The sequence below is a fragment of the Tenrec ecaudatus genome, chromosome 4 (genome assembly GCF_050624435.1).
Source record: "Tenrec ecaudatus isolate mTenEca1 chromosome 4, mTenEca1.hap1, whole genome shotgun sequence".
In the NCBI taxonomy this organism is placed as follows: Eukaryota; Metazoa; Chordata; class Mammalia; order Afrosoricida; family Tenrecidae; genus Tenrec; species Tenrec ecaudatus.
The window spans coordinates 6064913-6121625 of record NC_134533.1 but is presented as its reverse complement, the minus strand read 5'-3'; the positions used below and the strand labels follow the sequence as shown (position 1 = coordinate 6121625).

Below are 56713 nucleotides of genomic sequence, written 5' to 3'. Positions count from 1 at the left end.
GGATGACCGTGGGCACAGGCAAAGGGGTGGAAGGGCAGTCAGACTCCTGCTTTGGGTTGGGGAGGGCCACACAGTTTCCATCTTCCAACAATCAGAAGTGCTGCCCCGGGTTGCCCAGGCTCTGAGAGGCCACGTCAGACCCCCTGCAGTGTCCCTGCCTGGAAAAAGTCCTCCCCAATCCAAAACTTCCTTCTCCTCCCAGCCCCAAGAGTGCTCTAGCTGTCTTGTGTCCATTCAAGCTCCCAAGGTTCCTCTGTGCCTTCCCCTCCCTGGCTAGCTCAGCCTTGGTGACCCTCAGGCTGTGGGGACAGTGACAGGAGTACCCCTCCCTAAGTCCCTGAACTGAAGCTGGCTAGTCCAGAAGGCAACACTAACCTGGCCGAAGGGAGACTGCAGCACTAACGCTCAGTAGTCGTGTGACCTTGGTAAGTCTCCCTGGTGGCATAGCGGTTACTCACTGGGCTGCTAACAGCAAGGTCGGCAGTTCGAAACCACCAGCTGCTTCACAGGAGACAGGCAAGGTTTTCCACTCTTGTAAAGAGTTGTCTCGGGACCTCGCGGGGTCTGTTCTGCCTTGTCCTGCAGGGTTGCTGGGAGCAGGCATGGACTTGATGGTAGGGAGTGTGTTTGTGTGTGAAACAGAAATTGGCTGCTGCTGCAGGGTCCCCGTGAGCTGACTTGGTGGCAGTAGGTTTGAGTTGGGCAAGGGGCCAAAGGCCAGGACCCTAGGACAAGCCCCAGAATGAGCTACTGTGACTCCTACTGGTCATTCATCTTCTGCAGCCGCCCCCTCCGCCCCCGCTGCACTGTAATGCCCATTTTGTGGATGAAGACTGACCTCCCGGAGCTTGTTGATGTCCAGCCTATGGCTCTGTGGATGACATCAGGTGCCACCCTGCCCCTTCCCCCATGGGATCCACTAGCACCCAGGTCACCCAGGCAGCAGGCTAGGGATCTGGAAGAGAGGGATCAGCTGCCGAGCAGAGCAGGCAGTATAGGAACTCGGCTGGGAGAGACCCCCCCCTGAAAACTCTGAGGGGCAGGTCCCTTGGGCTGGGGACCCTGGATAAGTCCCTTCTCCCGAGGAAGCCTCCAGTAGTGGTCTCAATCCACTGCCAACTTGGTGACCCTATAGGACAGAGTACAACTGTCCCGTCCTCCCCGAGTTTCTGGGACCATAACTGTTTATGAGAGTAGGAAGCCCAGTCTTTCACCCAAGAAGCAGGCTGCTGGTTTGGATCATAGCCGAATGCGTAACCAGGAGGAGGCTGCTCCCAGGCTCTAGCTCAGTGATGGGAGGGGTCCTCGCCACGGCTATAGAAAGCACCTAAAGCTGCCCCCTCTCCCTACTCCCCACTCCCCAGCTGGAGTGTCACAGGTACCTGGGGGGCATCCTGGGGTGCTTGGGGGGGGGGAGAGCTGGGACTGCGCCAGGTCTGTTGGGTGGGTGTCTGTTACTTTGGGTGGTATGCTAAGGCAAGTGTTAAGTCTTGGGGAGACGATGCCTGTGAGCCCTGTGGGCCAGGCCACCAGCCCTCTCCTGGCTCCCTGCAGGTCATAGGGTGGCCTTGGGGCTGCTCTCTGGTGGGGTGAGGTGGGGTTGGATGAGGTGCCTCCACTCTGGTGGCAGAGCCCCACAGAAAGTAGGGAACCAGAGAGGAGGGCACGTCCCCGAGGGTCTGCAGTGGGAACGGCATGGACGGAGTACAGGACACCTGCCACTTGGTCAAGGGCAACTCAACTGTGTGCCCTGGGGCCACCCCACACTGGTCTTAGTACCAGTCTCTGCCCGTTCCAGCCTGGCCTCCCTGCCCCCTCCCTGGCTCGCTGCGCCGCGCTCCGTGCCTCTCTGGCACGAACGCTCGGTCCTTGGCACTGCCCCAGCCTTTCCTAACAGACCTTCCATCTCACTGCACCTGGCTCTGGGTCCTCACTCGGAGTCTCTGCTCGCCCCCGGGGCCCCCACTCCCGCACCCCGCCAGAGTCGCTCTGTTGCTCCTGGTCGGCCCGCCCCGCCCTGTCCAGGGCTCCCAGTGGCCGGTGTTTGGGGACCGACTGGGAACAGTTTGGCGGGAAGGAGTCAGACTGATCCCGGACGCTGGCCCGGGGCTGAAATTGACCCGGCTAGCCACACCGCCCGCGCCGCGCCCGCATAGGGCGTGCCCAGGGGCGGCCATAAAAGGCGGCGCCGCCCCAGGCCGGCACTGCTCCACCACTGCCGCCACTGCCGCCCGCTACCTGCAGCCTGCCCGCCGAGCCTCTGCGCCCGCAGGTACCCCGGCTCCGGCGCCCCACCCGGGCCAGCCAGGGAGGGGGGCTGCCGGGGCAGGGGCTGCGGGGGTGGGGACCCTTAGCACCCGCCCCCCCTCCACCCCAGCATGGTCCCAGCCCCGCCTCCGACCCAGGGGGCCAGGCGCTGCACTGTGCTTCTGGGACTGAGCCCCTGCCTGCCTGTTGCAGCCCAAGAGCTCAGGGGTGTGGGACTGCTGGGGGTCCTAGTGTGCAACCCCTCGCCTCCTTGGGGTGGGGAGAGGGCAGCCTTGAACCCCTCCTGGCTGGGACAGGACAGAGGCACGGTGACAGAGGCCCCTACCCACCTCCAGAGTCTTCAGGGCTGGGCGGTGGGGTAAGGACCCAGGAAGCCTGACCCCCTCTTTTGTCTCTCTGTCCCTCTGTCTCTGCCATCAGTCTCTCAGTCCCTCCATCTGCGACATGGTGAGTCTCCTCTGGCCCACACCCCAGCCCCACCACCATGGACTGAAAGAGAGCTAAGAGGGCAGCAGCAATTCACACCCAGAGCCTAGACCTGGGGCTGCCCCAAGGCAGACCTGGGGCTGCCCCAAGGCAGACAACACAGCTCCTGGCCAGCTCACGCCCCCTTTAACCCCCCCAACCAGCTCCCTAACATCCAGTGTGGCACCCTGAGCTTCTCCCAGTAGCCCGGGGTGGTGGGAGTGGGGAGCAGGGTACCTTTAGGCCCTACCTGCCTTGGTTCATCCAGCATTGGGCCCTGAGCATCTCTGATGCCCCCAGCAGCAGTCTGGGTTTGGGGACACAGGCAGGAGCCTGCATTGTAAGTACGACGAAGACTTGAAGGTGGACCCTGACAAGCTGGGGTTCCAGCTCCAGCCCGAGGCCCAGACTCCTGTCCCCCTGACATAGCACACTGCCCCCAACAACCTCCGGGATTTTGGTCCAAGCTGTTAAGGTACTCTGGACTGGGTCAGGCAGGTGCCAGGTACCTGGGAACCCCAGAGAGGCCTTGCAGTGTACCCAGGCAGGCAACGTGCCCAGCTGCCAGGTCTCCCATACCAGGCCCAGGGACAGCAAAGAATAAGTGTCCCACTGGTGTGTCCCACAGGAGCTCCAAGCAGCCTGTGTGGGCTTCAGCCAGGGGATGAGCCATCCCCATGGAGAGACGGGCGAAGGAGATACGATTTCACGAACAGGGAGCATTTCTTTCACTTGTACCTTTGGCCTGCCGAGGGCCCACTGCTGTCCTGCCAGCCCTGCTCAGGGAGAGCGGAGTAGGGTGCTCTGCAGGACTTCCAGGAGTCCACCATGATTGGTGGGCCCGAGGCCCAGGGAGCAATGAGCAGCCCAGGGTCTCCAAGTGGCGCAGGTGCCTCTAGTCTGCCCTCAACAAACATTTCTGCAACAGCTCCTGGATGCCAGGCACAGTTTGAGACGCTGGGGCTGTACCAAGTAAAAGCAACACTCCCTGCCCACCCCAACCCCCAGCACCGCCCAGTGGAGCAGGCAAAGGCGGAGCTTGAGTGGGAGGAGGGACCCAGTGGTTTGCAGGCTGCCCTCACCTGACCCTGGCCCTTCACCTAACTGTTGACAAAGCACGCGGACACGCATGACCCTGTGACAAGCCTCCACCCACAACCTACTCTAGCCTCTCAGTGCCTTGGACAGGAACTGTGCCCACCATCACTCCAGTTGAGGGGGTTGGGTGGGGGTTGGATCTGGGCTTCTGAGTGACTTGATGGGCCCCCTTTTCAGGCCACCCCAGACCCACCCCTTCCCGTCTCAGCTCTCCCTAGATCTGCTGTGTACCAAGCAGGACAGGCCCCTGGACTCCAAGGACCTGGAGGAAGAGGAGGGTCCTTGGGGAGGAAGCTCGGCTCTTCCGCCCTCAGATGGCCTCCCCGGCCCCTGGTGCCAGCACGTTGGCCTGGACTGCAAGGGCACGTCCGAGGGGGCCGAGGCCCAGGCCTGGACGGCTTACTACTACAATCTGCTGCAAAGTTGCCTGCAGCAAGCTGGCCTCCCCAAGACCCAGGACCGCAGCCAGGTGCCCAGGACAGGTGCCTGCAGGCTCCCGGGAGGGCGACGTCCCAGGAGGGAGGGAGGTACTCACAGGCCAACTTGCTTCCCATTCCAGGGGGCCCTCTCCCCCCACTTTTGATCTATCTGGGACCAGGGAAAGCAAGGCCAGTCACCCCGGGCAGGCTGGCAAGCCATGTTTCCAAGGACATCTAGCACCAATAAAAGCAGAGCTTGAGGTCCCCCGCCCACCCCAGATGAGCCAGCCCTGGGCTTTGCAAGCGGGTTCCCCGGTGGGGAAGCTTCTAGAGAAGGGTCTTGGGATCGGCTGTAGAGGCATCTGAGGAATTTGGACAGCCCCCCACCCCCCAAGACTTATATCCTGCTTGCTCTAGCAGGGGGCCACAAAAGTGTAATTGGACAGAGGGGACACTGGTGGAAGACATGAGAATCTCAGTGGGGTCTCGTTGTACAGACTGGGAAACTGGGGCCCCACGAGGGACAGTTGCTCCTTCAAGGTCACATAGAAAGTCAAAGAGCCAGCCCAGGCTAAGACTCAGGTCTCCCGTGCCCTCCAGCCCAACTGCGGAGAGAAGGGAGCCAGGTTTCCAAGTGGGGAGGGCAGGGGCTCCCCATGCCCTGGCAGTGTTTCTCAGACCCCATGGGAATGTCACCTGACCCCAGGAAGGACCAGAGTGAGGACAGCGGGTGTGAGGGACAGGGTGGACAGACGAGCCCCTGGTGAACTGGTGGCCCTGTTGTCTTCTCCCAAGGCTGCCCTGGGGCAGAAGTCACCCTGTGCATTCTGGGGTCCCCCAGTACCTTCCTGTCTGTGCTGCTGGAGGGAGGGGTCCAGAGCCCCGGTAAGTGTGTGCCCGAGTTCTCCCACCGCTTCATCCACAAAGGGCAGCGCTGCCCAAAATACTCGCTGCCCCTGGCAATGGCCTACATTCCAGTGGACAGCTGCCCCGCCCTGGGTGGGGCTGGGTTCTGAGAACTGCTCCCTGAGACACACACTCCTTTGCGGCCGGGTTGAGAATGGAGGGCCCGATGTATGGGGGTCTCCTGGCCAGCCGCCTGCCTCCCTCTGCCCACAGGAAATATGCTCCTATGCTTGTCCCCTGCTTGGCTGACGAAGGTGCCAGCCCCTGGGCAATCTGGCGAGGCGGCTCTGCTGGTCTCCAAGGCTGTGAGCTTCCATCCGGGAGGTCTGACGTTCCTGGAGGAATTTGTACCCCTGCGCCAGGCCACCTACTTCCTGGCAGGCCTTGGGCCAGGGCCTGGCTGGGGTCGTGAGGCGGCGGAATTGGCCCGAGACCTTTCCTGCTCCACAGGCGCTTCTGCAGAGCTGGCTCGGCTGCTGGAGGACCGGCTGCTGGCCAGGACCTTGCTGGCCAGACAGGCGGGTGTAGCTGTGCCAGCTACCCTGGCCTTCACCTACAAGCCACTGGGACTGCTGCAGGGTGGGGAGGGCAGCCCTGGACTCAGGCTGGTGGAGTTAAGTGGCAAAGAGGGCCAGGAGGCCCTGGTGAAGGAGGAAGTGGGGGCGTTTTTGCACTCGGAGGCTCTGGGGGACGCCCTGCAGGTAACAAGTCCCTGCCAGTTTTGAGGTCTGGTCAGATGTCCAGAGAATGAGCCCTCCCCAAACCCCTGCCCCCGGGATGGTGCCCAAGTCCTGCTGAGAAGGTGGTCCCATCTTGCTAGGGCAATCCCTGCCTCAGTTTACCCCCGGCCACTGGGGTATGAGCAGGGAACCCTGGGACAGAGCAGTTAAAGCACTGGGCTTTAACCTCCAGGGTTGGCAGTTTGAGTCTACCAGAGACTGCCAGTTCCCTGACACTTTATAGCCTTGGGAAGCCCATGGACCAGTTATGCTCTGTCCTTTGGGTTGCTTCGTGTCAGCATCCAGCAGAGTGTGGGTGGACTGTGAGGCTCTCCCTTCCCCCTGCACTGCAAGCCCCAGGGTGGTGGCCAGGAGACCCCTCTGCCTTCTCGCTGTAGGTGGCTGTGAAGGTCAATGGCTGGCGTTGGCGAGGGCGGCAGGCCTGGTGTCTGCACCCAAGGTCAGAACTGGACGCCATCGTGGACTCAGTACTGGCCTTGCTGGAGAAACTGGAGGAAGAGGAGAGCGTCCTAGTAGAGGCTGTGTGCCCACCTGCCAGGCTGCCCAGCCCAGGTGAGGGCTTCCAGGGCTAGCCATGGAGAAGGCTGGTCCCGCCGGGTGCACTGGGCAGGGCTCAAACCTCTCATCTCCCTGCAGACAGCCCCCTGGCTGGCCCTGAGCTGGCTGTTCGCATCTGTGCCGTGGTATGCTGCACACAGGGGGACAGGCCACTGCTGAGCAAGGTGAGGGAGGCTCGGCCCACTACCTTCCAGTCCACCCAATTCCTGAAAGGGAGGACATCTTGGGGACTCCTGGAACCCACACTTTCTCTTTCTCCTCCAATCTTGCTGCCCTGGAGTCCTGAGGTCTCAGAGCCGGGAGCTCCAGGAAGGTTTGGGGCCCTCCAACTTTGCAGCAAGCAGGGGGAGGTTTCTCGCTGTCCTGAAGGTGGCCCCGGGAGCCACAAGCAGAAAGGCTAGAGCTGGGGCTCTCTCTTCCAGAGAGCTGCCGTGGAAGTCTGGGTTGCTTCCTGGAGGAGTCTGGGGGGGGGCACAGATGGGAATACTTCCTACACCCTAAGTTCCATTGGGCACCGGGCTTTGGGAGTGCCTGGCGAGGGCTCTAGTCTTGGTCTTGGCGCTAGGGAAAGTGAGTCGGGGAGCCGTCGTGGGCTAGAGCCCTGAACCCGTGCCCTGCCCAGGTGGTGTGCGCCGTGGGCCGTGGCGATCGGCCGCTGCGGCACCACAACTCCCTGCCACGGACGCTGGAGGTGGCGCTGGCCCAGTGCGGCCTGGGCGAGCCTGCACAGGTGGAGGCCCTGCGGCAGCGCATCAAGGTGGCAGCTGAGAAGGCGCTGGCCGCAGTGCTGGGTCTGGAGGCCGGCCTTAGCGCCCAGCAGCGCGGGGGGCGCCGGGTCCGCACCGACGTGCTGGGTGAGTGGGGGCCGGGCCAGCCTGGGGTGGGGGGACAGGGATGAGCCGGCGTGGCCGCGTAGAGTCTGAGCCGGGTCCTCCCCACCCCGACCACGCCAGGCGTGGACTTCGTGCTGACGGCGGCCGGCCACGCGCTCACCCCGGTGGCCCTGGAGCTGAACTGCGGCCTGTGCCTGGAGGCCTGCGGCGCCCTCGAGGGGCTCTGGGCCGCGCCCCGTCTGGGGCCGGCGGCCGAGGCGGCGGCGGCGGCGCCGCTGGTGGAGACGATGCTCCGGCGCTCGGCGCGCTGCCTCATGGAAGGCAAGCAGCTGCTGCTGGTCGGCGCGGGCGGCGTCAGCAAGAAGTTCGTCTGGGACGCCGCGCGCGACTACGGGCTCAAGGTGGGCGGGGCCTGTCGGGAGGCGGGGCCTGTCCGGGAGGCGGGGCCGGCGCGGGGAAAGTTCTGCGAAGCGAAGCCCCCCCTCCTCCCAGGCTTTGCTGGGAGCCGGCTCAGTGGCCCTGCAGGGGCTCGGGAACTTAACCCGCCCGGATTCCGCAGCTAAAATGGAAATCCGCCCCTGCCAGATGCGGGAAGCATCCTCAGTGGAGAAGACGGGCTGGGGACGCGGTGACAGGCCGAGCGTTAGCTCCAGGGGTGGGGCCTGGAATGCCATCAGGAGGTTGAATTGCTTAGGCTTGGCACCCAGGCACCCCCCCACTCCCAACCAGTAGGGCCGTGTTGGGGAGCAGCTACAGCGCCTGGTTCATTTCATCCGCAGTGGCCTCACTCTGCCGAACCTGTAGACACGCAGGTGGGACGGGACATTCATGGCCCCATTGTACAGATGGGAAAACTGAGACCCAGGTTTTAGCCTTTCCTCTGCTGGCTCTTATCTCCTACAGTGGTGGCCTCCTCAGCCCCCTCCCTCCCACCAGCTCATCCCGTGTCTCCCTGCCCCTTGGCCCCTCGCTTCACACCGATGTTCTTCCTGGAAACATCACTCCACAATTGCCTCACATTATAGCCCCGGAGCATCCAGACACCTTCCCTCCTTCCTGGGGGACTGCCACTGTGCTGGTGTGGGCTGTACCTTGACAGTGTGGTGGGATGGGGGCAGAGGGGGACAAGAGGACCCCAGAGCCCGAGGCATGGGCACAGATGGGCAGGGCCTCCAGGGCAGTGGCATCCCTAGGGTGGTTGGTACTCACTGCACAGAACTCGGTAACTCATTGCATGTTTGGTGCGGGCGCCCAGCCTTTAAGCAAAGGGGAAGGTCTCCACCTTGGTCAGTGGCCGAGGGCAGGAGCTGTGGGAGGCTGGGGGGTCAGGACTGGGACCATGGACCATGCTGTGTACTTTCTCCAGCCAGGGGCATGACACCGGGTGAGTTACCGCCCTGAGCAAAACCAGCCTAGTGACTCCACTGTCCCAGCATCTGTGCATGTAAATGACCCAAAGGGACCAAATGCCCTGTCCTGAGTCTGAGGCCTGGTGGTTTCTTGCCACCCCCCACCCTCCAGGCTGTAGGCCTATCCGGCCCTCTCCCATGGCCAACCTTGCCAATCACTGCTTCTGCCCCTCTTTGGGGCTGGTGGGGAATTCATCAGCTCCCAGCAGGCCCGCTCCCCCGCAGGCTGGCCCATGTCCATCTCTGCACCTTACCTTTATTCCAGCCTCCGTAAATATTTAATGAGTACCTATTTCATTCAGAGGAGCCCTGGTGGTGCAGTGGTTATGTGGTAGGCTGGGATCTACAAGGTCAGCAGTTTGAAACCACCAGCAGCTCCTCGGGGGAAAGAGGAGGCTGTCTGCTCTCGTAAAGCCGCGGAAACCCAGAGGGGGCTTGATGGCAGGGAGTTTCATTAGGTATCAGGCAGTGTGCTGGGTCCCAGAAGGCAGGAAAGACCCCAGGCCGCCTCCCTTCCCACCTGGAGGCCCTAAGGGAGCGCTCCCTCCTGTGCCTTCTGTAGCTGCACCTGGTGGAGTCGAACCCCACGCACTTCGCCTCCCAGCTGGTGCACACCTTCATTCACTTCGACGTGACAGAGCACCGCAAGGATGAGGAGAATGCTCGGCTGCTGGCCGACCTCGTGCGGGCCCGTGGCCTGCAACTCGACGGCTGCTTCTCCTACTGGGACGACTGCTTGGTGCTCACAGCCCTGCTGTGCCAGGAGCTGGGGCTGCCCTGCTGCCCTCCTGCCGCCATGCGCCTGGCCAAGCAGAAGAGCCGCACCCAGCTGCACCTGCTGGGCCAACGAGGCCCGCCCTGGCCTGCGCCTGCCCTGCACGCCGTGCCCTGCTGCCCACTGGAGAGTGAATCAGACGTGCAGCGGGCTGTCCGCCAGGTGCCCCTGCCCGGCGTCATGAAGCTGGAGTTTGGGGCGGGTGCGGTGGGCGTGAGGCTGGTGGAGGACGCGCCACAGTGCCAAGAGCACTTTGCCCGGATCGCCCATGACCTGCAGGGCGAGGCGGACCACCCGGGCATTGGGCTGGGCTGGGGCAACGCCATGCTACTGATGGAGTTTGTGGAGGGCACTGAGCATGATGTGGACCTGGTGCTCTTTGGCGGCCAGCTGCTGGCCGCCTTCGTCTCCGACAATGGCCCCACACGGCTGCCGGGCTTCACGGAGACGGCAGCCTGCATGCCCACGGGGCTGGCACCCGAGCAGGAGGCGCAGCTGGTGCAGGCAGCCTTCCGCTGCTGCCTGGGCTGTGGGCTGCTGGACGGGGTTTTCAATGTGGAGCTCAAGCTGACCGGAGCCGGCCCACGGCTGATCGAGATCAACCCCCGCATGGGTGGCTTCTACCTGCGGGACTGGATCCTGGAGCTCTATGGTGTGGACCTGCTGCTGGCTGCCGCCATGGTGGCCTGTGGTCTGCGACCTGCCCTGCCCGCCCACCCTCGAGCCCACAGCCACTTGGTGGGTGTCATGTGTCTGGTGTCCCAGCACCTGCAGGCGCTGAGCTCCAGTGCCAGCCAGGAGGCCCTGCAGGCCCTGCATGAGCGGGGTGTGCTGCGCCTCAACATGCTGGAGGAAGCCCTTGTGCCCGGCGAGTATGAGGAGCCCTACTGCAGCGTGGCCTGTGCCGGGCCCAGCCCTGCGGCCGCACGCTGCCGCCTGCTGGGCCTCTGCCAGGGCCTGGGCATCGACGCGCCCCACTACCCGGTGGCCCACTTCCTGTCCCACTTCAAATAGCACTGGGTGTCTGCCTGGGGAAGGGGATCAATTGCAGGGAGGGGACTCTGGTGCCCTCTGCTCCTGGGCAGAGGCTCCCCCTGCCTCTCTCTTCATCGCCTTGCCCCCTGGCTTGACCCTCTTCAAGGTCTCAGACCTATTCCTGATCAGCATGGCCACTTCAATGCCAAGCTCTCCTGGGCCACAGCACAAAAGGATCTGGGCTGGAGAGGCCATGGGGACCCTCCTGCCCTCCCAGAGCCCACAGCAGACCCAGGACTCAGGTCTTGAAGAAGTCCAAACCGCCACACCTCACTAACCACTGGCCCTAACCCTGGCCTTCCCCCAAGGCCTCAGAGTCTCCTCTTCTTCCTCTCACCCCCTGTCTGGGTCCCCCAAAACCCTCCACTCACCCCCCCCCCACCCTCTTAAGTGAACAGATCCCGGGATAGTTCTCGAACTTGCTGATCATGCCCTCTGGCATTGTTCACCCACCTTCCTTGGCCCGGGCAGTGGACGCAGTGACCCCAGCCCAGCAGTCATCTCTCTGCCTCATACCTCCATGCGGGAATGGGCTCAGAAAGGCGAAACAACTGGCTCCAGGTCACATCACAGTGGGTAGAGGGGTGAGGTTTCTGGTGTAAGTCATACATGCCCACTGAGCCCCTAGGCCTGCTCCCTTCGTTCATATGTCACCCCGAGACACACAAACACCCGTCCTGTGCACCATCCCCATCAAGCCGCTGGCATGTCTCACTAACATGGAGAATTCATCGCCAACCGTAGTGTGCACCCCAGATGCAGTCACACCTGTCAATGCCCGTCTCCAGGCAGCACAGACGCTGTGAACAGCCCCCATGGACATTCCACACCACCCTTACCCCGCCCCCCCAATAAAGGCTGATGGATTAGTGGCGTGTCAAAAGTCATCTGGGGCAGGTGACAATGCCTCCAGGTTCAGTGAAAGACTAGGGGTGCTTGTGGCATAGGGAACCACGGGCACACCACAGCGCCAACCAGGTCTCTGGCCACCCTACAGCTGCACCAGAAACGCCCTGTGGGCCACACGAGCCCAGATAACTCTGAGAGCCTGGGGACGCCTGACACCATCTGATTATTCTCGGGCCTCTCCCATCCCCTCCGAATGCCTCCAACCCCGAGAACTCCTGCCCAGCGTTCTGGCCCCAATTCACCCCCAGGGAGCTCATGCAGCCAAGAATCCAGGCCACAGGTGAGGGTAGTGTGTTCACTCGTTCCCACGTGCAACGAAGTTTGACTAAGTTGCTATTTACGTTACGTCTCGCAAGAAGTTCAGCCAGAATGCTCCTTGGAAGTGAGGATTTTGTCTCACGTAGCTGTAACATGTTATCGGGGGACCCAAAGAGGGGCGTCAGGCTTGATAAAGAGGAAAATCCTCAACAAAGTAGACAGGCACAGGGGCTGCAACAACAGGCTCAAACAGCGACTGTGGGGATGGGGTGGGGCCTGGGCAGTGTCTGTTTGTTCTGTTGTGCAGTCTCAGTGAGTCAGAACTGGTCTGATAAGATGGTGTACCGAGGAGCGATGGTTAAGTATTCATCTGTGAACTCAAAAGGGTGGAGAACCCACCAGCTATTCTGAGAGGGCAGTCAGCGTCCGGGAAGATTCACAGCCTTGGAAACCCTAAGGGGCAGTCTATTCTGTTGTATCGGGTCAGCATGCATTAGAAGCAAGCCAGTGGTTAGGGGTTGAGCTACGATCCACAAGGTCAGAAGTTCAAAATGACCGGCCACTCCATGGGAGAAAGACAGGGCTTTCTACTCCTATAAAGAGTTACAGTCTCAGACACTCACAGGAGCAGCTCTATCCTGTCCTATCAAGTCACTGTGAGTCAGCCTCGACTCAATGGCGTGAAATGAGATGGATGGAAACGCCTGGTGTTTATCATCTCAGGTTAATAGGCAGGGCCAGTATTTGATGGTTTGGATCTACCCAGTGGAGTCACAGAAAACCTGATAATCTGCTTCCAACGATGACTCACTCTTGTGGAGTTGATGGGCCTCATGCTGTTGTCAGGTGCCACCATTGGGTTCGGACTCAGTCACCCCTGTACAACAAAAGGAAACACTGACTAGTCTTTCTCTATTTGTGGGGGAAGCCAGCCCCTCACAACTAATCACAGGTTCAGTAGGCGCAATTGTACGGTTAAGATACATACAGATTATAGTAAAGTCATAGAGAAATAGGAGAGATGGGAGAGAGAATAACATGAAGAAGTCAGACACATTTCATGGTAGCATGCTCACCTCAACTCCTCTTGGTGGCACACGTGGAGGTGGGGGACGAGCGGGCAGGAGAGAGCTCTCATGAGGTTTTATTTCTAACCAAAGCTTATATATCTTTGGGGGCATGCAAGCCCTCTGACTACAGATAACAATGTACGTCATGAGAAGGGGCTGTCACACAGGCAATACAAGCAATAGGAGGGGGATGACCTAGGAGTGTAACCGCAATAGTAAAGAGAGGGAATAGGGGTACATATGAGGCAAGATAGGTGGACCCTAGACTCAATATAGTAACCTAACCTTAGTCATCCTTGAGTGGTCCTGGGCTTGCCTTCGGGCTCTCCTTCAAGGGAGCAATGTCAGAAGGGAGTGGCCTGACTTAGGGTGAGTCAGACTATACAACTTGGTTGCTCTAGATAAGCCATAAGGAGGCTGATCTACTTTCATTGACCTCCTAATGTACAGCAGGTCTTGGGTTTGGCATATATTTGGGGGAGACAACTTGGGAGAAATCTTTCTGTACCCCACATCAATTCTCCCAACCATTGCTATTGTGGGCTGCTATTTTGCAACCACGGGGTCAATTCATCTTGAAGGTCTCCCTCTTTTCACCAACCCTTTTGATAAAACGTTCAAAGTCCACTAAGCACAGTCTCATCATCTTCATTCCTAAGGAGCCTTCTGGTTTGCCTCTTTTTGAAGACAGATTCATTTGTGTATTCAATATTCTTCACCGACATCATCACCCCAAGGCATGGATTCGTCTACAGTCTTGCTTATTCATTGCCCAGCATAAGCCTGCGTCCGAGGCCGTTGGGAATATTTTGGCTCCGATCAGGCGCACCATTGTCCTCAAGGTGAGCTCTTTGCTCCCTTGCACCTGAAAGAGGTCACGTGACAGCAGATTCAGGTTTGCCCGATGCACTGTATTGCTTGCTTTCTTTCTTTCTAAAATAAATCATTTTACTGGGGGCTCCTACAGCTCTTATCACAATCCATACACATTGATTTCTTGATTGCGGCCTCCAGGGGTCTTGATCACAGATTCGAGTAAAGTGAAAACCTTTTGCTTTGCTCTTTGCCCATGTGTCAAGGTGTTGTTTAAGGACTTTTGTTTTCTTTGCACCTAAGCGGAATGTATTCTGAAGGTGTGATCTTTGATCTCTATCAGTAAGGGCTTCAGTGGGACAAAGTAGAATGACTTCATCGTTCCTAATGCTGTAAATGTTGACATACTTCAATGGCCACGCCTTCCCCACCCCTCGCCCCACGCTTAACCCACCGCACCACCATGGCGGAGAAGCCCAAGGTTTACGAGTGCAACAAGAAGACAAACTGCAGCGCAAGCCCTGGTTTATCTGGGGGGGGGGGCGGGGGGGAATCCAGTGAGACCCGAGCCCCCTTTGGACACGAAGGAACTTGGCAAGCGAGCCTGGGAGGGAGCAGGACACGGAGCAGTTATCTGGTAAGGTTCTCACTGCAGAGTTCGCATGGTAGTTAGGGAGCCGCCACCTTTTCAGGGGCGAATAAGTAGGAAAGGGGACGTGACCCCGCTTTTCTCACCACCCAGCCAGGCTGGCCACACATAGGCTCGACCAGGGCTGGGGGCCAGTCGGCAATCTCCCGCCCGCAAGTTTGCATTTCCGCCCGAGCCTCATCCAGACGCGATTTCTCTTCACAGCCAAGAGTGCTGTGAAGTGCCCCAGTGTGGCGGGGACCCGCGGGGAGCGGGGCCGAAAGGCATCTCCTACCCACACTGGAGACTGGCCTCCGCGGAGCTCCGGAACTACAACTCCCGAAAGACACTGCGAAGAACGCCGTCTCTTCTCCCCGCCCGGTTGGGCAGCCTGTGCGTGGGCGGGGACGCTTTGCGTGCGTCATCCGTGTGCGCGACGGCCGCCGCCGCAGGATGATGACGTACGCAGACTCCCAGCCTGTCAGTCAGAGGGCCGCCAGGTACGGCCCCAGGGGGCCCGCGGGGCCGGTCCCGCCATGGCAGCCGTGTTCGACCTGGACCTGGAGACCGAGGAGGGCAGCGAGGGCGAGGGTGAGCCAGAGCTCGGCCCCGCGGTGAGTTCCCTGCCGGGCGCGGCCCGATTCCACCCGCAGCCGGGGCCCTGGCGCCCCGCCCCCGGAGTGGGCTCATCCCCGCAGACCCGAGTTCTCAGCCCGGCCCCCAGTCCCACCCCGCCCTCACCTCTCCCCGACCCTGTCCCCCGATTCTCCCTCTCCTGCCCCCAGCCCTGCCGTCTCCCCTGCCCGACCTCCGTGTGCCTCCCGGGCCAAGCAGTTGAGCTGGGGGCGGGCAGCGGCTTCCTGGCACTTCCCTTGGCGCTCACCCCTCGGTTTCTCACAGGACGTGTGTCCCCTTGCCGAGTTGAGGTCGGCTGGCCTGGAGTGAGTGAGGGTCGCGCTGGGGGAGGGAGGTGGAGTGGAGAAGGGACCCCGCCGTCCTGGATCCCTGCCTCCATCCACGTCTGTATCCACAGGCCTGTGGGGCACTATGAGGAGATGGAGCTGACGGAGACCAGCGTCAACCCGGGCCCCGAGCGCATCGGGCCCCATTGCTTTGAGCTGCTGCGTGTCCTGGGCAAGGGTGGCTATGGCAAGGTATCCCCCTGTCCATCCCCCGCCCCTACCTCCCCGCACTCAGCGAAGCGTTCTTGGCAATCAGCAGAGCCACGGGTGGAATCGCGAGATAGAAAGGATGGAGGGAAGGACCATCCTCTCAGAACCTGGAAATCTCTCCTACCCCACCCTGGAACTTCAGGGTGGGGCTTCTAGAGGGAAGTTAATCCGGTCTCCCTTGCCCCACAGGTGTTCCAGGTGCGAAAGGTGCAAGGCAGCAACACGGGCAAAATATATGCCATGAAAGTCCTGAGGAAGGTGAGTCATTCGTTCGGCCAATGTAGCTTATTTCGGCCTGTCTCTCCCATCGCCTGGTGCCCGCTGGCAGGAGAGCAGTGCATAAGTGGATTTGGTCCCTGATGGGGGGCCCCCAATGTGTGGCCCTTGGCTGGCTTGCTGTCCACGGTGCCGTAGTTCTCAGTGGGGAGCAATGTTATACACCAGAGGCCATTGGCAATGCCTGCAGACAGTTCTGATCATCCCCTGCTGAGAGATGTTACTTCCAGTGGAGACTAGAGATGCTGCTAACTGTCCTTCAGTCAGTGGCCGGGCCAGCCCCCACAGCACAGAGTGATCTGGTCCCTGCTGTCAGCAGGGCTGAGATAGAGGATAAACCCCATCGGAAAAGGAAGATGCTCATAGCTGCTGAAATGTGAGAAAATCAGAGAGTGCTGAAATGACTGCCCCCCCCACATCCACTCACCTTTTCTTTTTTTTTTTCCACTCACCTTTTCTGACCTGTCCTTTCACAGGCCAAAATCGTGCGCAACGCCAAGGACACAGCGCACACTCGGGCAGAGCGAAACATTCTGGAGTCTGTGAAGCACCCCTTCATTGTGGAACTGGCCTATGCCTTCCAGACGGGCGGCAAGCTCTACCTCATCCTTGAGTGCCTCAGTGGTAGGAGTGGGGGCCACTAAGCCCAACCGGGGTGGGGGGTCAGGCAGGAAGTAGATACTCACGGAGGGGAGACCTGGGGGGTCTCTGAGAGGGTGAGGGTGTGGGTAGAGTGGATCCCTAGCTATATCCATCCATTTCCATTCACTCAGCAAACATCTGTCCAGTGTTTATCGTGTTCCTCCCCTGTTGGGGACGTGGCCGACTTCAGGGAGTGGGGGCTTGCTCTATCTGTTACTCCTGTACCCTCACTTTCCATTCTCCTTTTCCTCTGGTCCTGCTTTGGGCCAGGGCCCAACCCAGGGGGCTCCTTCTTGGCAGTGCCCTCCCTCCTCCGAAGGAGGCCTGGAATCTGCAGTGGTTTTTCATCTGGGCTCCAGGCCTGCAGCTCGCCCCATGCTGTGTCCCCTCCCCCCAGCTGGTTCTTACTGCTGCACCTCTCTGCTCAGACAGAGCAGGCTCCCCATCACTCTCACCTGTCTCAGACTCCTGTGAGGCCCACCTCCTGCCACCTCAGCACCCTTTCCGAGCCCAGAATACTCTGCTCCCTGGCGTTGGGATGAAGCTGGTTATCCCCTGGCCCCCCGCCCCCCCCAGTCTGCCAGTGCTGTTTGGGATGAAGCTCTTGGCCTGGGCATGCCTTTTTCCTCTCTGCCCGAGTGTCCTGAGGGCAGTGGCCGGGTCTCTTCATCTCTGTGTCACCGGGTTCACCCAGCACACAGGGCTGGGCACAGAGCAGGCATTGGTAGATGCTTGCTGAATTGAACTGAACCCCCATGGCCACCCTGTGAGACAGGAAGGACAGGACTTCTGGGCCACCCCCACCAAAGAAGCCAGACTCAGAGAGAAAAGGGTCCTGCTCCTGGCCCAGAGCCCCTGGTGTGTTTGTGTGGCAGGCGGTGAGCTCTTCACCCATCTGGAGCGAGAGGGCATCTTCCTGGAGGACACGGCCTGGTAGGTGTGCTGCTGCCTGCTTCCCACCTTCTGCTCCCGGGGCTCTGGGGTTCCCAGGGCCCGCCCTTGCCCTGGCCTTCACTTACTCTCCCCTCCCAGCTTCTACCTGGCTGAGATCACGCTGGCCCTTGGCCACCTGCACTCACAGGGCATCATCTACCGGGACCTCAAGCCTGAGAACATCATGCTCAACAACCAGGGTGAGGCAGGCGGGCACACCCTGCAGCTGCTCAGGGCCCAGGAGCTGGCTGGGTGGGGGAGCCCCAGGGGCCTGACCCCTTCCCAAATCTTCTCAGGACACATCAAGCTGACTGACTTCGGGCTCTGCAAGGAGTCAATTCACGAGGATGCCATCACCCACACCTTCTGTGGCACCATCGAGTACATGTAAGGGCAGCTGGCTGGGGCCTGGGCCAGAGTGGGCGGGGCAAGCCACAGGGGCCTGGCCTGACCACGCCTTCCACCCGGCCCAGGGCCCCCGAGATTCTGGTGCGCAGTGGCCACAACCGGGCTGTGGACTGGTGGAGCCTGGGGGCTCTGATGTACGACATGCTCACTGGATCGGCAAGTCCAGCCCCACTGCCGGGTGGGGTGTGGGGTGGGGTGGAGATGGCGTGGGCACGGGGCTGGGGGCAGGGACAGTGGCAGGGCCTGGCCGGTGGCCCACAAGGCTGCTCTGCCCACCGTCTTCTGCAGCCGCCTTTCACCGCGGAGAACCGCAAGAAGACCATGGACAAGATCATCAAGGGCAAGCTGGTGCTGCCCGCCTACCTTACCCCTGATGCCCGGGACCTCGTCAAAAAGGTGGGCTGCCTTCTGCCCCTCCCGGCTGTGCCCAGTCCCTGCCTTCTGGGTGGGGGAAGCACCAGGAGGGAGGGCCTGTCAGTCCTGGACAGCAGAACATTCTCAGGAGCTCTCTTCTTGAGAAGTTCCCTAAAAGGCCACTGGGCGATGGGAGTGGCAGGTTGCCCTATTAGGTGCCCCACCTGGGTGTGGAGCTGAACTGCCAGCAGCGCTCTGCATGGTGCAAAGGCTTCTTCAAGACACCAGACCTTGGCAGTGCCTGGGCATCTCCCTGTCCTGCCCCTGCCAGACCTGGGATGGAAGGGCAGGGTACCACACTGCCTGGCCTCCGCCTACCCAACTGCCCTTGTCCCCAGTTTCTGAAGCGGAATCCCAGCCAACGGATCGGGGGTGGCCCAGGGGACTCAGCTGATGTGCAGGTGGGCCAGGGACCACCACATGAGGGGGCAAGGGGCGGGGCCCAGGGCAGCTGGTGGAGGGCGGGGCCTGACCTGGGGGGGCGTGTCTGGGATGCTCCATCCACAGAGACACCCTTTCTTCCGGCACATCAGCTGGGATGAGCTCCTGGCCCGGCGTGTGGACCCACCCTTCAGGCCCTGCCTGGTGAGTGGGTGGCCAGGGGTGGGGGTGGGCTGAGGACCCGTCCCAGACGCCCTGACCCCACCCCCATGGTTGGCCCACAGCAGTCGGAGGAGGATGTGAGCCAATTTGATAGCCGTTTCACACGGCAGACGCCAGTGGACAGCCCTGAAGACTCGGCGCTCAGCGAGAGCGCTAACCAGGCCTTCTTGGTGAGTCGGGAGCTAGGCTGGTGGGGCGGCGGGGCAGGGCTTGAGGCTGACTCGAACACTGAGCTGCCCCTCCCTCCGCACAGGGCTTCACGTATGTAGCACCTTCCGTCCTGGACAGCACCAAAGAGGCCTTCTCCTTCCAGCCCAAGCTGCGCTCCCCGAGGCGCCTCAACAGCAGTCCCCGGACCCCTATCAGGTACCATCGTAGACGGGTGAGCCCTGGGCATGGAGACCAGGCCCCAGGAATCTACCAGCTACTGCCTGTAGAGGGCTGTGTCCTGGGTGGGGATGCCAGCCAGGGGGGTGGGCCCTGGCTGGGCCCCTGAGCCCCTTGACTTTGCCTGGGTTCCTCCACAGCCCCCTGAAGTTCTCCCCCTTTGAGGGGTTCCGGCCCAGCACCGGCCCACCGGAGCCAGGGGAGCCGCCTCTTCCGCCCCTCTTGCCCCCGCCCCCATTGCCACTCCCATCAAGCACAGCCCCACTCCCCATCCGGCCACCCTCAGGGGCCAAGAAGTCCAAGAAGGGCCGGGGGCGCCCTGGACACTAGGATGTTGGAAAGGCAGCCCCTCCCTGCAGACTCTGATGCCCATAGGACCCTGGGCCCATGGGGACACTTGGGGCATGTGGAGGAGGGGAGTGGGTAGTGAATGTGTGTGTCTTTGCCCCGTGGCTTTGGCCCATGAATCATGATGTGAAGGGCCACAACTGCAGGGGGTCTCTGGACCCTCAGGGCAAGCCGTAAACCCCACAATTAAAGTACAAGTCAAGGCACCCGCTGGCTCTTCTCTGGGCGGCAGCCCCTGCCTCGAGGGAGGGGTGGCTACACACACAGCCCTTTGGGAGACGAGCTTTTATTTCAGATGCTGCCCTCGTCCCTGCGGTGGGGAAGCTGGTAGGGTGGGAGGTGGGGTGGGAAGGTGCAGTCCTTGTGGGGGTGCAGGGAGCAAATGCCCAGGACCAGTGACGGCAGCTTCGGAAGGGGATGTACACTAGTAGGGGTGTGGCAGGGCTGAGGCTGGTCCCTAGAGCAACGTGGTGATGGGGCCCTGGCCCGAGGCTTCCCCTGTGCGGTCGTCCCATGCCGCACTGCCGCCAAAGGCATGCAAGTCGCTGAGCAACGCCTGGGCACTGCCCCCTGAGCCCGCTGGCCCCTGGGGACTGAGGCCCAGGTCCCCCTCGCTGCTGTTGTCGTCACCAGGGGCGGCCTTGGTCTGCTCTGGGGTCTGTCCGGGGCCGGACCCTTCTGCACACAGCTGCTGTTCTGCCTCGATTTCCACTTCCCCTCCGGTGCCGCCCAAGGCAGACTCATCCTCCGAGTCTCTCTCGTCCTCCTCCTGCTCCTCGGGGTCAGCGTCCAGCGATCCTGGCTCAGTCCGGGACCGAAGCCAACGGCCTGGGGGGCTGGCCCACAGCAGGCGGCGCGTGCGGCCCCACAGAGCCGCCGGGTGGTAGTAGCCCCCTGAGTCGCGGCTGAGGCGGCGCCAGGCCAGAGCCAGGCCAGTCACCAGCAGCAGCAGCAACAGCAGTAGCAGGACGACGGTGACAGACCTGGAGCCCACGCCGTCCTCCCGGCTGCCACCTGAGCCCAGGGCCCCTGGCAGGGCCAGCAGGGTCCCGAGCCCCAGGGCACAGGGCAGAGCCTGCAGAGACAGGGGGAGGGCTGTCACTTGGGGTGGGTACCAGACCTCATTCCACTCTTCTCTGAAAGGACAAAGCGTCTCTTCTCCTAACCCAACCTACTCCTGCCCGCACCTGTCCCCCACCCCCAGCACCACATGACCTGCCCTTGTCAACAAAGCCTTGCCCCCCTTCATCTGGCCTTGTCCCTGGCTATCACTGCAGCCTACTCCCTGGCCCTTAAGCCCCATTACCTGCTCTGTCTCTCTGCGGCCCTCCCGACCACCTCACCCTACTCAATCATGGCTAGTTGTCTTGCTGCCCCCTGCCCCCATGCAGGAAGGTGGGATCTGGGGTCCCACACCTGGCACCCAGCAAGTGTTCAGGAAATCCTGCTGCCTGGCAGCCACCAGAGGAGAAGAACCCCTGAGGCCAGTGTCAGGTAGCCTCTTCCTGAACTCTTGGATGGAGGGACCCCTGCAACCTGCCCCTGGCCATGTCCCAGGGCTGGGGGTTCCCCAAGCTCCTCCTTCCCACCCAGCCTCGGGGCCGCCCCAGCTGCAGTGTTTCCGTTCAGCTGCCTGTCCCCCGGGGCCTAGGCGCACAGAACTGGGGGCTGGCGGCGGACGCAGCTGCCAGAGGAAGCGTGCGGTTGGAACAAGGCAGGTGGGGGGTGAGGGGTGCTGAGTGCAAACCTCCCGACCTTTAGGCCCTGCCTGCCCTTAATCCAGTGGTTCAAGCTGGAACTGTCCCCAAGTCCCAGCTCCCAAGGACAGGGTAAGAAGGTCCCTCTGATCTGAAAGTCCAGGGGGCCTTAGCCTCACCGGACAAGTATGGGAAAGGGGTAGAGGGGGAGGGGAGGGCCTGCCTGCCTTGTGTCCCAGCTCTCTGTTCCTGGGTCTCTTCCTACTTCGGCCTGGGTGGGGGGGAGGGGGTCTGTCCTTGGCTCCTGGGGTCTGATCCTGACCTTTTGCCACCAAGCCCCAAGACCGGCCAACCCCGGCACCCCACCCAGCTCACCATGGGTCAGTTGGCTTGTCTCCTGGTACCACCTCCAGCCCCAGTGGAGTTGAGCAAAAAAGTGAGCGCGCTGTGCACGCTCAAGTGGCTGAGCGGGGGTGCCCTGACACTTCCGCTTCCTGCCCCTAACACTCCACCCCTCCCTCCCGGCCACAGGACTCTGGTGCCCCCCGCCCCCCACCTCAGGCCTCTAAGCCCTATCCAAGTCGAGTCCACCCACCTCCAAGGTCACTCACAGGATAAGCCTGGGACCACAGGATCTGTAGTCAGGCCTCCAGAGGGAGGAACTGGGCACTCAGCCCAGAGCAGGCCCTCTGCCTCTGTTTCCCTGCCTGGTGGGGCTCTGGAATTCGACGGCTTTGGGGACTGTGCCCCCCACCCCCCAGCAGAAGGTCACACCTGGCTTTTAGAAAGAGCATTTTATTTGGAATGAAAATAAAGAGCGAGGCCCCGTACTCGGGGACAAGGCAGTGGTCCCGTGGAGTCCAATCGAGCGTGCCTGGGGCAGAAACCCCCAGTGACGGTGAGCGCAGGGGCTGCAGCTGGCCCTCAGGATGGGCCAGGCCGCCCTGAAGTAGCCCCAGAGGTGCTGGCAGCCAGGGGGCCCCCCCATGTGACCTGCCAGCAGAAGCCTAGTGAAGGAATGGCGCAGGAGGCGGGGTGGTGACCCTGGGGTGGGGTTCTAGGCGTCCCCATTCTCCAGGCGGCCGAGCTGTTCCTCCAGCCGGCTGATTCGCTCGTTCTGCTCCTTGACCAGTGTCCGCAGAGTCCGGAGCTCCTGCACCACCTCTTCTAGCTTCCTGGCTTCCTGAGGGGAGGGGTGGGTACCGCACACAGCTAGGTGAGAAGCCAGCTCTTCACGAGCCTGCCACTAGGCAGTGCCTGGGACCCAGACAACCCACCTAGCACCCAGGCACGTACCCCTGCTCCGGCCAGGCTGCCGCTGGTAGTGGTCAGGGCGGGGGTGGCCGCAGGAGTGGGAGTGGCGGAGGGCCGGCTGTCTGACAGCACATTCCGCCGGCTGACCTTCAGGTCCCGCTGCTTGCTGGGCACGTAGGCCTCCCGCAGGGAGATGAGGATGGGGTTGGCATCTCGGCCGCTCACCCACTCCTCTGCTTCCAGGGCCGCCTCCGGCCCCGCTGTGTCAGGGTACAGGTCATCCTGGAAAAGGTCCGACTGGACCCGGGGGTGGGGGTAGGGGTGGGGTAGAGGAGCAGATCATCACACTCACCACACCCATCACTGTCACCATGGGCCTTGAAGGGCCCCACTCCTATCAATCCCCCACCCCCCAAACCCTGATGTATCCTGAGCCCGTCTTGGTTATGACTGGCAAGGGAACCTCAGTCATTATGCCTCCCCACTCCAGAGGGTCTGCAAGGTCAGAGGGCAGCACCTGGCCCAGCCTTGTGCCCTTTCATTAGGACATTGGTGGCCACCACCTCAGGTCTGCACCCTTCCCTACCTCCTCCGATGGCTGGCCCTGGGAGGCCTCGCTAAGCTCAAATTGCCTTCCTTCCCCCTTTGGATGGGGCCAGCCCCTGTGGGCTGTAAGCCAGCTCCAAGGTTTGTGGGAGCCACGTGCATGCCCCCATGAATCCAGGAGAGGGTGTGGGGTATGTTGACTGACTGGTATCCTCATTTAACCCCAGGGGCAAGATTTGAGGAAGCAGGCCCAGGTCCCACGGTCAGCTGCCCTTTGTGGGACTCTGGCAGCTTGCAGCCAGCCCCTCCCTCCATTCCCACGCCTGCTGGCTGGCCCCGCCCCCTCCAGGAAGCCCATCCTGACTACCACAGCTTGCCAGGCCCCGCCCCCCGTGGAGCCATCTGCTGGCCGAGAGCTGGGTGGCCTCACCTTTCTTGGCACAGTCATGACAATGGGCTCACACTTGCGCTCATGCAGCTTATAGAACCTGGGGAAGGGAGGGGTCCAGGGATGCCCGGTCAGCAATCCTGGCTCCTTTCATCCACCACCCCATTGACTGATCCCAGACCTCTGGGCAGTTCTTAGAAAACCCAGCACCTGCTTCCTATTGCAGGCAACTCCTATGAATTCTCTGCCATGGGGTCAATGCCAACTAATAGCAGCCCTGTAGGGCAGGGTGGAACCACGCCTGTGGATTTCCAAGACTAACACTTTACAGGAGTAGAAAGCCCCATCTTTCTCCCTCACGGCAGCTGGTGGTTTCAAACTGCTGACCTTGCAGTTAACAGCCCCCCAAAATAAACATTATGCCACCAGGGCTCCTAGCTGCCTCCCCCAAACTGGACCCCCTGAAGGTACCCCCAGACCAGCCGCCTCCTGGCCAGTCAGCACCCCTCTTACCGGGCAATCTCACACTTGCTGACCTCCAAGCCCCTCTTGGGCATGCTGCCCATGCCCCTCTGTGGCTCTTTGCTGGTGAAGGTGTTCAGGAAGTGGATGTAGGGGGCCTCGTTGGTGATCTCAAAGTAGCGGATGCTGGAGTCACCCTGGAGGGGCACGGGGGCGGGGTGGGGTGGAGGGCAGGTTGGACATCAACACAGAGGCAGCCCCTCCTCCCCGGCCCTGGCCCTGCTCCAGCTCGGCCGACCTTGCCACAGACATAGACCACGCTGGTATCTGGGTCGTAGAAGGGCAGCAGGGTCCCGTTGCTGGAATCTAGCTCTTGCAGAGCCATGGGCTCCTCCAGGTTGTCCTGGCATGGAAAAAGAAAGGGCAGTCAGTCTCTGGCCCTTCCAGCTCTGTCCACACCAGGGCCAGCTCTCCTATTCTGCTCCAGAGCAGACTAACTACTCTGCAGGCCTCACTGGCCACAGTACAAAGCACCAGGCTGTGAGACACCGCACATCAGGGGAGCAACTTGGAAGGCTTCCCAGAGGAGGAAGCAAAGGAACCATGTGGGCAAAGACGGGGGTAGATGGGGAGGCGGGGAGCACTCACAGGGTCCCAGAGTGCCAGCTGCCGCTCGCTCATGCGGCTGAATCCTGTGGTGAGCACCTTGCCATCGGCTAGGAAGACAGCCCGCATGGGCCTGGCGCCCTCGTGGGCCTTCTCCCGCTCCTGCAGGGAATGGGTGTCAGTGCAGCGGGGGCCTGGGCCTGGCCGCAGCCTTCCCCATCCCCCGGGGGGGGGAGCTGCACGTACCGCCACCAGGGTGCCCCTGCGGGGGTCGATGATGCGTACGCTCTTGTCCTTGCAGGCGGAGCAGAAGAGGCTACCGTTGTGGTTCCAGCACACGTTGTAGATGAGGTCAGGGTGCTGCGTGTCTAGGCGGTACAGCTCCTCAGCCGTGCCCACATTCCAGATAAGCACCATGTTGTCGCAGCCTGGTGGGCAGGCCGTGGGGGCTCATTAGCCAGGCCCACCCTCGGAGGATGGATACCACCCCTGGGGCCTCGGCGGTTCCCAGCTGTGTCCGGGCATGAGGGTGCGAGGGCTGACCTGCGCTGAGCAGCACGTTGCGGGCCGTCGGATGCCAGGTGACGATGCCCACTCGCTTGGTGTGTCCCTCCAGCACCACCACGGGCTCGGTCAATGGGGAGGTCAGTCCGCTTTCTGGGATTTGCCAGACCTGGGGAGGGTGTACTGTTGAGCCTCTGCCCCTGCCACCCCACCAGCCCACATCCCCAGGCCTGTACCTCACCATCACAGTGCAGTCCTCGGAGCCGCTGGCGATGACCTCATCATTGTGGGGACACCAGTCAATGTCCAGGACGGGGCCTGTATGCCCACACACCGTTGGGTAGGCCTTGTCAATGCGGCCCATCTGGGGGTTTGGGGAGGCAGTCAGCAGGGTCCCCCTAGGCCTTCCCCTGCTTTGTGGAGGGGGTGACCCGCTGGCCTGTCCCAGAGGTGACCATCTGGACTGTGATTGACTGCCCCACCTGCCTATTGCCTCGGGAGCAATAAAACACTCCTGAGTGTTTTATTCCCTGCAAGTTAAACCTCCTGCCCCATCAAGCTGATTATGGCGCCCTGCCTGGCCCGGAAGCAAGCGTGGGAACAAAGAAGGGGGCTGAGGTGTGCGCCAGGGTAGGTCGGGCAGGTGCATGCAACCCAGGCTTCCCCAGCCCCACCTTGCCCAGGGGGAGCACCAGGAAGGCGCCCCCGCCGCTGGCCTCCACAATCACTGCCAGGAACCTGGGGTTGACAGCGCAGAAGGTGCTGTCCCAGGTGACACGGGACACTCGAATGTCTTCGTAGCACTGGTCATTCTTCACCGGCTGGCCGAACACGTGCCGGAACTTGCTCTGCCGAACCACTTTGCGGAAGGACATGTCTGCAGGGTAGGGAGGGGTGGGTAGGCCAGGCCCGTGCTTCCCAGGGGCCCGCAGGCAAGCAGCGAGGCAGCAGCTGGAGGCCTGGGTTTCAGGGTCCCCAGTTACAGAATGGGGCCACCAGGGCGGGGGCGGGCACCTGAAGAAACCATTGACCAGGCCCTGTGCATTGGGGGCCCTGGAGGGCTTAATGACTCCCTGGTCCTGGGAGGCGCCCCAGTTAGGGCCAGGGTTTGGAAGGTGAGTGATGGGGGGAGGGAGGGAAGGCGGGAGAGAACAGGGCTGCTGGGGGGCCGAACTAGGCCCCCGTTTTGAGTCTGAAGGGCGGGGAGGCGGCGGGCTCCCCCGAACAGCGAGCGCAGCTCCGGGCGTCAGGGGACCCCGGCCCAGGAGGCGAGAGGCCGGGGGGGGGCGGGGAGGGGGCACGGAGGCTGGCACTGAGTGGGGCGCCCGCGCGAGGAGGGGTCCTGGGCCCCTTGCCCCCAGCCGGGGCCCCGCTCCCCGCCCACTCCCCCAGCCGGGCCCCTCCGCGCTCACCGGGGGCACCGGGGACTTGGGGCACCAGCCTCGGGCGGCTCCGGATCCCGGCCTCTGGGAAGCAGGAAGCGGGAATCAGGAAGTGACAGAGGAGCCGGGGGCGGGGGTGGGGGCCGGGGGAGGCGGGGGCGGGCTCGGGGGGCGGGGCCTGGTCACGCGCGGAGGGGCGGGGCGAGGTGGGGGAGGGGCGGGGCCCGGGCTTCCAGATCGGATGTGGAGAGAAGCCCCTGTGTAGACCACCCTCCCCCGCTCCCCCCCCCGTCCGGAGAGCGCGGCCCGGGCGGGGCCACAGAGGCGGGGTGCAGGTCGGGGCCCTCCCCAGTCTGCTCCCGAGGGCAGCGGTCCCTGCCTTCCTACCCCGTCCCCCGGCGCCCCTAGCCCACCCTCGGTCCTAAACACAGTCTGCAGGGACAGCTAGGCGTTCCGGGCCCCTTTTAAGTTGTGCGGGCTCGGCAGTGTTCCGGGAGTGAGTGGAAGCCCCCAGCCGCCCCCTTTTCCTGCTGGAACCTGCTCCCGACTTAGGGCCTTCTGAAGCCTTGCAGGCTGGCGTCTTGCTTCGGCTCCCCACCTGGGGCTTCTCGGGCCCGCCTTACGCCCTCCAGCCAATTTCTTGTGACTAGGAGGCTCTTAGACACCATCCTGGCCTAATCGGGAGGCTAGGGGCTGAGTTTAGGGAGCCCTAGGGCGCTCGTGGGGCCCTGGTTACACGTTGAGCTGTGACCCTCGCGGTTGGCAGTTCGAAACCACCAGCCGCTCTGACGGAAATCACTGGGCTTTGCACTGCAGTTACTGTCTTCTAAACTCACAAGGGCAGTTCTAGTCTGTCCTGTAGGGCTCTTAACCCCTGGCAGTGACTTAGGTTTGGGGCAGGAGCCCTGGTGGTGTAGTGGGTTACTCATGGGGCTGCTAACTGCAAGGTCAGCGGTTGGAACCCCCCAGCTGTTCCTGGGGAGAAAGAGGAGGTTTTCTACTCTTGAAAGAGCTACAGTCTCTGAACGTACGTGCAGTCCTACCCTACCAGTTCTACCCTACATGGCCGTCAGCAGGTCCCACAGAGGGTTCCTCTGCTGGCTGCTAACCACAGAGTCGGAAGTTCAAGGCCACTGGGAGGTGCCTTGGAAGAAACCCTGGCAATCAGCAATTGAAAATAGCAGGGCGCACACTTCTGTGGTCACCATGAGCTGGGGTTGGCTTGGTGACTGTTGACTTGGGGTGACAGTGGACTGGCAGTAGAAGAGTTCTCCCCTGACCTGCTGGAGACCTGAATTAGATTCCTGGCCAATGGATTTCATGCCTGTCGGGGAGAGGCTGGTGTATTGCCGTGATGCTGAGCAGTTTTTAGGAGAGTTTCCAAACTCAGGGAGACCAGGAGGAAAGGCCTGGCTGCCTACTTCTGAAAAGCAGCCAGTGCAAGCCCTGTGGCTCTCAATGGTCCGATCTGTGACTGGTCGTGGGCATGGCTGGACTGGGCTGGGCAGCATTGGGGCTCATGGGGCATGGGGCTCCAGTGAGTCCATCACAGCCATGAACAGTAGCCCTTGTATTCGCTTAAATTCTGAGCACCTGGTTTGCAGAAGGCTAGGGTTTCAGAGGGGTAAGGGGGGAACCCTCTATCCGTTTTGAGACTCCACACAGATCCTGCCTCCCCAGGGGTCTTTCTGACTGAGCCGTGTCCAAAGCTTTGCCTTCAGGTAGAGCGTTTGCCAGGGGAGGGACACCTTGGCCCTTAGGAACCCGCCTCAGTTTGCCAGTGATGGCAGTTAGGATCCTAGGGCCCATGGCCATGCGTCATGCACCAAACAAGGTGGTCGGGGGGCTCTGGACCCCCAAACTTTCCTGATTGGTGAGCGTGTACCCATCCCGGCCACGGTCCCTTTCCTGGTTCGGTGGTTCTAGGCACACCTGTGGCAGCCAGCCGTGGCTCGGTGACTTTTTCCTTTGCACTTTGTCCTTTTCAGTAGCTTCGAGACTGACTCCCTGGACCCCGTCATGACCATGCTAATGGTCTCCCACCCCTGGGTGATTTGTCAGGCTTGACAAATGGGTCTGTCTAAAGTACATATGGATTTGGAGCCCCCGTGGCCCCTAACACCGTTTCACCAGGTGGGGAAAGCTGCTCCTCTCTCTCTGGCACTGGGAACCCAGGGCATTAGGCCGACTGTGTCCCTCCTTCCTGAGGCGCCTGCCTGCCTGGGTGACCAAGGGCTGATGGGTAGATCCCCTTCCCAGAAACAGTGAGGACCTGGTCTGGGGCAGCACGAAGCTCCCACTGTGTCCACCAAGGCCAGAGCTCAACCCCCCATCTCATTCTCCCCAAACTCCATTGAGGAAGCAGGTTCAGGGAGAGGGGTGTTTGCCCCAGCCTGAATCCAGTTCCCATCTGTTTGGCTCCAAAGGCCTGGCTTTCCCCAATGCTCCATAAACCTGGGACAGAACGGGGTGGGTGGTCCTTCCAGCTGGGGACAAGAGTGTGGGTGGCTTGAAAGTGGGAACAGGGAACCCATCCTCCCCCTCTGGCCAGGAGGTTTGTGTGAAGCCCAACCACACAGTAGTTTCCTCCCTCTAAACTCTACCCTGGTTCCCCATTGCCTCACTTGAAATAAAATTCATGGCTCCCTTGCCCTGATCTGTCCATCCCTGCCCACCACTTTGACCGCCTATTGCTGCCCCTCCTTGCATGTGGCCCAATGACATGCACCGGCCAGTACCTGGAACTCACCAGCCCCATTCCCACTCGAGGGCTTTGGCAGATTCTATCCCCATCCATCTGGAAGCTCTTCCCTCTGATTCAAAGAGATTCCATCCCTCACCTCCTCCAGGTCCCTCTTCAAACGTCTACTCCTCCTTTGACCCGCTCTGAGCACCCTCTCAGCGGGTCACCTTGTAGACCGGAGACCTCCAAACTTACTTGGCTGGCTGCCCCCTTTGCAGGGGAAATAAGAAAAAATTACTCAGTGCTCTCATGGCAATGAAAAACGTTTGTAATATAGCCCACGATTCAGGATAAAGTGTAGGTATCTGCCTTGCAGCGTCCTCCCCCCTCCCCAGGGGCCAGTGTTCTCACTCTGGGAGACACCGATACAGCTCACATTCTGAGCAGTACGATACAGGATTCTTTGTGGGTGTGCCCTTTGCCTCCTTACCGTAGGGTGTCAGCAAATCAAGGGCAGGGGCTTTGCCTTGTCCCCCGCTCTGTCCCCAGCACCCCTAGAACAAGCCCCGGCTCAGTGCTCAGTGAACCCACGTTGGAAGAGCAAATGAATGACAGCACAGCCTTGAATGTCACAGAATGTCGTATTGAAATGTGTTCATCTTCACAATGCTGAGTCAGCACCTGGTCCTGATGAAGAGAGCCCGACTGCTCCCACTCGGGAGCAAGTTTCCCAGAAGGAAACAGGGACCCCATCCCTTGGGGTGTGTTGGGGGTGAAGTGTGGGGGATTGCGACCCTTCATACCCTTTGGCCTTGGGTGCGAATATTTCCAGGTCCATGGAGAACCCCTCTTCATCCTGCAACCCCCTGCTAGGCACCGTTTCCTCCAGCTGCCATTCTTGGGGTTCTCTTGCAGAGCAATAACCCATCAGGAATGTCATTCCTACAAGGAACCTGGGGGTGGGGGCGGAGGCTGGCCCAGTTCCCAAGAGGCAGGGTTTGGAATGGAGCACAGGTGGGGCAGCAGCTGATACTGAGGCTGTATTCCTTGATGGCCCTGCCATGGTGGAAAGGCTTTGGGATCCCTACTTGGGAGAAGGAAGCAGAATGTCCTAAGGGACAGAGTCCAGGCCTGGCCCTTGGGCTGTGTTCACGCCAGCAAAAGAGGAGGGGACATGGTAGAAAAACACCAGCCTGTGTGATCACAAGGTGCTCAAGGGGTCAGTTATCAGGCATCAAAGAACAAAAAAACCATATCATTGTGTGCTCACCTACATGATACGATCTCTGAAGACAAATGGGTGCATAAGCAAATGTGACGAAGAAAGCTGATGGTGCCCGGCTATCAAAAGAGATAGTGTCTGGGGTCTTAAAGGCTTGAAGGTAAACAAGCGGCCATCTAGCTCAGAAGCAACAAAGCCCACATGGAACAAGCACTCCAGCCTGTGTGATCATGAGGTGTTGACAGGATCAGGCATCATCAGAATAAAATATCTTACCATATTGAATGAGGGGGAGAGGGCGGAGTGGAGACTCAAAGCCCATTTATTGGCCACTGGAGATCCCCTTGCAGAAGGATCTCCAGGAGGAGAGGAGCCAGACAGGGTGCGATGTAGCAATGATGAAAAATACAACTTTCCTCTAGTTCCTAAATGCTTCCCCCCACCCCCTCCCCTGCTACTATCATGATCCGAATTCTACCTTGAAAGTCTGGCTAGACCAGAGGATGCACACTGGTACAGATAGGAACCAGAAACACAGGGAATCCAGGGCAGATGATCCCTTCAGGACCATTGGTGAGAGTGGTGTTACTGGGAGGGTAGAAGAAGCTTGGGTTGGAAAAGGGGGAACTGATTATAAGGATCTACATATAACCTCCTCTCTGGGGGACGGACAACAGAAAAGTGGGTGAAGGGAGATGTTGGACAGGGGGAACCGATTACAAGGATCTACATGTGACCTCCTCCCAGGGGGATGGGCAACAGAAAAGTGGGTGAAGAGATATGTCGGACAGGGCAAGATATGACAAAATAATAATTTATAAATTGTCAAGGGTTCATGAGGGAGGTGGGAGCTGGGAGGGAGGGGAAAATGAGGACCTGATGCCAGGGTCTTAAGTGGAGAGCAAATGTTTTGAGAATAATGAGGGTAACGAATGTACAAATATGCTTTACACAATTGATGTATGTATGGATTGTGATAAGAGTTGTATGAGCCCCTAATAAAACAATAATTTAAAAAATGAGGTGGGGGTGAGGTGGGGTGGGGGAGTCAAATGTGCCATGTGACTCAGCACTGGTCTCAGGCCTATGTGAGATCTGTGGGTCCCAATGATGGAACCAACTTGTTGGGGAACAATTACTGAGCACTTCCCATGTGTCAAGAGGCTTGGTGATACTGTGGTTAAGCACTTGGCTGCTAACTGAAAGGCCCACAGTTCTGATCCAGCAGCCCCTCCACACACCTCTCTTGGATAGGGGGTAGTGCCCCCAGCATGCTTCTTAGCAGCAAGGCTGGCAGGCCTTGGCCTCCAGTGCTTTGAGTATGCGACCCGGAGTGTCCCGTCCCTGAAGAAGGACATCGTGTTTGGTAAAGTAACCACGGGCTGCCCCACAGTCATCACGGTTCTGGCTCATTGCATCCTTATGGGACAGGTTTCCAAGACTGTGCATCTCCATGGGAGCAGCTGGTGGATTTGAACTGCTGACCCGTGGTTAGCCGCCCACTCCGTCACCAGGGACAGCAATGGTGGTGTTGCCCTTACCTCTGTCCTGTTCTGACTCATAGTGAGAGTCTCAGCGTGCAACAAACTAAGAGGCTGCCCTGTCCAGAGGCTGGCCCTCAGTGGGATGGATGGACAGGGGGCCGCAATAAGGGTCTCAAGCACGGCCACCACTGATTGAGAGGAGGGTATAGGCCTGGGACCTGTTGCTATGGGTTGTGGTCCATTGTAGCCCACTCGATGGCAGCCAACAGCAATCTGACAGATGGGGAAACTGGTCACCAGGAGACCAACTCACCTGCTGAAGGTCACAGTGACCGTGACCAGTGGAACCATGCTCCAAAGGGATCTTGAAAGGCACCAGGGGCCAAGCCTTCACCTGACTTGTGCGTCTCTAAAAATGGAAGACTGGGGGATAGACCCTGAGCCATAGCTCAATAAAGGTCTGTTGGCTTCGTCTTGGGGGGACATTGAGGTTGATTGGCGGGGCAGAGTTCTGCACCCTGATTTGAGGACTGGGGTTTTAAGAGGGAGGAGAATCCAAAGTCACAAGGAAACAGTGAGTGCAAAGGACTGGTGGACCGTGAAAACATCTGTCTCCACAACCCTGAGACCAGGAGACATGGACGGTGGTGTCCGGGTCCCACTAGCAACGACTCTGAAAAGGATCCCATTCAACGGCCCGGGAGAAACCTGTGGACTGAAACTCAAAGTCATCAAAGAGACCAGGCTTCCTGGTTGGATGGAGATGAGTGGGACCTTCAGGTCCCTATGTGAGGATCACCAGGCATTTGAACTCACGAAGGTAGCATTTACCCAAGACAAAGGTCAGAGGAGGAAGGGAAACAGGAAGCGCCGAGAGGAAGTGAGGCCAGCGATGGTGGACAGAGGGTGATAGATATGGATGAGCAGAATCAAATGTGTCTGAATTGTGGAATCATCGGCGCTGCAAACCTTCACCTAAGTCACATTTTCTTTAATGTTGAATTCTACGGTGCACACCTGAGTCTCTCCCTGTCCACAGGAAAGAACAGAGAGGAAAATCGAAAGTCACATGGAAGCAATGAGTCCCACGGACAGATGGGCCCCGCAGACATCCATCCGTCTCCACAGCCCGAGACCAGAAGAACTAGATGGTGCCCGGCCAACGCTGCCAATGGCGCTGAAAAGAATTCCATTAGAAGGCCCTGGACAGAGTGGGGGTGGGGGTAGAGGAATGTGGACCAGAACTCAAATCATAACAGAGACCAGGCTGACTGATTGGCTAGAGACAGGTAGCCTCCCAAGCCCTTAGTCACCTTTCAGGTCTGGCACTGAACTCACTCCCGTGTTAGAATAATCAGCCACTGAGGATCCAAAGGGGCCGCGGGCACACGGAGAAGGGAGAGCAGGGAGAAGGGAAAGGGGAAGCACTGCGAGGAAATGGGATGAGGGACGGGTCCACTGAGGGGTGAACAGACACAGGATGAGCCTGAATTGTTGAAGGTCAAATTGACGAACCGCTCCATAAACCTTCACCTGATTCCCAGTTAAAACGAAAAACAAAAACCTGTTGACTGCCGAGTCTCTCTGCTGCCTGCCCCGGTGTCTACAGTGGCTGCATTAGGAAGTGCTGCCGGGCCGGCGGGACCACCACCGAGCAGGTGACCCACATCATGATCACAGTCTCATGCCCACTTCACAGAGGGAGAAAACTGAGCTCCATGAGAGCCTGAGCCCAGAGCTGACTGCACCCAGTGGGACGGGCACTGCCACCATAGCTATGCCTGCAGCTGGGCAACTCTCAGCTGCTGAGGGCCCCTGTGCCAAGAGAATGGGGATGGGGGAAGCGTGAGGGGATGAGGAACATGATTGTAGAGCACTGGGGCTTGTGACAAGTGGGTGGGGTGGGTGCCAGGGGTGGGAGGTGGGGGGGGGGACCTTCAGCCTTTCCTAGTTTTTCTGGTAGTAGCAGCGGGAAGAGGCTGGCTCTGCTCAGAGATGCTGTGTGACCCCTGGAAGGACTTTGACCCTCTCTGGGATCCTCGGTACCCAGAACTATCCCTGCCAGGACATCTTCCAGCCTGGATCCCAGGAATTTGCGCACAGAAGGGGCCTGGATGGGGGTAGGCATGGAAACCAGGCACTCTGTACTCACTTTGTCCAGGGGGGCAGACGCAGACAGTGGACCCTGGCTGAGCACTAGCGTCAGACTTGGAAGTCCTGTGGAGACCCCTGAAGCACAGGTGGGTTACCCACCCCTCACCCCTGCATCATCCCCAGCCTCCTGATTGCCTGTCATGGGGACCAGTAATCAATCTTAAAGCTCAGTGGACCCTAGACACCCTCTTGGCCATCTCCAGCTTCCGGGTCCCTTCCCCAACCCCAGAAGGGTAACCCTGTGCCCCAGTGACAGAAGAGGGGACTCACTGAGGCCCCACCCAGTGCTGGGCTCCTCCCCCACATTCCTATTTCAGCCTCCCACTTTGCAGGTGCAGGTGTTCTGGGCTGAAATTGTCCATCCAGAGTGACCAAACCAGTCCACGGCAGAGCCAGGTTTGAATCAGGCTCTGCTCCTGGCCACCTAGAGGAGGGATGCCTTGCCCCAGCCTCTTGGGGGTGGGGGCGGGGTGGGTGGCGCAGAGCTGGTGTCTGCACCTTCACCGTGCCAGGTCAGCTTGTGGAACTTGGGCTTCTAGGTGATGCTGACAGTGGCTTTCTTCCCTGCAAGGACTTCCTGGTGCGTAGGCTAGGAGGGAGGCCAGGTTGAGCCGGCCTTCCTCCTGCACAAGCCTGCTCAGTTAAATGCTCAGCCGGGCAGGGGCGCCAGAGCGGGGAACAGAGCAGTACACAGCCAGCTGTGGCTGGGGAGGGGGCTGCTGACCAAGGACAACTAGGAACAAGTGAGGGGGCCAGGACGAGGGACCCTCACCCAGACTGTCTGGGACGGACGTCTGGCTACCTTGGTTTCTCCTACGTCCCCCTTCCAGGCCCTTCGTGGGACTTTGGGGTACCTGCCCTCATCATCCAGAGCCCCGCCTCTGATGCCTGGGTCTTCGCTGCCCTGGTGTCCTGGGCTGTCATGTGGGGCCTGCACTGGGGTTCTCCTCCAGCGGGGCACTGCAAGGGCTTTCCCCCTCAGGGGCAGCAGATGTGGTAGGGACTTCAGGGATCCCTGGGGTGGGATTGTCACCAGGACCTGGGGCTGAGCTGGCAGTGGGGTCAGGAGTCTGGAGCTCGGGGTTCTCCTGTGACTGGACTGTGGATTTTGCCTGTGGCTGGGCCATGGGGTTCACTTGCAGCTGGGTCTCGGGGTTCATCTGCGACTGAGTCGTGAGGTTCAGTTGTGACTGGACTGTGGATTTTGCCTGTGGCTGGGCTGTGGGATTTGCCTGTGGCTGGGCTGTGGGGTTTAGCTGTGGCTGGTCTTCAGCCGTGGCTGCTGGCAGTGTCTGGCCCTCAGAGTCCACCTGGGTCTGCGGCTGGGCTGGTGTGACCTCACAGAGCGAGGCTGCGAAGGAGGAGAGGATGGCGTGCAGCAGGGCGCGGAGGTCGGCGCTGGCCAGCAGGCAGAGGAATGGGCTGAGGCAGCTGTTGAGTAGGATCAGGTAGTCGGAGTAGACCAGGGCCTCCCAGAGCAGGTAGCCAGGGTAGATGTCCCACAGGAAGGCCAGGTAGAGCAGCTGGGCCAGTTGGTAGGGCAGCCGCAGGACCACATAGGCCGACAGGACAGTCTTGGCCACTCGGGCGAAGCCACGGGGGGCCGGGGGGCGAGGCTGGCGGCAGCAGGGCCGGCAGGCGGCTGCCTGGGTAAGCACGTGGCAGACCAACAGTAGGAGGAAGGGCAGGAACCCGCCCAGGATCTCCAGCATCCTCAAAGGAAGCTCCTCACTGTCCCAGAAGTCCAGACAGATGACCAGGTCATACCACCAGACGGCAGCTTCGGGGAAGATGAGCCAGGGCACACTGAAGAGGGTGGCCAGCACCCAGACGCCTGAGCACACCCAGAGAGGCAGGCGGGCGGGGCGGCGCTCCAGGTACCATCGCGGGCACAGGGCCAGCAGGCAGCGGTCCAGGCTGAGGGCGGCCAGCAGGAAGAGGCCGGAGGAGTAGGAAACACCCCAGAGGAAGTAGTAGAAGCGACAGGTGGATGTCCCCAGAGGCCAGTGGCCTCCCTGCTGGATCTCCAGGACCTGGAAGACCGCCGCGGCCAGGAACAGGAAGTCAGAGAGCGCCAGGCTGAGCAGAAGCAGCGCCAGCCGCGTGCCCGCTCCGTGTCGGGCCTGCGAGCCGGCCAGCCAGGCCATCAGCCCGTTGGCCGGGAGCCCCAGGAGCATCAGGGCCACCAGAAAGACCGTGTCCCAGCCCCCCTGGGGGTAGTAGTCCTCATCGTCCAGTTCCCTGTGGGTCCCTCCTCGGCCCGTCGCGCCCAGGCTGGCTCCCACGGCAACCTCCATCTGTCCATCTGCGATCCCCAGTGGCTCACTAGGCAGAGGGAGCACCTAGGAAAGGAGCAAATGGGCGTCAGAGCGAGGGGACTGCGTGTCCCTGGGTAAAGCCACACTCACCACCATCGAGTCCACTCTGACTCACAGTGACCCTAGAGGACCACAGAGACCCTAGAGGACAGAGTGGCCCTGCCCTGTGGGTTTCCCAGGCTGCAACTCTTCACGGGAGCAGACGGCCTCCTCTTTCTCCCGAGAAGCAGCAGGTGGGTTCGAACAGCTGGCCTTGTTGTTAGCAACCTGACGTGTAACTACTCTGCCACCAGGGCCACTGCCCCACGCCTGGAAATTAGTGTGTGCCAGGTCTTGAAAGGGTGACGAGTTGTCCTGCTAACCGCAAATTCAGCAGTTTGAACCCAGCAGCTGCTCCTTGGAAGAAAGGGGAGGCTTCCTGCTTTCATGCAGTAAGAGCGACAGTCTTGGGAACCCTCTGGGTAGTTCTGCACTGTCTTGGAGGGTCTTCCTGAGTCGGCATGGACTCGGTGGGAGGGAGTTTTTAAAGGGATTGGAAATGGGCCTTGTCCAGTCTGATGAGGAAGGTCAAGAGGTCAGAGCCCTGCCCAAGGTCACAGGTAGGGAGAGAGATGCCAAGTCTCAAACCCAGACATAAACATCCGCCATGTAAAATCCAGGAAGCCCAACTCGCCTCCCACAGGGTCTCCGCACACCTGCTTTTCTCGGAGGTGAGATAAGCTAGTGGAACCCACTCAGTGACCGACAGAAGGTGGTCAGGCGGAGGTCGGGGTGCACAAGCGAGGGTGTAAGGGAGCAACCTGGAGACACCGGGTAGCTCACTGCAAAGTCCCCTTTGTCTTTCGCTTTTGGAGGTGCAAGGGTTTGTGATTCCAGGGGGAAAGGTCGTGGGTCTGGGGGTCCACAGGCATTCAAGGGGTGACAGGGAGTCTGGAATAGAAGCACCCTCCTCTGGAGCAGCAGGTGGGTGGCGGGGACTCAGGTTCAGCACCACCCCCCATCCTGTAATGAAGCAGACCCTCTCTCCCCTCCCATCCTGGGGTAGGGGGTGGCTACTCACGGAAAGATGCAAGATGAGACAGGTGGTTGGGGGCACGGGACCTGCTGTCCAGGAAGCCTGCTGCCTGCCCCACCCTCGGAGGGAGCCCGCAGCCCAGAAAGGCTATCTCCTGTCCTGTGGCTCCTGGTTCCACCTCCTGGCCACAACCCCCAGCCTCTCCCCAGGATGCTCCCTCAGGCCCAGCCCTGGCCAGATCACAAGTGAGTCCCAGGCCTGGAGCGGTGAGGCCTGCTTACCCGGGAGGTGCAGGCGATAGCTGTAGACCCTCACGGACCTGCCAGCCCAGCTGTCTGGCCGCCCTCACGGCCCACGCCAGGGCCTCGTGCAGGGTGCCGGGCGGCGCTAAGGCGGGCGAGCATGAAACCCAAGCCGACAGGACATCAATCATTCATGGGGCTGTCTCTGGGAAACTCTAACCCGGGCCCAGCAGGGCCAAGTGACCATCCAGGCCCCCACCTTCTCCATATTTCAGAGATGAGGAAACCAAGGGTTGGGAAAGTTAGAGAGGCTTCGTGTCCCCCCTTCTGGGTGACAGAGCAGGCATTCAAGGCAGATGGTGCCCCTCCCCTGTGCTGCCAACAGGGGACCATTCTGCCCACCTACCTGCCTCTGCCCTGGCCACCCACCCCGGAGAGGGCAGGGATTAGGGCCGAGGCTGCCAAACTTACTTAAGCTAATCTCCACTCAGGGCCCAGCCCAGCCCCTCAGCTCTCAGTTCGGGGGAGCATAAGCAGCTTTGTGGGTCCCAAGAGCCAGGGTACCCTTGTGCCACATCTCAGAGCCCAGTGGCCCTCCCTTCATGGCCACAGAGCAGGAGAGGGGTCTTCCAGGCTCAGACCTGGTGGCCAACCCCCAAGAGCTCCCTGGGAAGGTGGAGGCTCCCAGGGGTGGGGCTCAGGGGCCAGTCATGGCCAGCAGGAGGAGCAAGAAAGAGAGGGGTCACCGAGGGTCCCGGAAGGACACTGACGGCTCTGGAGAGCAGACCCCTGTCCAGGACCCTGAAGCACAGGGCAGCAAAAAGATGCCCCCTAGGTCTGGGCAGGGGCAGGAGGAGCTAACCCCTGCAGCCCCCAGGCCAGCTCCCCGACGCCAGTCCCAGCGGCACCGTCCTGACCCCCAGCATGAAGCTGCCCAGAGGACATACGGGCCCCTCCTCAACCGAATCTTTGGGAAGGTCAGAAGGGGCTGGGGATGCTGGGCCCTGAGGGGGTGGGACTCATGCTGCCCTGTCCTCAGGACCCTTAGGGAGGGGTAGGACTCAGGGCAGGCGCCTTGGTGGCGCAGGCTTGGTGGGTTGAGCCCACAAGCCGCAGTGCTAAAGTAAGACGAGGCAGTGTGTTTCCAGAGCTGGAAACCCTCCTGCAGGTCGGCCGGGATTTGCCGGAATGGAGCCAGAGGGAGTGGGCTGACTTAGGGCAGGTCAAGATCTCAGGGTCCCCACCCCTCCTGGCTGTGGGGCTGGGCTAAAAGGCAAAGTTCTGCAGGGTGTGTGTGTAGGGGGTGGGTGGAGGGCCGAGATTGTCTTTCTGGGGCCTACCATCTCCTACCTTTGTGGGCTGGCCCTGCCCATGGGCTTTTCCGAAGCCATGGTGGGCAGAGGCTGCCTGCAGGGTGGTGTGAGGGGTGCCGACAGGCCCTGGCTGGCCTGGGACATGCTGGCTCTTCCTTGCAGGACCGAGAGCTGGGTCCTGGAGAACTGGAGGGTGAGTGGCTCTTTTCGGCTGGGGGTGGGGTGGGGGCGGTGGTCTGGGAGTAGCCCGGAGCCTGGCGGCCAGGGCCTGACCTAACCCTCGTGCAGAGCTGCAGGCCGCCTTCCAGGAGTTCGACACGGACCAGGACGGCTACATCGGCTACCGGGTGCTGGGCGCTTGCATGCGGACGCTGGGCTACATGCCCACGGAGATGGAGCTGATCCAGGTCTCCCAGCACATCAAGATGCGGAGTCAGTGCGGAGGGGGAGACCCCGGAGGGCGGCCCTGGGTCCTTCCTGCCTCCGGATCCCAGGGGCAGCCAGGGGGTGGGGTGGCCTCTGAGGGTCTGTCTCCCCTTCCCCTGACCCCTTCCTGCTGCCCTGACTCCTTCTAGGCACCCAAGACTCCTTGATTAAGTGCTCTCTGGGCGGGTACCTGTCTCTCACCTGTTCTCTCCCCCACCTCCTCTGTGACTTGGGGCAACACTATGGGCCAGCATGCCCTGGTGACTGTTGCCTAAAACTGGGTGCCCTTGGGAGGAGGAGCAGCATCATCTCCCATGAGCCCTACTTCTGGAGCTCCTCCTAGCCCACCTCAGGATGGTGCAGGACCCCATGGGCTCAGGGGTTGGCTGCAGATAGAAATGAGGAGGTGCAGGCTGGGCGGCCTTCCCGGAACAGATGACTGACGAGACACAAGTGGGACCCTCCACAATCTCTGGGTGAAGAGCCTCTCTCTGCATCCCAGGACCCCCATGTTGGCTCTCAGAAATGGGGGTGCCCTACACTCCATGGGGCCAGAGCAATGCTTCTCTTCCTCCCTGCCCATGGGGGATTCCAGCCCCTGATGTTTCCCACCCCCCACCACATCATAGAACAGGGGGGGGGACGGACTGCATGCTGGGATTGGTGCAGGACTCTTATCGTGGCCTAATGAGCTCTGGTGGCAACACTGTGTCAAGCGCTCAGCTGCTAACCAGAAGGTCAGCAGTTCAAAACCAGGCTTTCTACTCCCGAGAAGAGTGAGGCTCAGAGACCCTCAGGGGCGGCTCTGTCCTGCTGGAGGGAGTCGGTAGGCCTCTCGTCAGCATGGACTCGATGGCAGTTAAGTTTTAATGAGCAGCTCTAGTGCCACAATGCATCAAGCATTGATCTGCTAACCTGCAAGGCTGGCAGCTCGATTTCATCAGACCTCTCGTGGGCCCTGGGGTGTACTTCTGCTCAGTCCTTTGAGGTCGCTCTGAGGTGGAATCCGCTTCTACTCCACCAGCAGCAGGTGTGGGTTGGATTTGGTTTAACGGGCTCCAGGGGACCCCGGGAGGTGCAGATGGTGGCACACTTGAACCTGAACTGGGAGGCTCCACCTGGAGATACCGCTGAAATAAGGCCTGGCTAGCTACTGCTGAAACACCAGCTTGTACAACCTTATGGGGCGAAGTTCTATTGGCTCTGAGGAACTGGTGAACCGGGCTGCAGCTTTATAGCCACGACCTTTTATTCTTACCCCCCTCTTCCCTGCTCCCCTGGTGTAGCAAAGTTCTCCTGGCCCCACACTACTAGCCCAAGGAAGCAGGACCTCATACCTCACCCAAGTCAGTCAGCGTGGAGCCAGGATTCGAACTCAGGGCTGACTGGCTCAAAGCCTGGTTGGTGTCTTTCCCCTACCCCGAGAGCAGAGCAGCCCTGGCCCCCAGCACCCCTGGAAGGAGGCCCCAGCCAGGCTCCAGCGTTCCTTCCCAGGTACAGAGCAGGGGAAGGTGCTGGCCGGAAGTCGTCCGAGGGCCCCAGTCAACGCCATTGTGACGCTGTGTTCACAGTGGGGGGCCGCGTGGACTTTGAGGAGTTCGTGGAACTGATGGCCCCGAAACTGCGGGAGGAGACGGCGCACATGCTGGGGGTGCGCGAGCTGCTCGTCGCCTTCCGAGAGGTGGGGGTGGGGCCGGGTCCGGTGGACGGGGCGCACTGGGTCCTCTGGCTGCTCGCTCAGGCCCTGCAGACCCAGAGCGCTGCAGGGAGCGGGCAACGCGGGTTGGTGCTCCCAGCTGGGGGACCGAGCAGGGATGCTCCCTGTCTCAGCCAGGGAGGACGAGGGGGGCATTCGGGCAGAGCGAATGGCGGGAGTGGACCCGCGGAGGCTCCTTTGGGTGGGGGGCGCTGAGCGCTGCCGGGACCCTAGTTCGACAGGGACAGGGACGGGCGGATCACGGTGGCCGAGCTGCGGCAGGCGGCGCCGGCTCTGCTCGGGGAGCCGCTGGAGGGCCCAGAGCTGGACGAGATGCTCCGCGAGCTGGACCTCAACGGAGACGGCACGGTAGACTTCGACGGTGAGCGTCCCTCGCGGCCCGCCCTCGTCCCCCCCCCTCTGGCTGGGCCGGACGCCCCGCCCACCCGCGCCAAGCCCCGCCCCTCCCTCCCTCCCTCCAGCAGAGTTCGTGCGGATGCTCTCCACCCAGTGAGGCTCCAGGAGGCCGAGTGAGTTGCTCACGCAGCTGCAAGACCACATCACAGGATCTGGTGCGCACGCGCCTTCCAGATGCCCTCCAGGGAGAAGACCTCCCAGGCTCCGGCTCCCACCTCCGCTGGTCGAGACTCCGGACCGGAGAGAGCTGCTGCCTGCTGACCCCCACCTCCCCTCCCCGCAGCTGCCTGGAGGGATCGCACCCCCAGCCTCAGGGATCCAATCCCCCGTCTTAGCTCTCTAGTGCTGCCGCTGTAGAAATATCACAGGGGGGTGGTTTTATCGAACAAAGACGTATTTTCTCTCCGCGCAGGAGGCTAGAAGTCTGCATTCAGGGTGCTGGTTCTTGGGGGGAGGCTCTCTATCGCTCTTTCTTGGCTGGAGGAGTGGTGTGGGGGTAGGGATCCTGCTCCTGTCTGCCCTGTGGGAAACTAACACTGAGGGAGCTATGACCGATTCCCTGACTTGTACAGAGGGATTCTGGAAAGCGAGTATTCCACGGTGGAAAAGCCACCACTCTGGTAAGTGAGAGATAGAGGCCACGTACATTTTCCTGCGTTAACTCGCATTTCCACAGATTCTGCCCTAACAGCTGTGCTGCCTCAAAGTGAGCACATGGTGGATTCTGTCTCCTATAGAAGCAGACATTCCTACTGGCTCTATCTCTCTCTTCCCACAGCGGCATCCGACCCTCATACCTTTATTCCCCCAGCCTGGATTCAAATTCCTTGCCATAAGCCCAAGGTTTTGGCTTGGCTATGTTTTGTCATTAAATATGTCTCCACAGCTTTCAATGTATAGAAAATAGCCATGTTGCCCTCTCTTTTGAATTTAATATATAAAACAAAAGGGGGATTTGTGGGATATGAAAAGACATTTCTCCAGCTTGTCTCCCCCAAATGTATGTCAGACCTAGGACACTGCTTGCAACTAATGGTAAATGATTGTCAAGCTGTCTCCCTGAAGTCACCAGCCATGGGAGCAAGGAGAGGCTCACTCCCTGCTGTTAAGGAGAGTGGATTGCTTTCCCTAGATTTCTCAGAATAAGTCAAGCCACCAGCTCAAGGACGATCAAGGTTAGGCTGCCATCCTGAATCTAGGATCCTCCCATCCTGTCACGTGTGTACCCCTAATCCCTCCTCATCCTATTGCGTATACACTCTGAGATCATCTCCCTCCCATCAAAGCTGTATTGCCTATGGTACTGCCCCATCCTGTGACTTATGTCATTACCTGTATCAGGGGGCTTGCACGCCCTCCAAGTATATATAAGCCTTGGTTAGAAATAAATCTCTTTTTCCTCTGCCTGTGCTCTATGTGAACCTGGCTGCTGAGATCATGGCCATCCAGGATGTGAACATGCTACCATAAAATGTGTCTGACTCCTTTATTTTACTCTCTCCTCTCTCTCTTACTATGACTTTTATCTTTATATATTAGTGCCGTACAGTTGCAGCCACAGACCCGTGATATTGGTCAGGGGCTGGTTTGCCCTGACAAGAGAGATCAATTTCAGCCTCTGTCATTGAAGACTGCCTCCTCGACCAATTAAAGACAATCTATTCCTGGGTGGGATTATAACCACGGGGATTAGGAAGGGGCCCTGATGATGCTGTCCCATAGGTGTTGGATTGCTAACCACAAGGTTGGGAGTTCAAATACCACTAGCGACTCCATGGGAGAAGAAGGAGGCTGTCTGCTCCTGTAAACATTTTCACCTTTGGAAGCCCTAGGTAGTGTGTCTATGAGTTGGACTCAGCGTGATGTCAGTAGGTTTTGGATAGGGGTTAGGGCTTAGAACATAGTTCAGTCCCTAACACCCAGTGGGAGCAAAATGTGTTCTCCATAGCCCCTTAGGAGGGAGTGAGCTCCCTGGACCTGGAAGTATTCAATGGTGGACCCAGAGGTCCCTCTACACTAAGTTGATTCTAATTTGTAGCGAGCCTGTCTTCGTTTTCAAGGCTTTGCAGATAGATCTTCACCAAAGAATCCTAGTGACAACTGAACGGTTAAAGTCGAAGGCTTGCATGGAAGATTCACTAGGAGAAAGTGAAGTGGACCAAAGCTAGCCAAAAAAGAAAGTAAGCTAGCAAAACTCCAGGAATAGACAAAAATGGGCTTTCAGGAAAATGGGACTCGGGGTAAACTGAGTCGCGGTTCATTGAGGAAATCTAACCTTCCTAATCTGTATGCTCCTGTTTGTCAGGGTGAGGGGTCGCCAACACTCGAATGAGTCCTCGGGCAGCTTTGCGATTGTGGAAAATATTAAAGACAGACAGACGGGGCACAGGGGCTCTTCGTCCCATGTCAGGACTGAGAGTGAATGGAATTTCCAGTGGGTGTATCTGTAATGGGGCCTACAGATCTTTCATAAGGCATGCATGTCATAAGCTAACATAATCCATAGTTGCTGAGCAATATCATAAGCGGGTAATAACCAGACAATGAGGTGAGTCATTGTCTTGACCTAGTGGTAGTTGAGTACACCTCCTCCCCTGAGCTCTCCCCAGCGGTAGCTTTCTCTGCTCAGTATCAGCAAGAGATATCAAAACAGAGTTTGCTACATTTTATAGGGGTTGGCTGTTGAACCTGATTGCTCTTATCTACAGAAACACATTTAGGTACAGTGAAGTAGCCAGACACAGATATGATTCATCTTTTATGGTGGCTCCTTTATGACAGTTCCTGTCTGGGGGGTTGAAGTAGTTAGTTTATTGTGCCAACCTGGCTGACAAACACACGTGGGGTTGATTGAAGGGCGGAGGGATAATTGGCTCAGTGAGCCTCACCTTTCTAGTTCTCGGGTCTCTTGCTTTCTGATGGTCGGACCAGGGTGCAGCTGCCTTAGCCAGTTTCCTGCTTCAGCTGGCAAGGCTCACTTTCTGCAAGACATCCCTGAGGAGAAGCCACATGGACCTACCCCGATGCAGCCCTGGGTGCTGGAGCAGCCGTGTGGAGACCCCTGCCAGCGCTGAGATGCTTACATGTTCACTGATTCATCTTTCCTCCTGCAGTCGGTATCATTGCATCTCTTTTGTGAGATGGAGGACTTTGTGGATTGGACTTGTGGGCTTGGGCAGCACTGGGTTGGGATGTTTTCTTGATGTGCACTTAACCTTTATATAAAACTCTCTCTTATACATGAGTTTCTGTGGATTTGTTTCTCTAAAGCACCCAGATTCACACAGGGGCTATTGGAGAGACTGTGCCCAGTCATGAGAAGGTATATTAAGACCTTATTTATAACTCATAACCATAAGTGTTTTCTCCCACCTGAGTCGGCTTTCCAATAAGCATGGAGGATTTAGCTGCCTGACACCCTCACCCAGTCCCTCTATGTACCACACCTGTTAGTCGGTCTTCAAATGAAAAAGAAAAAAATCTGCAACTCTCTCTCTCTACCTACGAACCTCCCTCCCTCCCTCTCATCTATGCATCTATCTATCTGGATCGAGTGAGTGATGCTTTAGATGTCCATTCTTCCCTGTGACAGTGCTGTTGCCAGGCCATGCTGAAGAATGAGTCCCCTTCAAGAAACACACTCAGGTCACATGAAAAGGGAAACCAGGACAGTCATGAAGCCCCTTCAATTAGGTCAAGCACCACAGATGGATGCAGGGGAGCTCTAGGGAGCCTTGTGGGCAGAGTGGGTGATTCACTGGACCTCAAGGTCAGCAGATCAAATCCACCAGCCCCTCGTGTGGGGGAAGATGAGACTTCCTATTCTGTTCCAGAGTTATGGCCTCAGAAGCCCACAGAGGCATTTCTACCTGGATGCTCCCTGCTTCCAGCCTCGAGGCCCACTCGGCCTGTCTGCAGCCCCAGGGAGCATGTGAACACTCACTGTCGCTGGGTTCCCATAAAGCATGGCTTGTCGACAGGGACATTTGAATTCTACGTGCTTGTCCTTTGAGTGACCAAGTACTATTGCTCTGATTGTTTTCTCCAATCGTTTAAAAAATGTAGAAAGCATCCTTAGCTGTGGGCCATGTTTGTCCCGTGGTTTGTTGCTGAGTGACCCGTTGCATCGAGCGGATCCACACCAAACCCAGCTCACTGCCACCGAGTCAGCGCTGGCGTATGTGACCCTACAGGGGAGGGCAGAGCTGCCCCTGGGGGTTTCTGAGACAGACGGTAACTCTCCACGGGAGTACGAAGCCTCGTGTGGGTTTCAACTGCTGATTTGAGGGTAGCCGCCCACTGTGTAATCTGCTGCCCAAGACCTCTGTAGGTTGGTCAAAACTGAAGCCGCCCACTTTGAGGAGTAAGGGGCGCCTGATGGAAGTCACGGTCTTGTTCAATCACCCCTTATGCATGCGAAAACTGGCCTGTGGCAACAAGGACCAGCAAAGAATCGACGCCTTTGGATTTGGGTGCTGGGGAAGAAGATGAAGACTCCCATGGACGGCCAAGAGAGCAAATAAGTCGGTCATGGACGTAGCACAGCCAGAATGGTCCTGGGAAGCGTGAAGAACAAGGCTTTGCCTCACTTCCTTTGGGTATGTCTTCAGCCGAGAGCAGTCCCTGGAGAAGGACATCGGGCTTGAGAGAGTGTCCGCCCACACAGGACGACTCTCGATGAGACGAACTGACAGCAGGGCTGCAGCACCGGGTTCCAACAGGGGGGGCGGCCGGGTTTTAGGTTCTTGTGCACAAGGGCACCCGACAAGGGGAAGAATCGCCCCTTCTGGAACAACTTGGGGACAATGTTGCGAGGACAAAAAAGTTGAGCGTCCCAGTGACTGGCCGCACTCGACGCTTAATTGTGTTCATTTTCAACGAGTAGTTTTGGTCATTTTTCGTTTCCTGGCTTATTCTGATGATGTAATTGGAATGGGATTTCATGCCCGATGAGAAAACAAGCCAGCGGGGGGATGTCTCCTGTGTGTCGTTTGTCTCTTATTTCCCTGTCCCCACTCTCGTTTCATTTTACAATGGACTATTCATCGTGGATTAGAGGTTCACCTGGTCCCCCAGCACAGGGAGTTGGAGAACAATGGGTTTGAGGGGCCCCAGCACCCAACTGGTGGTGGCGGTGTTAGGTGCCATCAAGTCTGTTCCGACCCATCGTGACCCTGTGCCCAGCGGAAGGAACCACCACCCGGCCCTGCACCACCCTGACCATCGTCCCTGAGCTTGACCCAGTGTTGTAGCCACAGTGTCCGTCCATCGCGGGGAGGGCCTTCCTCTTTCTTGCGGCCCCTCTGCTTTATCGAACATGGTGTCCTCCAGGGTCCGGCCCATCACCTGGGGCCCCTCACAAGCCTCCACTAAGGCAGTGCCCATAGAACCTCTGGACAGCAGGCACCCCAGCTGGCTCAGAACGCTAGTTCCTGGGGGACACAGAACCCTGAAGGGCCTGGCCGCCGTGGGCTCGGGTGGGGAGGAAGGCAGGTCCAGGGCCTCGGTGTTGGCTTCTGTTACCATGGAAGCTCCACGCACGCTGGGAGGGAACGGCGAGTCTCGGGGAGCTGGCACCACCGTCTCGGGTGTGCTGAGCCCAGGGGGCCATGGCTGTGCAGTTGGGGCAGTTTTTTAGCCCATGAGGCTCATTTTCCAGTTCTGTCTAGGTCAGGGGGGCTCTGGTGGTGTAGTGGTTACGCATTGGGCTGCTAACCTCAAGGTAAGCAGTTCAAAACTACCACTGTTCTGCAGGGAAAAGTCAGGGCTTTCTATTCCTGTAGAGTTCCAGTCTTGGAAACCCACAGGGGCAGTGCTACCTGTCCTGCAGGGCTGCCAGGAGTTGGCGGCAGGTTTGGGGGTTCTTTGGTAGGGAACAGTATTCATTGTGCTCCACGTGGTTTCAGCGGACTGCACTTGGCAATAGATTGCCAGGCCTTTCTTCCTCGGCTGCCCCCGCTGGCCAAGCCTGCGGGTGTTTGAAATACTGGTGCCGTAGCTTCTGGCCTCAGAGTAACAAGGTACGACACACTGACGGGTAGGAGGTGAGGGGTGACTTTTAACTTTCTATTGTGAGTTTGTTTTCAATAATTTAAACTAATCAAACCTTCCAATGGCGTGTCCGGCCTGACTCTCCACCTCCATTTCTCTTCTCCTAGAATACCGCCTTCCTCCTCACCCCGGTTAACACCCATTGGCGCGCTAGATTTTTGCACACACACCCCCATAGCCATCAGTGTGAGTGGCTCTCCTTGCTAGTCCGAACGGGATTGTGTCATACTTGTTCAGCGAGCCCCTTGGCTTGCTGCCCCGCTCCGGGGACCTGGGAAGGGTCCTGACCAGGGACCAGGAGCCTGATCACGTTTCTGACTCTGCGCATGCCCCGTGGCTGCCCATGGGCGAGGCAGTTTCTCCTCTGTCCAGTGGGCAGAGGCAGGGGGGATGCCAGGCGTCAGTAAGAAGGTGGGAGGCAGAGGCTGCTGCCCCCGAGAGCTGATGAATTACTCCTGGGATCCTGATTCCTGAGATTTTGCGGGGATCCTGCCTCACATTCTGAGGTTCTGGGATTCTTTGCTTATGGAAGAGTCTCTGGTCTGTACTCCTTACCTCTTCCCTGGGCCCCCCAGCTTCTCCTCGCCCCCCTCCCCCAGCCACCGTGAGAAACAGGGTGGAGTGGGCGGTGCCCCCGGCTGCCTGGCACCCTGGGCTACATCAAGGCCAGCCTCCAATCTCAGGTCAAGGCCACCAGGGCCCGCACCAGCACTATCTTTCTGAGCAGACAGGAGGTGTGTGACCTTGATCACGGGCAGCTCTGCGGCCAGGGGGCCGCTGTCTTGGGAGGGCAGGACTTCGAGGACCGTAAGAGCCACATCCCGGCTAGAATCGGCTACTCTTTTATTAGCACAAACTGCACGGATCCGGTAGCCCCGACGCCTGAGAATAAGTTAAGGCACAAAACAGACGCGCGGGGCTGTGGGGTGGGGGAGGCACTCTTCCGGGCCAGTGGAGGGCCGGGTCCCCAACACCCACCACTCCTGACCAAACTGCGGAGAGGCTGGGTTCCGGGGACCCTTCCCCACGAGCTGAGGATCCGAGGGGCGTCCTCGCAGGTGCTGGTGGCAGGCCGGGGGCGCGGCCTGGCTGTCCGCGGCAATCACTTCTCAAAGTACGGCAGGTAGAAGAAGTGGAAGCCCCGGTGGCCCTTGACGGCGCAGTAGATGAAGGTCACGTGGTAGACTGCAGGGCGGGGCCGTCAGCGCGGAGACCACGCCCCTCCCCGCCCAGTCCCGGGGCCGCCACGCCCCCCCACCTCCTAGCCTGCCCTCCCCACACTCGCACCTCCAGGGACCAACAACAGGAAGCCCGGCACAAAGAAGATGGCGCTGGAGACACCTGCGGGAGGAAGGGGAGGGGCTGTCAGGGCCGAGGGGGTCCCCAGGCTCCCTGCCTGGGTGTCAGGGGCGTGGGAGGGCAGAGTGCGACAGGTGGGGGAAGCTCACCTGCAGAGGGGGACACCTCCAGTCCCACGCCGACCAGGATCAGCACTGCACAGAGGGGGCCGCGGGGGATGTCAGGCTCAGGCCCCACCTGAGCTGCACCCCCCCACCCCCGCAGAGGCCCCCCTCTTCCTCCTCAGGCACCAGCTCTGGTTTCTGAGCAGCAGGGCGTGGGAAAGGGTTCTGAGATGGATTGGTTGCTACACCTACTGCGCGCCTAGCCAAGCTGACCCTGGCCCCCAGGCTTCCTCCAGCTAGCTCTTAACCACCTTGACACGGTCCATGGTTGTGCAGGTGAATGGGCTGTATCAAGGGAGGCACAGGGCCCGGTGGGAGCCCAGGACGCTGGCCTGTCAGCCTAGGGGACCAGGGAGGGGCTCCTGGAGGCTGGAAGGTTGAGCAGGGGCGGGCATACGGCAATAGAACCGTGGCAGTGGTCACGGGACTCGGGGGCAGTGCCGCAGTGCTGTGGGCTGGCAGCGGTTAACGGTGGCGGTCTGCTGTGCTAGGACGTAGTGCCGCCACAGTAAAGGGACAAGTGGCCTCGTAGTACTAGTGGGCCGAGCCGAGAAGGGCTGGTGAGGCTGGCAGATGCTGACGAGTCCCTGCCAGCTCCCAGTGACCCTATGCCCAGGAGGATGAGCACCAGCACAGCTGGCCCTGCGTCGTCCTCCGTTTCAGCCCAATGTTGTAGCCCTGGTGCGGCGGTGCAGGGGTAGGGCTAGTGCTGGTCGGACAGTACTGGTGGTCATCTAGCCCTGGTGGGGTAGTGGTTACGCATGGGGCTGCCATCCGCATGGTCGGCAGTTAAGTCCACCAGGATATCTGCGGGAGAAAGACTGGGCTTTCTACTCCCATAAACAGTCAAGGGTCTCAGAAACCCTTGGGGGTAGCCCCGGGTCAGTGACTCGATGGCGGTGAGAGGTAGTACCAACGCCATAGTGGCAGTAATAGTGTTCATGTCACAGTAAGAGTGGTTGTGTACTAGCAGTATAGTGTACAGTGGTCATCTCAGGTAGCCTAAGTGGTCATGTAGCAATAGTAACAGCAGCACAGTGGCAGTAATAGTGGTCATGTCACAGTAAGAAGGGTTTGCCGTAGCAGAAGCAGTGGGCCAGCAGTTCGCATTTACTGACCGCTTACTTGCTGGGGCAGCCAGCGTGTTGTCTGCTCTGGCTTATGAACTTTCACCTGACAACAAGTGACAGCTACCACGTGACCCCTCCCACAGAAGGTGAGATGGGCTGAGGTGGAGGTGCCTGACCCCAGGGGCTTTGCAGCAGAGGGGTGTCCTGGGCAGAGGGAATGGCTGGCGAAGGCCTGGAGGAGCGTGGACTTGGGATGGGATGGGGGCATCAGGAAGGTGGAGGGGCGGTGGCTGGGTCCACTCTGGACGGAGCGGAGGTGGGGAACTCGGTGGAGGGTACGGGCCTGTGGTGCAGCCTGGAGGTATAGCGTGGGCTCATGTGCTGCTCAGAGCTGACACCTGCACCCTGTACTCAGCTCATGGCAACAGGCTCTGCATACCCAGGGGTGCCACTTCAGGAGCACCTGTGAGAGCCAGGACCCTGTCAGAGAAGGAAAGCATGCATCCTTTCCTCTGCCGGAGAACAACGGGCAAGCAGGGAGAGGGCCCTGTCCAAGGCAGAGCACACTTGAGACCCGGAAAATCAAGGTTGTCTGGTTGTGTTCTGGGTCTCACAGCTTCACTGCAGTTCCTGCGGGGGCCTTGCCCCAAGATGGCCGTCTCCCTCCTGCCTGAGCCCCCATGTGAGACTGGGGACTCACAGTTTGCATTGCTGGGTGGGTGAAAGGGTAGATACAGATAAAGCAGGTGGCCAGTGTGATCAGTGCCTGGCACGAGGGGTGGTGGTGGGGTTGGAAGGGAAGTGGCTCTCTCCCCTGCACCTAGACACCCCACCCATGGCTCCAGGCGTGGAAGAAGGGATTCCTTCTGCAGGGGTTGAGGGAAGGAGAGCTGAGGCACCAACCACAGCCTGCCCACCCCCCTCCCACCCCCAGGGCTCCCTCTGACCCCACCTCTAGAGGCTTGCTGGAGACCCTGCCTCCTTAGCCCAGGGGAGGAGAAACCCAGGCCAGTATGTTTGGCTGTGCACACGGCCTGCTGTGGGCCTCAGTTTCCCTGTCTGGGGAATGGGGACGGGAGGGAGGTCCGACTGGGTTGCAGATTCCAGAGAAGTGACAAGTGTCTGCCAGCGTCCCTTAATGAGCATCTGCCCCTACACAGGGGCAAGGGAGTGACCCCACCTCCCACTTAAATCTGTCAGGCAGGGAGCATAGCCCCTGGCCCTGAGCAGACAGTGCAGAGCAGCTGTCCTCTCTCGCCTGTAGCTTATCAACGCGAGGTGAGCTGGGAAGAAAGCCCCTTGAGGGCAAGGACACTCTCCTTTGGGCTCTGTTCTTTCCGCTGCTGTCCCCATAGCTAGATGGGACCGGAACAAGCAGGTGCTCAGGATAGTGGGCTGGCTGAACACTAAATAAACTATGTTTAAGAAAAGAAAATGCGGAAGGAACGTCTGTGGCTGGGGCAGAGCCAGGTCCTATTTCCAGTTCCGATGCTTTCCCGTCTGTGTGACCAGGAGCCCATGCCTGGTCCGCTCAAGGCCTCAATCTTCTCACCTACGAAATGGGTGGGCTGATGCCAGTCAGCTGCCCCCCTGGAATGCTGAAAGGTTCACGGATCCAAGGGTGGAGGGTGGGGTGGGTGCTGAGGCTACAGCAGAGGAGGGCCGGCCCTGGAGGGTGCAGGGGCCCTGGGGCACTCACCCAGCCCCAGCAGCAAGAGTAGGAAGGAGGCCAGCACTATGCGGCGGTTCTTCTGGATCAGAGGGTGTTGGATCCAACTGGGTGGGTGGGAAAGCAGGAAGGCGGTGAAGGAGTGCAGCTGGGGGCGGGGGCTGGTGGGGGGTCGGGGCTGGGGTTCAGCGGGCCAGGCCTCACCTGCAGCAGGCGTTGTAGGAGCGCTGAGTGGTGGTGCTGATAGTGCTGAAAGACCACTGGGAGCTGCGGATGGAGGTTCAGATTGAATCTCTGCATGATTGGGCGATGAGGGAACAGGGAGGCAAGGAGGGGGCCTCTGGGCCTCGCTCCTCTGCCAGACAGAAGAGTCCCATGGTGGGGGGCGGGGTGGAGGGCAGCACGTGCCTACAGGGGAGGGGGTGGCTGAGGGCATGGGTGAAGGTGCATTTAAGGGCTAGTGTCTTTAGGGACAGAGGTTAAGGGAGGCTTGGGTTAGAACTGGGGGGGCTTGTTTAGAATGAGGAGCCTGGTGGGGGTGGTGAGAGGGTGAGGGTAGAGCAGCGGTTCTCAACCTGTAGGTCACAATCCCTTTGGGGGTCGAACGCCCCTTTCACAGGGGTCACCCGATTCATAACAGTAGCAAAATGGCAGTTATGAAGTAGCAATGAAAATAATTTTATGGTTGGGGGGTCACCACATGAGGAACCGTATGAAAGGGTCTCAGCATTAGGAAGGTTGAGAACCACTGGCCTATAGGAAGCTAGGACAAGGGGAGAGGGCAGGGTGTGAGGGGCTGAGTGAGGTGGGGTACAGGGCTGGATAGGGTCCCTGAGAGGACAGGGACCCCCAGAGAGAGAGGGCTGGGGTCCCCACCTGGCCCTGACCTGGTACTGACTGGCCTGTCTGGTTCCGGAGTGGCCTGGGTTCCATCCTCGTCATTCTCCAGGTTCTGTTCCAGAACACAGGTATCAAGGAAGGGCTCAGTCCCTTCCCCACTCCCCAGGGGTCTGGAGAGGAAGGTGGAGGAAGGGAGCTCCCAGCTGCCGCCCTGTGGCGCCTGACAGCTGCTCTGCCAGCAGAACGGGTTTGGTGATTCATAGAAACCGAAACTGGGGTGGGAGGCGGGAGCTGGGGGGCTTTGGGAAGCAGGGGCTGCTGGCGGGGGCTCCCAGGGTCCAGAGACCTCCAGGATGGGGTTTCAGGGCTCCAGAGTAGGGGGCTCTGTTTTTGGGGTTCCCAGGTTTGGGGCACAGAAATCGAATCCAGGTCTTCAAGAAAAGGTTCGCGAAGTTGTTGTGGGGGGGTCCTCAGAGAATGGGGAGTGTGGGAGCCAGGGCTTCTAGCTGCAGGGGATGGATGGGGTGGGGACTCAGGCGAGGAGGGATCCGAGGTTCCCCTTAGATCTGGTCTGAGGGAGTGCTAAGGCGTCTCATCAAGACTCTGATTCGGGGTACACAGGATTCCCCAAAGCCCAGAGTGGGTGGGGCCTCTGGGGGTGGAAGATGAGCCCCCAGTCCAGGTAGGAGGGTCTGGGCAAGTACTTGGAGAGTCGTGTCTAGATGCCCTCCTGCTCTGGCAGGGGTCCCCAGGCAGAAGCTCCCCGACGCGGGGCTCTCCGGATCCCGCCTGGGGTTCAGCCCAACGCGGCGCGGGGCGAGGTGGGCCGGGCCGTTCACCTGGTAGCGCAGCCGGGACTGCTTGTCCTCATCGGCCACCTCGAACCGTCCCCGGCGCTCGAAGTGCAGCGGCCCGAAGCGGGCGACCCCGCTGGGCTCGGGCCCGGGGCCCGCGTCGTCCAGAGACAGCTCGAAAGCGTCATCGATGCTGAACTGGGGCCGGGCGGCGCTCATGCCCCCAGCCCGCTCAGGCGCCCCGCGCCGCTGCCATCCACGCCGCAGGCCCAGCGTCGCCACGGCCCCGCCCCCGCGCCCAGGCCCCGCCCCGCGGCCCGCGCCGAGGCCCCGCCCCCGCGCAGCGGGCCCGCCCCCAGGCAACGGCTCCGCTCCCGCCCGCCGCGGAGGGCCAGGCCAGAGCTGTCGAATGTCGAGCGGAAGGCCGCTGCTCGCCTGGGCTGCGTCGGGCCCGCGGCGCCGCCCAGCGGCCGCCTCGGCAAGCGACAGTGGGCGCTGCGCTGGGGTGCCGCCCTGGTGTGCGTAGGGTGCGCACGGGCTTCCAGCACCTTCCTTCCCGCCGGATGTGGGGCACCGCAGAGCCGAAAGGGAGGGTTCGAGCCTGCCTGCGGCTGCGGGACCTCCGCTCGCGCCTCCAGGCCGGGCAGCAGCTCCGGTTCTTCCCTTTTTCTCTTTTTTTTCGAAGTTAGCGATCAGCCCTTAATACTATGCTTAAAACTGCCCCCTCCCCCGCCCGAGTTGGGGGGAATCTTGGTTTTCCATTGCCCTTATAAATCTGAACGCACAGAAAGAGAAAAAAGAATGAATCTGAACGCTTACATTAAGGCCCACCAAGCCAAACACACAACGTCAGTCTTGGAAAGGCCACTCATACAATGCAATTTAAAGTCACCCTTAAACAAAAATAAAGTAAGCCTTGCGTCACACATCACTGACTTCAAATGACCCTATTTGACACTTTTATTTATGCCTCGTGTGGACAGCCCAGCACAGTGCTGTTGTTGCTGCTGTTGGGTGTCTCAGTTTGATTCATAGGGACCTTAGCCAGGACACAATAAAAACACTGCCCGGGGCTGTGCCATCCTCACCAATGTGCCTGTTCCTGAGCCCGTGGCTGTAGCCACGCCAGGGTGTCCACCCATCCCATGGAAGGCCTTCGGCTTTTTTGATGTACCTTTGTGGGTGCACCATAGATAGGGCGCAGGTACTATTGTGGAAGACTTCACCTGGGGCGGCAAAGCGGCTTCCTAGCCCTTTTCTGTACTCTGCCCTCAAGCTCGGGTCACAATGAACTTACTAAACGCAAATCTAATGACATCATTGTTATGATTTCCTGCTTCCCCTTCTGCCACCTGGCCCAGACCTTTTCTGAGTCACATTGTCAATAACGAGGGGTTGGCAAACTTTTGAGATGGAAGAGCCAATCCTGTCCGTCACAACCATTTAAACATTATTTGAGAGCCATAAATACATGTTTACAAATAAATGAAACCACCATTTTCTGGATAATATCCTTTATGTTTTTCTCCCAATTTTATTTCAGAGCCACGTGCATGTATCCAAAGAGCTGTGCATGGCACTCGGGCCACATTTTGCCGACCTGTGGGCAAGAAGATAGAGGCAAAGCCTACACCTGGTCCTTCTAGGCAACACCAGCAATGATACCCACCTGCCCAGAGCTGACCGGAAGGAGGCCCTCTGCGGAGTACAAGGTGAATCACCAGCACAGGATATTGAGTTAATAAGCTTCTTATAACCTATTTTTTTAAATTGTGGAAGAACTGAGGGGGTGGTCAAAGCCCTAGATGTTGGTAAGGGGTAGAACACGGCTTCAGACTCAGGTCTTCCGAACCCCCAGGACGATCCTCCTCTTGCCCTTCCTCAGCTGAGTTGAGTTACCCCTACTTCTCTGTCTGGCATCCACCATCACGCTCCCCTCCCTCTTAGCAGGCCCTGCTGCTGTCGGCAAATCTCTGTCCTTGGCCTCACACGTGGCATGGGTGTGTTTGCCGTTTACAAACGTGGCGTTGCCAAGTCACACTTAATTTCAACTCTGGGCACTAGTGCCATTGGTAAGCATCTCACCTACCCTGCCGAGCATCATGCGCCACTTTACCCACACCACGGCTGCACAGCCTCGACTGGCGCATATGTGCAAACAGTGGTGAGGGCGGGCAGTATTTGGTTCTGGTGTACATGGGGCCGAGAGGAGTGGACAGTCCCTAACGTGACCGCAGCCCCCACGACACAGAGTCACGCATAGAGGTGGCTGCTAAACGACATCACTGTCCTGAGCAGTTGAGAAATCAACCGATCCAATGGCGACCCTGTGATAAGCCGGGTTACTTCGCTTCATGTCGTTGGAAAGCCCCCCTTACTGAATGTAGCCCCTGTGGACTGACTTTTTAGCATTGATGCATTGCTCAAAGGCACACAGCTGGATGCAGTTGTCCCCTGGAAGGGCCGGAGGACTCTGACAGTCTCCCCTGATGACTCAGAAGCAGGAGCCCTGGCTGTGAGGTGGCTTCCATGTTGGGCTGTGAACCCACATGCCCAGCAGTTCCTTTGAAACCGCCGACAGATGAGGCTCTCTCCTTTTGAAGATTAAAGGTCTCCTTGAGCCCCAAGCAGCCCCAAGGCAGTGGGTTTGGGTGACCTGGGGCTAGTGAGGCAGGATCAGGTTATGGTAAAGATAACTATGTGATGTTACTGAGGCAAAGACATTTTCATCTCAGCTCTTAGCCCGAATCCATTGTAAAAGGAATTTCCCAGGGGTGTGGCCTGCACATCCTTTTATCCCCCAGGAGGTAAGACAGATAAGCAAGCAGAGTACTCCTAGTATTAAGAAAAACCAGGAGAGGGGAAATAGATCTATGTGCATGTATTTATAGGTTTAGTATTAAGGTAGCAGATGGACATTGGGCCTCCACTCAAGTACTCCCTCAATGCAAGAACACTTTGTTCTATTAAACTGGCATTCCATGATGCTCACCTCCCGACAGGATCGCTGAAGACAAAGCAGGTGCATAAGCAAATGTGGTGAAGAAAGCTGAGGGTGCCTGGCTATTAAAAGATATAGCATCTGGGGTCTTAAAGGATTGAAGATAAATAAGCAGCCATCTAGCTGAGAAGCAACGAAGCCCACATGGAAGAAGCACAGCAGCCTGTGTGATCACGAGGTGTCAATAGGATCAGGTATCAGGCATCAAAGAAAAAAAATGAATATCATGTGAATGAGGGGGAGTGCAGAGTGGAGACCCAAAGCCCATCTGTAGGCAACTGGACATCCCCTTACAGAAGGGTCACAGAGAGGAGACGAGGCAGTCAGGGCGCAGTACAGCCACGTTGAAACATACAACTTTCCTCAAGTTCTTAAATGCTTCCCACCCCCCACCATCATGATCCCAAATCTACCTTACAAATCCGGCTAGACCAGAGCATGTACAGTGGTACAGATAAGAGCTGGAAACACAGGGAATCCAGGACAGATAAACCCCAGGACCAATCATGAGAGTAGCAATACCAGAAGGGGAAGGGGAAGGTGGGGTAGAAAGGGGAAACCGATCACAATGATCTACATATAACTCCTCCCTGGGAGACGGACAACAGAAAAGTGGGTGAAGGGAGACATCGGACAGTGTAAGACATGA

General features: G+C 59.5%; 7 protein-coding genes across 9 annotated transcripts; 3 read left to right on the top strand and 4 right to left on the bottom strand.

The window, feature by feature from the left end:
- Positions 1-4081: 4081 nt before the first annotated feature.
- CARNS1 (carnosine synthase 1) lies at positions 4082-10485 on the top strand. 2 transcript variants are annotated; one of them, XM_075547989.1, is made up of 8 exons: positions 4082-4313; positions 5046-5135; positions 5370-5857; positions 6274-6448; positions 6533-6618; positions 7077-7308; positions 7408-7688; positions 9259-10485. In XM_075547989.1, exons 3-8 carry the CDS (start codon positions 5375-5377, stop codon positions 10483-10485), a joined length of 2484 nt encoding a protein of 827 aa, XP_075404104.1. In that variant the 5' UTR covers positions 4082-4313; positions 5046-5135; positions 5370-5374. The 2 variants fall into 2 exon arrangements, with proteins under 2 accessions (XP_075404104.1, XP_075404105.1); XM_075547990.1 differs by lacking the exon at positions 5046-5135.
- A 4153-nt stretch (positions 10486-14638) lies between these two features.
- Positions 14639-19573, top strand: RPS6KB2 (ribosomal protein S6 kinase B2). 2 transcript variants are annotated; one of them, XM_075545283.1, is made up of 15 exons: positions 14639-14798; positions 15085-15125; positions 15218-15338; positions 15546-15614; positions 16109-16256; positions 17150-17207; positions 17307-17407; positions 17504-17594; positions 17681-17771; positions 17904-18011; positions 18368-18430; positions 18537-18614; positions 18695-18802; positions 18886-18998; positions 19160-19573. In XM_075545283.1, exons 1-15 carry the CDS (start codon positions 14721-14723, stop codon positions 19347-19349), a joined length of 1458 nt encoding a protein of 485 aa, XP_075401398.1. In that variant the 5' UTR covers positions 14639-14720; the 3' UTR covers positions 19350-19573. The 2 variants fall into 2 exon arrangements, with proteins under 2 accessions (XP_075401398.1, XP_075401397.1); XM_075545282.1 differs by lacking the exon at positions 15085-15125.
- Positions 19574-19648: 75 nt separating this feature from the next.
- On the bottom strand, positions 19649-20723 carry PTPRCAP (protein tyrosine phosphatase receptor type C associated protein). The gene is made up of 2 exons (XM_075547530.1): positions 20716-20723; positions 19649-20503 (listed from the first exon to the last, which is right to left on the bottom strand). Exons 1-2 carry the CDS (start codon positions 20721-20723, stop codon positions 19825-19827), a joined length of 687 nt encoding a protein of 228 aa, XP_075403645.1. The 3' UTR covers positions 19649-19824.
- Positions 20724-21843: 1120 nt separating this feature from the next.
- CORO1B (coronin 1B) lies at positions 21844-26329 on the bottom strand. The gene is made up of 11 exons (XM_075545284.1): positions 26237-26329; positions 25499-25701; positions 25066-25188; positions 24864-24993; positions 24567-24748; positions 24363-24482; positions 24013-24117; positions 23766-23911; positions 23295-23352; positions 22361-22615; positions 21844-22247 (listed from the first exon to the last, which is right to left on the bottom strand). Exons 2-11 carry the CDS (start codon positions 25697-25699, stop codon positions 22122-22124), a joined length of 1446 nt encoding a protein of 481 aa, XP_075401399.1. The 5' UTR covers positions 25700-25701; positions 26237-26329; the 3' UTR covers positions 21844-22121.
- Positions 26330-34669: 8340 nt separating this feature from the next.
- On the bottom strand, positions 34670-36046 carry GPR152 (G protein-coupled receptor 152). The gene is made up of 2 exons (XM_075547988.1): positions 34946-36046; positions 34670-34897 (listed from the first exon to the last, which is right to left on the bottom strand). The coding sequence occupies exons 1-2, from the start codon at positions 36044-36046 to the stop codon at positions 34670-34672; spliced, it is 1329 nt and encodes a 442-aa protein (XP_075404103.1).
- Positions 36047-37926: 1880 nt separating this feature from the next.
- Positions 37927-41273, top strand: LOC142445569 (calcium-binding protein 4-like). The gene is made up of 6 exons (XM_075547529.1): positions 37927-38301; positions 38800-38830; positions 38926-39069; positions 40635-40744; positions 40994-41141; positions 41245-41273. Exons 1-6 carry the CDS (start codon positions 37927-37929, stop codon positions 41271-41273), a joined length of 837 nt encoding a protein of 278 aa, XP_075403644.1.
- Positions 41274-48053: 6780 nt separating this feature from the next.
- TMEM134 (transmembrane protein 134) lies at positions 48054-53350 on the bottom strand. Its single transcript, XM_075545281.1, has 7 exons — positions 53109-53350; positions 52317-52381; positions 51634-51696; positions 51460-51536; positions 48676-48720; positions 48515-48568; positions 48054-48412 (listed from the first exon to the last, which is right to left on the bottom strand). The coding sequence occupies exons 1-7, from the start codon at positions 53280-53282 to the stop codon at positions 48330-48332; spliced, it is 561 nt and encodes a 186-aa protein (XP_075401396.1). The 5' UTR covers positions 53283-53350; the 3' UTR covers positions 48054-48329.
- Positions 53351-56713: the final 3363 nt, after the last annotated feature.

Excerpts from the sequence above, each read along its gene's own strand:
- CARNS1 (XM_075547990.1), top strand. The coding sequence starts at position 5,375 with ATGCTCCTATGCTTGTCCCCTGCTTGGCTGACGAAGGTGCCAGCCCCT. Across the intron at positions 7,309-7,407 it reads GGTCCGCACCGACGTGCTGG|GCGTGGACTTCGTGCTGACG; the intron begins GTGAGTGGGGGC and ends CGACCACGCCAG. Across the intron at positions 7,689-9,258 it reads CGCGCGACTACGGGCTCAAG|CTGCACCTGGTGGAGTCGAA; the intron begins GTGGGCGGGGCC and ends TGCCTTCTGTAG.
- RPS6KB2 (XM_075545282.1), top strand. The coding sequence starts at position 14,641 with ATGACGTACGCAGACTCCCAGCCTGTCAGTCAGAGGGCCGCCAGGTAC. Across the intron at positions 14,799-15,217 it reads AGCCAGAGCTCGGCCCCGCG|GCCTGTGGGGCACTATGAGG; the intron begins GTGAGTTCCCTG and ends CTGTATCCACAG. Across the intron at positions 18,803-18,885 it reads GCGCTAACCAGGCCTTCTTG|GGCTTCACGTATGTAGCACC; the intron begins GTGAGTCGGGAG and ends CCCTCCGCACAG.
- CORO1B (XM_075545284.1), bottom strand. The coding sequence starts at position 25,699 with ATGTCCTTCCGCAAAGTGGTTCGGCAGAGCAAGTTCCGGCACGTGTTC. Across the intron at positions 24,994-25,065 it reads CCGAGGACTGCACTGTGATG|GTCTGGCAAATCCCAGAAAG; the intron begins GTGAGGTACAGG and ends CACCCTCCCCAG. Across the intron at positions 24,749-24,863 it reads CAACGTGCTGCTCAGCGCAG|GCTGCGACAACATGGTGCTT; the intron begins GTCAGCCCTCGC and ends CCTGCCCACCAG.
- GPR152 (XM_075547988.1), bottom strand. The coding sequence starts at position 36,046 with ATGGAGGTTGCCGTGGGAGCCAGCCTGGGCGCGACGGGCCGAGGAGGG. Across the intron at positions 34,898-34,945 it reads AGCCACAGGCAAAATCCACA|ACCCAGCTGCAAGTGAACCC; the intron begins GTCCAGTCACAA and ends ATGAACCCCGAG.
- LOC142445569 (XM_075547529.1), top strand. The coding sequence starts at position 37,927 with ATGGCCACAGAGCAGGAGAGGGGTCTTCCAGGCTCAGACCTGGTGGCC. Across the intron at positions 38,831-38,925 it reads GGGTCCTGGAGAACTGGAGG|AGCTGCAGGCCGCCTTCCAG; the intron begins GTGAGTGGCTCT and ends ACCCTCGTGCAG. Across the intron at positions 41,142-41,244 it reads CGGCACGGTAGACTTCGACG|AGTTCGTGCGGATGCTCTCC; the intron begins GTGAGCGTCCCT and ends TCCCTCCAGCAG.
- TMEM134 (XM_075545281.1), bottom strand. The coding sequence starts at position 53,282 with ATGAGCGCCGCCCGGCCCCAGTTCAGCATCGATGACGCTTTCGAGCTG. Across the intron at positions 52,382-53,108 it reads AGTCCCGGCTGCGCTACCAG|AACCTGGAGAATGACGAGGA; the intron begins GTGAACGGCCCG and ends GTTCTGGAACAG. Across the intron at positions 48,569-48,675 it reads GGAGGTGTCCCCCTCTGCAG|GTGTCTCCAGCGCCATCTTC; the intron begins GTGAGCTTCCCC and ends TTCCTCCCGCAG.